Raw genomic sequence first — 71,332 nt, 5'->3', positions numbered from 1 at the left:
CACAGACATATGCGCGTCGAGGCAGTTGCAAATAAAACATCCAACACACATGTGCACATCCATGATCGATACTCCAATACAGCATAGCGTACGACAAGTAATAATTAATCAACTGGTTTCTCCCATTATCTTATCCCACACACATATATGTACATCCATCCATCCATCCAGCATATATATACGATACACATATGTACATCCATCCAGCATATATATATATATATATATATATATATATATATATATATATATATATATATAGGAGTAGGATTTTCTACAAGAGAGATGCTCCCATATTTATTTCATATTTTTTGATAACTTTTGAATCGTTAAAAGTTTAGGGACACTTAACTAGTTCTGTGGCAAGCTATGATAGACACAGTTTTACCTATAAAGTAATGCAGAGGGCGAGGAAATGGATTGGGAATCTTCTTACCCTTGGCCGTGGGAAATCTCAGAGGGATCCATGAGCTGCAGCAGGGGAGGATTGTTAGGGTTTAATATTTGATTAGGAGGGGGGAATCTGGCTAGGGTTTTCTACTAGTACCAGGTAAAAATTAAGAAGAGAAAAGAAGAAGGGGGTAGATTAGATGGAGAAGGAGAGGAAGGAGTAGGGGTTGCCAGACCTCGAATCATCGGTGGGTGGCTGCCGGAGACGGGGCGGCGGTGGTCGCCGGCGGCTCCGCTCCTGCTTTCTCCCGTCCACAGCTGAGGGCATCTCCACTAGGCCCCCCAAGACGTCCCCCCAAGCCACTTTTTAGGCGCCGGCGGGTAAAAAACGTCCCAGTCAGGCCCCCAAGTCCTTGTTTTTCGCCGGCAAAAGCAAAAGTTAGTGCCGGCTGCCCCATGCCACACCCAGCGCACCGGGGGGCTCCTGGGGGCCTAAATCGCCGTTTTGTGGGCCAGCGCCTCTCCCTTGTCCACTCATTTTCACCCACGTGCTCCCTTCTCTTCCTCTCCCTCCATGCAGAACAGAGCTCTCTCCTCTTTCTCTCCCCGCCGCCTGGCACGGCCGCCTCGCCGAGCCGCCATGCTCCGGCCGCCCGGCCGCCTCAGCCTCGTCGCCGGAGGTACTCGCGCTCGCGTTCGCGCTCGCGGAGGTACTCGCGCTCGCGCCGAAGCTCGTCGAGGCCGGCCTGCTTGTCACCACCCAGCACATCACCGCCGGCCGCTCCTCACGATCGTCCCCACCCCTGCTGGCCTCGACCCGGCCGCACGCCGCGCCCGCGAGCGCCGCCTTGACTGGAACACCGGGCACGCGGGGCACGAGGACGGAGCGTCGACGGTCGAGCTCGGAGACTGCGGCGGTGCGCGGGTCCGCCACGCGTGCACGTTCCGGTGAGGCAGCCGCTCCTCCTGGCGTCGCTGGCCGCGGCGGGGGCACTGGGCGTCGGTGCTCTTCCTCATGGCCGCCTCCAAGGTCCTCCTCGTCTGCCTCAGTCTTCCCCTCGCAGCTCTCTCTTCCCTCTCCTCTGCTCTCTCTCTCTCGCTCGAACCCGAGCGTGTCTGAGAGTGCCGCCGTGCACTGCTGCGGCCACAGCCACCGCCTCGCCTCCCCGACGCATCCCAGAGATCCGCCGCGACCTACTCTTCCTCCTCACCGCGCCAAGTGAGCCGGGAAGCACCACTTCGTCCTCGGCGTCGTCTTCGACACCCTCCGGCAACCGAGATCGTCATCGCCGTTATGTCGCCGCCCGTGCCTTCCCGAGCTCGCTGACCACCCTTGCAGGCCCGCCGTGTGAGCTTCTCTTCATTTCCCTCCGTCCTCTCGCTTGATTTCGTGTCGTAACCGTCGTTCCCGCGAGCACCGAGCGCTGCCGTCCGCCATGGCCGATGCTCTGCTTGATGCCGAGCTCATCCCGCCATGCACAGCTGCCTGTCGTGCTCCGAGTGCTCTGCTGATGCTGCCTCGTTGCTCCGTTGGGTCGCTAGCTACCCGCAACACGGCCGCCGCTCCTCCCGTCGCTGCCGTCGCTACACCCCACGTCGGCGGCTGCAACGACCACTGTTGGACGCGCCGCACTGCGGACGTTCCAGCAAACCCACCCGCGCGACCAGCTGTGGCCGGAAACGGCTGGCCGGTGATCGCATCTCGCGCCGTTCCCGCGCTTGGCGCTGCTGCGCTTGGTGCCTGGGGGGCCAACGACTGAAAGAAATTTCAGCCCCAGGCTTAAATTCTCGTCGGCAGCCCCCCAAGCGGCGAAAAAAACGCCTCCTGGGGGTGCCAACGGCTGGACATGCCCTGAGAGTGGGAAACTGTGGAGTGAGGTTGCAGCCTAGCCTACCTTGTAATGCTGGCCCATCCAAGCCCAGCCCAATCTGTCAATTTGAAAAAGCCCTATCGCTAATCTTCTTACTCTTGCCACCCCTCAAAAAAAAGTCTTGCCTAAAAAAAACAATCTTCTTACTCGCACTTAAAAAAAAGCCAGTCTTCTTGCTCTTAAGTACACCTCAGAGAAAATAATATTCTCAGAAAAAACCACGGAGATTTTTTTTTAAATACGGATGACTATGTGCAAGTTTCTCGGAAAATATCCAAGTGTCAGTTGATTTTCTCCTCGGTAGAGTCGTTATGGAAAACCGTAGTCTTCTTAGGACAAGACTTTTTTTCCGTGAGATAAAAAAAATTTGTGAGATGATTTCATTTTTAAAAAACCATGATTTTTAGGAAAACCATGATCTCTACTATTAAAGGAGGATCGAATGTCGTGATGGTTCGACCTCCTTCGATCCCCTCCTCCCTTCGAACGAAAAGCATCGCACGAGGGCCACACGCCCGCAGCAGCCCAAAAATCGCCAGCTTAGCCCACGTACGAGATACACATCGGCCCTTTCCTCCCCTCGTACGATAGCACGCACTAAAAAAAATCTGCCGAAAACCTCGCGCACCACACCGACGCAAAAATCTCTACTATTAAAGGAGGATCGAACGTCGTGATGGTTCGACCTCCTTCGATCCCCTCCTCACTTCGAACGAAAAGCATCGCACGAGGGCCACACGCCCGCAGCAGCCCAAAAATCGCCAGCTCAGCCCACGTACGAGATACACATCAGCCCTTTCCTCCCCTCGTACGATAACACGCACTAAAAAAAATCTGCCGAAAACCTCGCGCACCACACCGACGCAAAAATCTCTACTATTAAAGGAGGATCGAACGTCGTGATGGTTCGACCTCCTTCGATCCCCTCCTCCCTTCGAACGAAAAGCATCGCACGAGGGCCACACGCCCGCAGCAGCCCAAAAATCGCCAGCTCAGCCCACGTACGAGATACACATCGGCCCTTTCCTCCCCTCGTACGATAGCACGCACTAAAAAAAATCTGCCGAAAACCTCGCGCACCACACCGACGCAAAAATCTCTACTATTAAAGGAGGATGGAACGTCGTGATGGTGCGACCTCCTTCGATCCCCTCCTCCCTTCGAATGAAAAGCATCGCACGAGGGCCACACGCCCGCAGCAGCCCAAAAATCGCCAGCTCAGCCCACGTACGAGATACACATCGGCCCTTTCCTCCCCTCATACGATAGCACGCACTAAAAAAAATCTGCCGAAAACCTCGCGCACCACACCGATGCAAAAATCTCTACTATTAAAGGAGGATCGAACGTCGTGATGGTTCGACCTCCTTCGATTCCCTCCTCCCTTCGAACGAAAAGCATCGCACGAGGGCCACACGCCCGCAGCAGCCCAAAAATCGCCAGCTCAGCCCACGTACGAGATACACATCGGCCCTTTCCTCCCTTCGTACGATAGCACGCACTAAAAAAATCTGCCGAAAACCTCGCGCACCACACCGACGCAAAAATCTCTACTATTAAAGGAGGATCGAACGTCGTGATGGTTCGACCTCCTTCGATCCCCTCCTCCCTTCGAACGAAAAGCATCGCACGAGGGCCACACTGTTGGGGAACGTAGCAGAAATTCAAAATTTTCCTACGTGTCACCAAGATCTATCTATGGAGTCATCTAGCAGCGAGGGAGGAGTGGATCTACATACCCTTGTAGATCGCGCGCGGAAGCGTTCAAGAGAACGGGGTTGATGGAGTCGTACTCGTCGTGATCCAAATCACCGATGATCCTAGCGCCGAACGGACGGCACCTCCGCGTTCAACACACGTACGGAGTAGCGACGTCTCCTCCTTCTTGATCCAGCAAGGGGGGTGGAGAGGTTGATGGAGATCCAGCAGCACGACGGCGTGGTGGTGGAAGTAGCGGGATTCCAACAGGGCTTCGCCAAGCGCTGCGGGAGGAGGGAGATGTGTCATGGGAGGGAGAGGGAGGCGCCAGGGCTCAGGTGTTGCTGCCCTCCCTTTCCCCCACTATATATAGGGCCAAGGGAGAGGGGGGAGGCGCAGCCTTGGCCCTTCCTCCAAGGAAGGGTGCGGCCAGGGAGGAGTCCCTCCTCCCCAAGGCACCTCGGAGGTGCCTTCCCCCTTTAGGACTCTTCCTTCTCTCATCTCTTGGCGCATGGGCCTCTTGGGGCTGGTGCCCTTGGCCCATATAGGCCAAGGCGCACCCCCTACAGCCCATGTGGCCCCCCGGGGCAGGTGGCCCCACCCGGTGGACCCCCGGGACCCTTCCGTTGGTCCCGGTACAATACCGGTGACCCCGAAACTTGTCCCGATGGCCGAAATAGCACTTCCTATATATAATTCTTTACCTCCAGACCATTCCGGAACTCCTCGTGACGTCCGGGATCTCATCCGGGACTCCGAACAACTTTCAGGTTACCGCATACTAATATCTCTATAACCCTAGCGTCACCGAGCCTTAAGTGTGTAGACCCTACGGGTTCGGGAGACATGCAGACATGACCGAGATGACTCTCCGGTCAATAACCAACATGCAGACATGATCTGGATACCCATGTTGGCTCCCACATGTTCCACGATGATCTCATCGGATGAACCACGATGTCAAGGACTTAATCAATCCCGTATACAATTCCCTTTGTCTAGCGGTACGATACTTGCCCGAGATTCGATCGTCGGTATCCCGATACCTTGTTCAATCTCGTTACCGGCAAATCTCTTTACTCGTTTCGTAACACATCATCCCGTGATCAACTCCTTGATCACATTGTGCACATTATGATGAAGTCCTACCGAGTGGGCCCAGAGATACCTCTCCGTTTACACGGAGTGACAAATCCCAGTCTCGATTCGTGCCAACCCAACAGACACTTTCGGAGATACCTGTAGTGTACCTTTATAGCTACCCAGTTACGTTGTGACGTTTGGCACACCCAAAGCACTCCTACGGTATCCGGGAGTTGCACAATCTCATGGTCTAAGGAAATGATACTTGACATTAGAAAAGCTTTAGCATACGAACTACACGATCTAGTGCTATGCTTAGGATTGGGTCTTGTCCATCACATCATTCTCCTAATGATGTGATCCCGTTATCAACGACATCCAATGTCCATGGTCAGGAAACCGTAACCATCTATTGATCAACGAGCTAGTCAACTAGAGGCTTACTAGGGACATGGTGTTGTCTATGTATCCACACATGTATCTGAGTTTCCTATCAATACAATTATAGCATGGATAATAAACGATTATCATGAACAAGGAAATATAATAATAACTAATTTATTATTGCCTCTAGGGCATATTTCCAACATATTATTCATGCCATTTTATTGATCGGAAACTTAAATACATGTGTGAATACATAAACAGATATCGTGTCCCTAGTAAGCCTCTACTAGACTAGCTTGTTGATCAAAGATGGTTAAGGTTTTCTAACCATGGGCATGTGTTGTCATTTGATAACAGGATCACATCACTAGGATAATGATGTGAGACAAGACCCACACGTTAGCTTAGCATAAGGATCGTCCAGTTTATTGATATTGCTTTATTCATGTCAAATATTTATTCCTTCGACTATGAGATTATGCAACTCCTGAATACCGTAGGAATACCCTGTGTGCTATCAAACGTCACAACGTAACTGGGTGATCATAAAAATTCTCTACAGGTACCTCTGAAGGTGTTTGTTGTGTTGGCATAGATCGAGATTAGATTCGTCACTCCGAGTATAGGAGAGGTATCTCTGCGCCCTCTCGGTAATACACATCATAAAGCTTGCAAGCAAATGACTAAGGAGTTAGTCACGAGGTGATGTATTACGGAACGAGTAAAGAGACTTGCCGGTAACGGTATTGAACTAGGTATAGAGATACCGACGATCGAATCTAGGGCAACTAACATATCGATGGACAAAGGTCGATTAGGACAGCGAGGCCGTGTCGACAGCCCCTGAAGACCTCGTAGTCATTTTAGGGTATGGCGCTCTTGGGCAGGGAGAAACGGGCAGCAAGGATGCAGTCAAGCGAGCCCATCATGGGAGTGAAGCAGTTAGCAAATGCGTTGAAGAAGCCGAGAAGAGGAGGCTTCCGGTGGTGCTTGCGGAAGCGTTTGTGGAATACAGGGTCCGAGAGGATGCTGCTCCAGCGCTTGGATACAGCAGACGCGCAGGGCAGGGAGGACGGCTTGGGAGGGAGACGGACGAGGATCCCCCCATGCTGCACCGCCGCCGTCTCGTCTCGTCGTCGCCATACCTGCTTCACTGCCATGCCGTCGAAGCTCAAGTCTGAGAGAAAGACCGACTTCAACGGGTTGTGAGCACGTGGCCCCAATCACTTCAGCTTCAAATTTCAGTGCGACAACACTCACTACTGAATCAATCCGTTCAAGAAGGCAGACATCACAACACGAGCCTATGACGTCGCCGCTTGACGATTTGGCCGGCTGCGATAGGTGCTCAACTTGCCGGAGGTCACAACCCAAGAGGATACAGAGTTCATCGATCCACCGGTGACCATTTTGCTGATCAATGAGGAGGGGAGAAGAAGAAGGAAATCCGCATTATTCCCGGCGAGAGAGAGGCCATGGCGAGGTTCGCGGGGGAGAACCCCCAGTACGTGAAGTACGAGGCAGAGTTCTTCTAGAAGCGAAACCACGGGAAGAAGAAGGAGGAGGAGGTGAAGAAGGAGGAGGCTGACCTATCGACGGTGATCAACCTTTCGTCATCGGATGAGGAGGAGTTCACCTCCGATCCAGAGGAGACCCTGACATATTGGAACTCTGTCGAGGCTGACTATATGTCGAACGAGTGGTGTAATAAAGATCTGTTATGTTTAATCAAGTAGTATGATGAACAATAATGTTTAATGTTTAAATATATGCAACGTTTGGACGTTTGTTTGAATTGATGTATGCAGTATGCTTTCAAAAAAAATTAGGCCATCTATTGGAGTTGTTGGTTTTTGATGCAGTGGAAAACCAGTTTTAGGTGTTGCGAATTTTTTCCAACCACCTTTTCATGCCTTATTTTAGGGCACCTATTGGAGATGCTCTCAGCAGCTAGAAAGTCACTAACTAAACTGCTAACTTCACTAATACATACTATATTACAAAATATTAGTACAAACAAGTTAGCAAATTACACTACTAAATCCTACAAAGCCACTTCACACGCAACAACGTACAATGATAAAGGATGGAACAACTAACATAGTATACAGAGTGTTATTAATTTCAGCATGGGCCATACCAGATCTACATTAACAAAAAAGAAAGAGAAAAATGAAAAAAAAGAAAGAAAATGAGACCTATTGTCTTACCACACTTGTGCTTCACAGTAACACCGTGTATTTCATATAGAGAGTCTCCATGTTTTTCATTTCCATATATTAGTGGGATTTTTATATTATAGAACTTGAGTTGCATATTCCGATGACGAGCTTTCTCAAACGCTCGAGGTCTTCATGAGCAAACTCACTTACTTTCATATAGATAGTTTTCATACACTTATAGCTCTAGTACATCTGTTACATAGCAATCCCTACTCCTCGCATTGACATCGATTGTAAGGCCCCTCTGTTGCCGAACGATCAAGCCTCGTCGATGTGAGACTTTCTCATACATTTTTGTCTTCCCTTATAAATCCCCATAATCATTCTCTTTGCCATCCAAATTGCTAAGTCCCTAACTCACGCTCAAGTATTGCATGAGAATTAAAAATGTTGAAGCGAGAAAAAGTATGATTCAATTGTTTCGTTTGGCACCGGGGCTGTTCATGATTTGATATATTTATGTTAGGAAGACTGTGCATGCCATGTTTTACATGATTAAGTGTGTAGGGATCACGTTCTTTAACGTCATTATTTTGAAAGGCAATGATTGTTTACTATTACTAGTATGCTTATGTATTATTGTTTCAATGTCAAATTGATAGACTATTGCCTTGAATCACTCGTATCCCAATATTCATACCACAATTACATAATTTGATCAAGTACATGATAGGTAGCATTGAACATCAAAATTACTTTGTTATCATTTACCTACTAGAGGACGAGTAGGAATTAAGCTTGGGGATGTTGATACGTCTCAATCGTATCTATAATTTTTTTATTATTTAATTATATTATGTTATCACTTTTGTATGATTTATATATGTCATTTTATAGTAATTTTTGGACTAACATATTAATTTAGTGCCCAGTGTCAGTTCCTATTTTTTGCTTGTTTTTGGCCTTTAGGAAATCCATCTACAAAATTTTATCACCGCCGCAAGCCTCTGTTCCTCAGCGATCCCATCTAGAGCCATGTTCCGGTACTTCACCTAAGGGGGGGGGATCATTGGGGAGGCCATCTTCATGAACCCCCTTCTTCCATGACGATGTGTGAGTAGTTCCTTCAGGACCTACGAGTCCATAGTAGTACCTAGATGGTTCTCTCTCTCTCTCTCTCTCTCTCTCTCTCTCTTATTTTTGAATACAATGATCTTCTCTAAGATCCATTTGATGTAATCTTTTACGGTGTGTTTGTTGGCATCCGAGGAATTGTGGGTTTATGATCATATTATTCGTCGCGATTTCTGTTGCAGTGTCGTTCCACCCAACGATGCCAGAGCTTCACCTAGGGTCGTCGCTTGAAGCCGCAATTGCGGTCTCCAGCTTGGGGAAGCTTGCCTCAAGATCCGGCTTCAAGTGGAGTAGATTGTCGATCTATTACGACTGGGTGGGGAGCTGCGAGGCCTGCACATCGAGCCGATGCATGACGTTGGCGGTGTCCACCTTGGAATCCTGATGAAGCTTGTCGAGGTTGTCTTTCAGGGTTGGATCCATGGTGTTGATGAGGATTTGGCGGGCGTGGATGCGACGACGTGTATCAAGGGTAAAATCAGAGTGGAGAGGAAGGGTGGCAGCTGGCCTCTAGTACCAAGAGTTTTGATTTTTCCTTTTATGATTCTATTCGCCCCAGGCCAAGATGGCTGAATTTCAGCCATTTTTCAAAAAATTCGGCTAAAATTTGACCAAAATCTATTTTTTCGTTGAAAGGTACTTTCCGCCCTAGGCCGAGATGACTGAAATTCCGCCGAAATCCATTTTTTTCCGGCTGAAAATCAAAACACAGCTGGTACCACGATGTTAGGGTCCAATTTGATCTAATTTCTCTCACTGATACACCTCGCAGTTCTTACAGATCTTGATTCGGTAGGTAGTTAGTCGAAGAGATTTCCATGATCCACTGTTTGACATCTTCCTTCCTCTTCTCTTCTTTAAGTAGTGGTCGCAGAAGAGTTGGTCGAGGCCTTGGTGCAGTTGACACAGTGCCGATAAAGGCATGTACAACGGTGTCCAGTCAGCCGTCTGTAACACATGCCATGTAGAATATTTATCTAGGTGGAGGGGAGAAAACGAGGAGAGAGAAAAAGGGCGTCTACAATTCGGCAGACGGTCGATAGCCCTGAAATTTCGCTAGTTGTACGGCTGGGTGTCTGTAGTTTTTCTTTTCCCCATCCAAACCGTCAAATCCCGTCCTCGACAAATCTAATCCACGCAACATGTTTTGCTTTTCTCCGTCGCTACCCGACGAGACCTGCACGGTTGGGGGCCGCCGGACTGCTGGGATCGATAGACGTCACGAACGAATGAGCTGCAGCGACCAAAATAATCGATCAAGGATCAGTTAGCTAAACGTCTATGCACAGGTCCAGGGAGGAACTGATTAGATTAACGTACGTGTGTGTACATGCTCCTCGATCTTCAGCGACGGCGGCGGTCCGGCTTTGAGAGCTGTGATTCCCCAATACACACCTTCTTCCTGGGATGCATCACCACGCCGACGCCGTCGCCAGTCTCTTCACGTTCTGGAGCAGTGGCTGATGGAGGTGGATCATTGGAATAAATTTCACTCTAACGTCGTAATTTTAGAGGGCTATAGACAGCAAAAAGACGATCCATTGTAGAGGGTGTTTTTACTCATGTCTGTGAATGACGTGGATGGTTGCTATAGCTAATGTACATGCCCAAACTTGCGGTTGGGCTGCACCATCCGCACTGGTCGAGTGGCACTTCTCCTCCCGTTTGGCTGCCATGGCAGCACTTCCGACCTCGCTGTCGTCCGAGTTGGTTGCCATGGCAGTGTTTTGAGCAGGAGCTGCATTTGGGTTCCTGGCATAGCCGGGGGCTAGGGTTTCACTCCCAAGTCTCCCATGAGGAGTACACGTAACGATAGAAGCCTTAGGCCTAATAATATCTTTGTATATGAGAAAGATCTACTAAACTATTATCAGGTGTCGAACGGAAAATGTTTGGCGGGAGTACAACATTATGGAGCACACACGAAGATAAAACAACTTTATTCGATTTTTCAATGGATGGAACAATTAATGCTTAAACTGCCGGTTGATCAATTATATTAGATGCAACGACTTCATTCATCAGCACTGTTTTCCACAAGCATGAGATATTGAGATCTAGTATCATGGTGGCGGCGGCGCCGTAGTCCACTTTGGGCAGCAACACTTTGTTTTGTTGCCACTGCATATGGAACTGAAACTGTGACCACCTTGATTATATCCTCTTTCCTTGCACTGATTGTGCCACTCTGGGGCAGTGCAGTCCTCTAATTCCTTGCACTTCCACTTACCTACAAAGGCAATATATTGTGGTACCAGCAATTTAGCTTAGCTTGTACAGTATACAAAGATAAAACAAGAATATAGCTAGCTAGATTTTTATTGTTTTTTCCACGGTTGGAAATCATAGAGTAAAACAATGGCATTGTTGCATACCTTTCTTTGCAATACAGTAAAACAATGCCATTGTTGCATACCTTTCTTTGCATGACAAGATGGCAACAAAGAGGACATCATCACCATGACCACGAGAGCAACCGCCATTGCGTAGACAATCGTCCTTGTATTGCGATTGATGAGTGCCATTCTATGAGAAAAGACTACTTGCCCTCTGTTTCTTCCTTCTCCTATGTGGGATCCACGTCGCCAAGCTCCATTGCAGGTATTTATACAGAGCCACCACCAAGGTTGTGGATATTGATTGATTACTTATTGCATTTATGCGTATCTGTAAACTAATGTTCACGTATCCTTGTACTGACATACTCCGACCTTTCTATACACTATATTTATTGAGTTCATATTCTTTTTTGTGGTATTTAATGCCAGGGTTTGTATAGGAGAAAAGCACGAACTAGATGGCATGCATTAGTTGCATGTTGCATTTATTTCGCCAAACTAATTGTTGCTAGCAAAATAATATTATAAGAGATTACATATCCTATTAAGTTCAAATAAATGTCACATCCCTTGTATTTGTTTTTGTTTGGTTTATATGAGCACTAATGCAAGATATCCGGTTGTACCATGCATTTATTTCAAGTTTCTCATAGTAACCATGGGCCACATATGGGCCGTAATAACCTCGGGTAGCAAACGGGCCAAAACATAACATCAGCCACTAATGGGCCATATAACACCGTACATTTAAAAAGGTCCAAAACACAACATGGGCCACAAACGTGCTAAAAGCACAACCGCCCGCTAATGAGCACAAACACATAAGGGCGTCCATGATCTTGCCCGAGTAAGAGGCGGATGGGCTCAGTGGCGAGTCTACTGGGAGGGCTTAAACAGGCTCAAGCCTACCCTCCAAATAACAATATTTTTTACTACTAGTACTTTTATCCCAGCTGAATAGTACATCTACTATCAAGTAGCAAACACACAGTGCCACACACGCACAGCAAACAGGCCACACACGAATGCCCAGCCTCCATCTACTGTAATCACTAGTTCATGTACTGTTATCTAATTTAGTGTCCAATGCAACTTATTTGCAAAAAAGAAGAGTACAAAAATGAGTATGCATGCATGTACTCCTCGCGCTGAACCTGAACCTATCCCAGCTAATCTGAACCTAGATACCCCTCCCTTAACTATTGTGATTGTAATCCCTCCTCCAACTTATGTGGACAACAAAATGAGGAGATGATGGTTATTCTGCAAGATAAATTCAAATTTTGGTTCAAAATTTCATATATATATATATATATATATATATATTTCAAAATTCCTAGAAAAAATCTAGTTAATACTACATGTTTTAAGTAGTAGTTTGGGAAATTCTGACCTTATTTTGACAGCAAGGCTTGGACATCATGTTTTTTTTCAAAAGAGAGCTTAGTTTTCTCGTCGTTGACTTTAGCCTACCCTTCATTTTCTTCCTAGATTCGCCACTGGATGGGCTGGTATATGATGGTATGCATTGGGTGGTGGCTCCTTGATCAGCGCCGAAAAGATCTGGGTTGGTGGTGCCACAAGCTGCCCCGTGGTCATGCTTTATCTCATTGCCTCAACTAGACCAGGCCACAATTTCGCCACTTCGGCTTTAGTGGTGGTTTCTACTCTGGCATTGAAACCATTTTCCGTTTCTTTTTTAAATTTGGTCATTTCTCATCAACGGACTCCCGGCTAGCTTTCCTTCTTTACTTTCTAAGCTCGGGGTCTTCAGGATATGTATGTCCCATCTTTCATGATAGCTTCCTTGTAAGCTGAAAATGCCAGCACATCTCTGTTTATACGAAGGATAATGCCAGCACATACTCTGTTTATCCAAAATAGTACTCCCTCCGTACATATCTTAGTTTCTTTGAAGTAGCTAGGCAACTGGGCTAGGTGTGTACTCTAGTGGATCTGAGCAGCATTATCACAGTTCTCACTAGCAAGACTCGCAAGATCAACCGTACAAAGATGTAAATGTCTTAGTTTCTTTGAAGTGGCTAGGCAACTGGGACTTCACAAGGAAACTGTGTAAAGTACAGACCTTCACAACAGAGCCGAGCATTAACCAGGCATGCAAGTCGACAAACGTCTGCTGATATTAGATAATATACAAGAGTTCACACGGCTAAATCCAACAAGTTCCACTTCACGGGACAGGTGCATAAAAGTATTACAGCCTACATTCTGCATAGAGGAGCAATCTCAGCATCAACCACATCACAGGCCATACATAATAGAAGAACCCACAGACTACATAGCAGGACAATTTGAGCATCGAGTAGCCATGTCTGCGTCTCGGCAAAATAGAAGAACTTCACTGCACTAACTACCCATGCCAGCGTCTCAGCAAAACAGAAGAACCTCCCTAGACCAACTAGTCATGGCTGCGTCTCAGCTCTCCTGCCTACAATGAAGGTTACACTGTACATATCTTAGTACCTGCAGAACAATGAATGTCATCCCGGTCAAACAAATTTGTAATGCTCTCTCACAGCAAAACAAATTTTGTATGATCCCCGAAAATAAGTATTAACTTTGCCGTAGTGCAGATTATACGAAAAATATCCAAAGCTGAATCACCCCAGTATACAAGCTAATACTACAAACGGAGAACAACAATAAGGGAACATTTAGTTTGTACTGCCACCTATATGCTGACATGTTTTCAAGATTCTTGCCATATAACTGCGTATGATCGCAGTAGAAATTACGAGATCGGTGACTCACCGCCTATCATCTGAGGCAAAAAAAGAACTGAACTTTTAAGATTGTTAGCTCATTCCAGATTTACTTTTGTGTGCCAAGCCATATGTGAGGCTCAGGGTACAAATGGAAAATGGCACGGCTTGGAAAACCAGAGTTCCATAACAAGTATTACATAGTACTACGTGAAAATAATGAACTAGTACTACTCTTCGATAAAAATTAGACCACATGGTATTATGAATTGACGATTTCTATGAAGATCAATCAAGTTAAATTTTAAACTTGCAAGGAAAAAAATAGTGAATAAGAAAACATAACAAGCTTTAAGCCGCCTCTAGATATTCCAATTTCTTAATTACTTCAGATGGTTTCACCACTGCAGCAATTGCCACTTTCCAATTTTAAAACACCTCTGATGAAAAGATCATTACAAGCACATAATTGTATTTAGCCTTTCGCAATGGCCAGGCATCAGAGCAATATTTATATTCCTGTTCTAGCTTTAATGGAGCTCTATAATAACAAGAAATTAGATAACCATAAGATGATCAGATCAACAGAGGAACAAATAAGACAACATATTTTTATGTATCTAGCTCAATCCTAATAATAGGAACAATGTTACCGCAATAACGTACCAAAAGTAACTGGAACGAATACGAGCGAAACAAACTAAATTGACTTTTTTGCTTGTGCAATGTAGATAGGGCATATTACCTGCAGTATAGAAATTCCTGTAGGGATAAAAGGTGTCAAGACATATGTTGTTTCTTTTAACAATATGTTTGATCTGCATCGAGTCAACTTGGAGTGTGAAGTTGCCGGTTATAGTAGTGAGAACAATCACATTTGCATCCTCATCATACCCGACGAAAAGTGCAGAATCCATTCTCCTTGGAACCATACCCTCGAGTGGAATGGTTTTCTGCAGCAGCACCCATTCGAAAACACCATCGCAGTTAGATTTCCTCGCCCATAATTTGATAGTCAGGTCCAACAAAATAGCAAGACCTAGTCCATCATTCTCCATCCGTAAGAGCTGAAAATACCAGTCGTCGGTACCATGGTTTTCTACCGGCTTTTCGATCAGGCTAAGACTTTGCATTTCGAAATCAAACACAAGGACATCACCTCCAGAAATCAACAAGCAAAGTGCATTCCCGACAAGGGTGCTGGGCCTTCTTAACCTAGACATTCCAGCTGTTATTGTCATCGTTGAGAAAATATCTCCCCAAACATCAGACGCCGAGTCGTAGACAGAACAAACTGCCGGTGTATTGTACTCAGCGCAGACCAAAACCAATTTAAACGGGCTCGAGAAGCAATCTCCGTGGACATGCCCATCTTCAGCATTGACGCACAATACAGTGCCATGCCAGCCACTGTAACTCCACATTAAGGTACTGTTGAACCCTGGTGGAAAAGCCACGATGCGCTCTTCACCAGTGAGGGGATCCCACACGACGGTCTCGCGCTTATGCATGTTGATTAAGAGAGAGAGGCCATGGCGGCAGCCCATGTATGCTTCATCGGTGTGGTAGGGTATGCTGCTCTTGGGCAGGGAGAAGCGCGCAGCAGGGATGCGGTCAGGTGAGTCCATGGCAGGAATGAAGTTTTTAGCATACCCTCTTAAGAAGCCGGGCAGAGGAGGTTTCCTGTGGTGCTTGCTGAAGCGTTTGAGGAACTGGGGGTCGGAGAGGATGTTGCCCCAGCGCCTGCATACGACAGACGCATGGGGGAGCGAGGACGGCTTCGGAGGGAGGCGGACAAGGATCTCGGTGAGGAGGTTGTCGTCGCCAAGCACCTTGGACACCGGGCCGGCCAGCGGCACAGAACGGCACCGCCTCTTCCGGTCCACACGCGGCGAGCTGGGAATGGGATCGACCCTGGTATGAATAGAAATGTAATCAATGGACACACATATGCACATCAGGGAAGTTGCAAATTAAACATCCAACATACATATGCACATCCTTGATCAATAGAATAGCATAGCATACAACGAGTACTAATGAATCAACTGGTTTCTCCCATTATCCCACTCACTTCTATAGTGCTCCCACTCACTTCTTTGGAAATACAAGTTTCTCATAAACTTTGTATAAACCCAAAAACTTTGATCATCTCATCAAAGCATACCTTCCAACTCCGAGATGCTTACTCCAGTCCTTAGAAGGATTGCTGGAGCTTTGCATACTTATTAGCATCTTTCAGGATTGACAAAACCTTCTGGTTGTATCACATACAACCTTTCCTCAAGAAAATGTCGAGGAAACAATGCTTTGACATCCTATCTGCAAGATTTCATAAATAATGCAGTAGTTGCTAATATAATTCCAACAGACTCTTAGCATCGCTACGAGTGAGAAAGTCTCACCGTAGTCAACTCCTTGAACTTGTCGGAAAACATCTTAACGACAAGTCGAGCTTTCTTAATGGTGACATTTACCATCATTGTCTGTCTTCCTTTTAAAATCCATCTGCACTCAACAGCCTTACGACCATCGAGTAGTTCTTCCAAAGTCTACACTTTGTTTTCATACATGGATCCTATCTCGGATTTTATGGCCTCGAGCCATTTATCGGAATCCGGGCCCACCATCGCTTCTCCATAGCTCGTAGGTTCATTATTGTCTAGCAACATGACTTCCAAGACAGGATTACGCACCACTCTGAAGTAGTACACATCCTTGTCATCCCACGAGGTTTGTTAGTGACTTGATCTGAAGTTTCATGATCACTATCATAAGCTTCCACTTCAATTGGTGTAGGTGCCACAGGAACAACTTCCTGTGCCCTGCCACACACTAGTTGAAGAGACGGTTCAATAACCTCATCAAGTCTCCACCATCCTCCCACTCAGTTCTTTCGAGAGAAACTTTTCCTCGAGAAAGGACCTGATTCCAGAAACAATCCCTTATTGCTTTCGGATCTGAGACAGGAGGTATACCCAACTGTTTTGGGTGTCCTATGAAGATGCATTTATCCGCTTTGGGTTTGAGCTTATCAGCCTGAAACTTTTTCACATAAGCGTCGCAGCCCCAAACTTTTAAGAAATGACAACTTAGGTTTCTCTAAACCATAGTTCATACGGTGTCATCTCATCGGAATTACATGGTGCCCTATTTAAAGTGAATGTGGTTGTCTTTAATGCCTAACCCATAAACTATCATGGTAATTCGATGAGAGACATCATAGTATGCATCATATCCAATAGGGTGCAGTTATGATGTTCGGACACACCATCACACTATGGTGTTCCAGGTTGTATTAGTTGTGAAACAATTTCCACAATGTCTTAATTCTGTGCCAAACTCGTAATTCATATATTCATCTCTATGATCATATCATAGATATTTTATCCTCTTGTCACGACGATCTTTCAACTTCACCCTGAAATTACTTGAACCTTTCAATAATTCAGACTCGTGATTCATCAAGTAAATGTACTCAACATCTACTCAAATCACCTGTGAAGTAAGAACATAACGATATCCACTACACGCCTCAGCACTCATTGGACTGCACACATCAAAATGTATTACTTCCAACAAGTTGCTTTCTAGTTCCATTTTACTGAAAACGAGGCTTTCAGTCATCTTGCCCATGTGGTATGATTTGCATGTCTCAAGTGATTCAAAATCAAGTGAGTCCAAACGGTCCATTTGTATGGAGTTTCTTCATGCATATACACCAATAGACATGGTTCGCATGCCTCAAACTTTTCAAAAACGAGTGAGCCCAAAGATCCATCAACATGGAGCTTCTTCATGCGTTTTATACCTATATGACTTACGTGGCAGTGCCACAAGTAGGTGGTACTATCATTACTATCTTTTGGCATGAACATGTGTATCACTACGATCGAGATTCAATAAACCATTCATTTCAGGTGTAAGACCATTGAAGGTATTATTCAAATAAACAGAGTAACCATTATTCTCTTTAAATGAATAACCGTATTGCGATAGACATAATCCAATCATGTCTATGCTCAACGCAAACACCAAATAACAATTATTTAGGTTTAACACCAATCTCGATGGTAGAGGGAGCGTGCGATGCTTGATCATATCAACATTGGAAACACTTCCAACACATATCGTCATCTCACCTTTTAGCTAGTCTCCGTTTATTCCGTAGCTTTTATTTCGAGTTACTAACACTTAGCAACCGAACTGGTATCTAATACCCTGGTGCTACTAGGAGTACTAGTAAAGTACACATCAACACAATGTATATCCAATATACTTCTATCGACCTTGCCAGCCTTCTCATCTACCAAGTATCTAGGGTAATTCTGCTCCAGTGGTTGTTCCCTTTATTATAGAAGCACTTAGTCTCGGGTTTGGGTTCAACTTTGGGTTTCTTCACTAGAGCAGCAGCTGAATTGCCGTTTCATGAAGTATCCCTTCTTGCCCTTGCCCTTCTTGAAACTAGTGGTTTCACCAACCATCAACAATTGATGCTCCTTCTTGATTTCTACTTTGGTGTCAAACATCGCGAATATCTCAAGGATCATCATATATGTCCCTGATATATTATAGTTCATCACGAAGCTCTAGCAGCTTGGTGGTAATGACTTCGGAGAAACATCACTATCTTATCTGGAAGATCAACTCCCACTCGATTCAAATGATTGTTGTACTCAGACAATCTGAGCACAAGCTCAACAATTGAGCTTTTCTCCCTTAGTTTGCAGGCTAAGAAAATCGTCGGAGGTCTTATACCTCTTGACGTGGGCACGAGCCTGAAATTCCAATTTCAGCCCTTGAAACATCTCATATGTTTCGTGACGTTTCAAAACCGTCTTCGGTGCCTCAACTCTAAACCGTTTAACTGAACTATCACGTAGTTATCAAAACGTGTATGTCAGATGTTCGCAACATCCACAGACAACGTTCGAGGTTCAGCACACTGAGCGGTGCATTAAGGACATAAGCCTTCTAAGAAGCAATGAGGACAATCCTCAGTTTACGGACCTAGTCCGCATAATTGCTACTATCAACTTTTAACTAATTTTTCTCTAGGAACATATCTAAATAGTAGAACTAAAGCGCGAGCTACGACATAATTTGCAAAATCCCTTTTGACTATGTTCAGGATAATTAAGTTCATCTTATGAACTCCCACTCAGATAGACATCCCTCTAGTCATCTAAGTGATTACATGATCCGAGTCAACTAGGCCGTGTCCGATCATCACGTGAGACGGACTAGTCAACATCGGTGAACATCTTCATGTTGATCGTATCTACCATACGACTCATGCTCGACCTTTCGGTCTTCTGTGTTCCGAGGCCATGTCTGTACACATGCTAGGCTCGTCAAGTCAGCCTAAGTGTTTCGCGTGTGTAAATCTGTCTTACACCTGTTGTATGTGAACGTTAGGATCTATCACACCCGATCATCACGTGGTGCTTCGAAACAACGAACTGTCGCAACGGTGCACAGTTAGGGGGAACACTTTCTTGAAATTATTATGAGGGATCATCTTATTTACTACCGTCGTCTTAAGTAAACAAGATGCAAAAACATGATAAACATCACATGCAATCAAATAGTGACATGATATGGCCAATATCATATTGCTCCTTTTGATCTCCATCTTCGGGGCTCCATGATCATCATCGTCACCGGCATGACACCATGATCTCCATCATCGTGTCTTCATGAAGTTGTCTCGCCAACTATTACTTCTACTTCTACAGCTAACGGTTAGCAATAAAGTAAAGTAATTACATGACGTTTAAGTTGACACGCAGGTCATAAATAAATAAAGACAACTCCTATGGCTCCTGCCGGTTGTCATACTCATCGACATGCAAGTCGTGATTCCTATTACAAGAACATGATCATCTCATACATCACATATATCATTCATCACATCCTTTGGCCATATCACATCACATAGCATACCCTGCAAAAACAAGTTAGACGTCCTCTAATTGTTGTTTGCATGTTTTACGTGGCTGCTATGGGTTTCTAGCAAGAACGTTTCTTACCTACGCAAAAACCACAACGTGATATGCCAATTGCTATTTACCCTTCATAAGGACCCTTTTCATCGAATCCGATCCGACTAAAGTGGGAGAGACAGACACCCGCCAGCCACCTAATGCAACTAGTGCATGTCAGTCGGTGGAACCGGTCTCACGTAAGCGTACGTGTAAGGTTGGTCCGGGCCGCTTCATCCCACGATGCCGCCGAATCAAGATAAGACTAGTAACGGCAAGCATATTGAACAAAATCAACGCCCACAACTACTTTGTGTTCTACTCGTGCATAGAAACTACGCATAGACCTAGCTCATGATGCCACTGTTGGGGAACGTAGCAGAAATTCAAAATTTTCCTACGTGTCACCAAGATCTATCTATGGAGTCATCTAGCAGCGAGGGAGGAGTGGATCTACATACCCTTGTAGATCGCGCGCGGAAGCGTTCAAGAGAACGGGGTTGATGGAGTCGTACTCGTCGTGATCCAAATCACCGATGATCCTAGCGCCGAACGGACGGCACCTCCGCGTTCAACACACGTACGGAGCAGCGACGTCTCCTCCTTCTTGATCCAGCAAGGGGGATGGAGAGGTTGATGGAGATCCAGCAGCACGACGGCGTGGTGGTGGAAGTAGCGGGATTCCAACAGGGCTTCGCCAAGCGCTGCGGGAGGAGGGAGATGTGTCATGGGAGGGAGAGGGAGGCGCCAGGGCTCAGGTGTTGCTGCCCTCCCTTTCCCCCACTATATATAGGGCCAAGGGAGAGGGGGGAGGCGCAGCCTTGGCCCTTCCTCCAAGGAAGGGTGCGGCCAGGGAGGAGTCCCTCCTCCCCAAGGCACCTCGGAGGTGCCTTCCCCCTTTAGGACTCTTCCTTCTCTCATCTCTTGGCGCATGGGCCTCTTGGGGCTGGTGCCCTTGGCCCATATAGGCCAAGGCGCACCCCCTACAGCCCATGTGGCCCCCCGGGGCAGGTGGCCCCACCCGGTGGACCCCCGGGACCCTTCCGTTGGTCCCGGTACAATACCGGTGACCCCGAAACTTGTCCCGATGGCCGAAATAGCACTTCCTATATATAATTCTTTACCTCCGGACCATTCCGGAACTCCTCGTGACGTCCGGGATATCATCCGGGACTCCGAACAACTTTCAGGTTACCGCATACTAATATCTCTATAACCCTAGTGTCACCGAACCTTAAGTGTGTAGACCCTACGGGTTCGGGAGACATGCAGACATGACCGAGATGACTCTCCGGTCAATAACCAACATGCAGACATGATCTGGATACCCATGTTGGCTCCCACATGTTCCACAATGATCTCATCGGATGAACCACGATGTCAAGGACTTAATCAATCCCGTATACAATTCCCTTTGTCTAGCGGTACGATACTTGCCCGAGATTCGATCGTCGGTATCCCGATACCTTGTTCAATCTCGTTACCGGCAAGTCTCTTTACTCGTTTCGTAACACATCATCCCGTGATCAACTCCTTGATCACATTGTGCACATTATGATGAAGTCCTACCGAGTGGGCCCAGAGATACCTCTCCGTTTACACGGAGTGACAAATCCCAGTCTCGATTCGTGCCAACCCAACAGACACTTTCGGAGATACCTGTAGTGTACCTTTATAGCTACCCAGTTACGTTGTGACGTTTGGCACACCCAAAGCACTCCTACGGTATCGGGAGTTGCACAATCTCATGGTCTAAGGAAATGATACTTGACATTAGAAAAGCTTTAGCATACGAACTACACGATCTAGTGCTATGCTTAGGATTGGGTCTTGTCCATCACATCATTCTCCTAATGATGTGATCCCGTTATCAACGACATCCAATGTCCATGGTCAGGAAACCGTAACCATCTATTGATCAACGAGCTAGTCAACTAGAGGCTTACTAGGGACATGGTGTTGTCTATGTATCCACACATGTATCTGAGTTTCCTATCAATACAATTCTAGCATGGATAATAAACGATTATCATGAACAAGGAAATATAATAATAACTAATTTATTATTGCCTCTAGGGCATATTTCCAACACACACGCCCGCAGCAGCCCAAAAATCGCCAGCTCAGCCCACGTACGAGATACATCGCCCTTTCCTCCCCTCGTACGATAGCACGCACTAAAAAAATCTGCCGAAAACCTCGCGCACCACACCGACGCAAAAATCTCTACTATTAAAGGAGGATCGAACGTCGTGATGGTTCGACCTCCTTCGATCCCCTCCTCCCTTCGAACGAAAAGCATCGCACGAGGGCCACACGCCCGCAGCAACCCAAAAATCGCCAGCTCAGCCCACGTACGAGATACACATCGGCCCTTTCCTCCCCTCGTACGATAGCACGCACTAAAAAAATCTGCCGAAAACCTCGCGCACCACACCGACGCAAAAATCTCTACTATTAAAGGAGGATCGAACATCGTGATGGTTCGACCTCCTTCGATCCCCTCCTCCCTTCGAACGAAAAGCATCGCACGAGGGCCACACGCCCGCAGCAGCCCAAAAATCGCCAGCTCAGCCCACGTACGAGATACACATCGGCCCTTTCCTCCCCTCGTACGATAGCACGCACTAAAAAAATCTGCCGAAAACCTCGCGCACCACACCGACGCAAAAATCTCTACTATTCAAGGAGGATCGAACGTCGTGATGGTTCGACCTCCTTCGATCCCCTCCTCCCTTCGAACGAAAAGCATCGCACGAGGGCCACACGCCCGCAGCAGCCCAAAAATCGCCAGCTCAGCCCACGTACGAGATACACATCGGCCCTTTCCTCCCCTCGTACGATAGCACGCACTAAAAAAAATCTGCCGAAAACCTCGCGCACCACCCCGACGCAAAAATCTCTACTATTAAAGGAGGATCGAACGTCGTGATGGTTCGACCTCCTTCGATCCCCTCCTCCCTTCGAACGAAAAGCATCGCACGAGGGCCACACGCCCGCAGCAGCCCAAAAATCGCCAGCTCAGCCCACGTACGAGATACACATCGGCCCTTTCCTCCCCTCGTACGATAGCACGCACTAAAAAAATCTGCCGAAAACCTCGCGCACCACACCGGCGCAAAAATCTCTACTATTAAAGGAGGATCGAACGTCGTGATGGTTCGACCTCCTTCGATCCCCTCCTCCCTTCGAACGAAAAGCATCGCACGAGGGCCACACGCCCGCAGCAGCCCAAAAATCGCCAGCTCAGCCCACGTACGAGATACACATCGGCCCTTTCCTCCCCTCGTACGATAGCACGCACTAAAAAAATCTGCCAAAAACCTCGCGCACCACACCGATGCAAAAATCTCTACTATTAAAGGAGGATCGAACGTCGTGATGGTTCGACCTCCTTCGATCCCCTCCTCCCTTCGAACGAAAAGCATCGCACGAGGGCCACACGCCCGCAGCAGCCCAAAAATCGCCAGCTCAGCCCACGTACGAGATACACATCGGCCCTTTCCTCCCCTCGTACGATAGCACGCACTAAAAAAATCTGCCGAAAACCTCGCGCACCACACCGACGCAAAAATCTCTACTATTAAAGGAGGATCGAACGTCGTGATGGTTCGACCTCCTTCGATCCCCTCCTCCCTTCGAACGAAAAGCATCGCACGAGGGCCACACGCCCGCAGCAGCCCAAAAATCGCCAGCTCAGCCCACGTACGAGATACACATCGGCCCTTTCCTCCCCTCGTACGATAGCACGCACTAAAAAAAATCTGCCGAAAACCTCGCGCACCACACCGACGCAAAAATCTCTACTATTAAAGGAGGATCGAACGTCGTGATGGTTCGACCTCCTTCGATCCCCTCCTCCCTTCGAACGAAAAGCATCACACGAGGGCCACACGCCCGCAGCAGCCCAAAAATCGCCAGCTCAGCCCACGTACGAGATATACATCGGCCCTTTCCTCCCCTCGTACGATAGCACGCACTAAAAAAAATCTGCCGAAAACCTCGCGCACCACACCGACGCAAAAATCTCTACTATTAAAGGAGGATCGAACGTCGTGATGGTTCGACCTCCTTCGATCCCCTCCTCCCTTCGAACGAAAAGCATCGCACGAGGGCCACACGCCCGCAGCAGCCCAAAAATCGCCAGCTCAGCCCACGTACGAGATACACATCGGCCCTTTCCTCCCCTCGTACGATAGCACGCACTAAAAAAAATCTGCCGAAAACCTCGCGCACCACACCGACGCAAAAATCTCTACTATTAAAGGAGGATCGAACATCGTGATGGTTCGACCTCCTTTGATCCCCTCCTCCCTTCGAACGAAAAGCATCGCACGAGGGCCACACGCCCGCAGCAGCCCAAAAATCGCCAGCTCAACCCACGTACGAGATACACATCGGCCCTTTCCTCCCCTCGTACGATAGCACGCACTAAAAAAAATCTACCGAAAACCTCGCGCACCACACCGACGCAAAAATCTCTACTATTAAAGGAGGATCGAACGTCGTGATGGTTCGACCTCCTTCGATCCCCTCCTCCCTTTGATGGTCCGTGGCAACGCACGGGCACTCAACTAGTGTTTGGTAAAGCATAAATATTTTCTTTCCATTTTTTATTTTGTGATGCCTGACTTTGAAAGAAAAAAATCATGAATATCCTTATTTTTTGAAGTTTTCTACTTTTTTATTTTACTACACTTTCTTGTAATAGTTCAAGGAGTTGTTTTTACACAAATTATATTTCTCAAAATTACCCACCACCTCCCCATGTTTCTTTCGATTTTGTCGATTTATAAATCCTATTTTGAACATTGATTGACCAAATAACTTGACTTTCAGAACCACTTTTTGTTCCTTTATATATCTGACATGACAAGTATGTTATTATGCTTCTTCCAATTCGTCTACCAGCAAGGTACGGTCGGAAGCAAAATGTCGCCATGGCAGTCCCCAGTTGGCACTCTTGCAGTCACCGGTTTGTTTTTTCCTGGATAACTGACTTTGATGGGCGAGTGCCGCGAACGGCAAGGCCAAGATCTGAAAAACATCTTTAGTGTAATTCAGGACAATAAAAATCTCCATGGCAGATCCAAAATAGGACTAGCATTTAACAAAAAAAAACAGTAATTTTTTCTCCAGCCAAACAAAAACTCACAACACTCTTTTGATTAAGAGCCAAGCCACAAAACTCTTTGAAGTTCAAACAAAAACTGACAACATTTTTCTGATTTGTCTCCAAGAAAGGGCCAAGTCAGTCTCACCCAACTAGGGAAACATCAGTTAGACCACTAGCAACTGGGCATATACAACTGGGGCTCTAGCTAGGCAGTAAAACAGAGCATATACAGGCATTGTCTGCCTCTGCTGCAAGTGGTGATGTGAGCAGCATTATCACAATTACTCCCTCTGTCCCGGAATATAAGAACGTTTTTGACACTATGCTAGTGTTAAAAACGTTCTTATATTTTGGGACGGAGGGAGTAGATCACTAGCAAGACTCGGAGTTAGGGACTTCACAAAGAAACTCTGTAAAATGCCAGAGCCTACTGCTCATTGTCCATCCACCTTGCTAGTACCTCGCATCACAGAGCAAAGCATTAGCCGAACCAATTCCACGAGTCACTAATCAGGCACGCAAATTGACTGATGTCTGCTGATCGTAGATACTAATATTTATAAGAGTTCAGATGATTAAACCTGATAGGTTCACTTCACAGCCCGCGGTACCTAAAAGTAGAACAACCTACAGACTACATAGAGGAGACATCTCAGCATCGACCACACCACATGCCACAGCGTAGATATCAGATGATCCAACAGACTACATAGCAGGACAGTTTAAGCGTCGACCACACCATACAAAATAGAAGAACTTCACTACAACAACTAGCCATGGCTGCATCTAAGCAAAATTGAAGAACTTCCCTACGCCAACTAGCCATGGCGGTGTCTCAGCAACCCGAATTTAACTCTTAATACCTGCAGAACAATCAATGTCATCACAGTGAAACAAATTTATAATGCTCTCTCACAGCGGAACAAATTTTGCATGGTCCCCAAAAAAAGCATTAACTTAGCCGTAGTGCAGATTATACAAAAAAAATATCCATAGCTGAATCATCCCAGTACACAAGCTAATACTACAAACTGAGAACAACAATAAGGGAACACTTAGTTTGTACTGGCACCAATACGATGACGTGTTTTCAAGATTCTTGCTATATAACTACCTACATACGATCGCAGTAGAAACTACGAGATTGGTCACTCACCGCCTATCTTCTCGAGGCAAAACAAAATTGAACTTCCAAGATTGTCAGCTCATTCCAGATTTACTTTTGTGTGCCAAGCTATATGTGAGGCTCAAGTACAAAGGGAAAATGTCTGGTATCTCTACCCAAGTGTGTGCATCTTGAAAATGTAAGCATAGACTATGCACCATCTTATAAATTGGGTAACCACGAAAAAAAAGATATATGAAAAGGGAAAATTACCTAAGTTGTTTGACCAAGATAACACATTAGCCGCCCCTTTCCGCCCAACTCCCCTGCCTACAAGCAAAAGAAGCCCAAACCATATGAAAACTCAAAGAGAAGTTGAATCAAGGATAGTAAATGAAGCCACATCTATCGCCAGGTCCAAAGAAGAAAGGTAAAAAAATTTACATGTGCAGAGAAAGAAGTCATCCAGAATTATTGTTGAGTGAGCTTTGTACAAGTTATGACCATAAGGTCAGAACAACATATGCACGGATTGAGAAACCAGAGTTCCAAAACAAGCATTAGATAGTATTACGTGAAATTAATGAACTAGTGCTACTCTTCGACAAAAACTAGAGCACATGGTATTATGAATTGAAGATTTTATCAAGATCGATCAAGGTAAATTTTAATCTTGCAAGGAAAAATAGTGAATAAGAAAACATATATAACAAGCTTTAAGCCGCCTCCAGATGTTCCAATTGCTTAATTATTTTAGATGCTTTCACTATCTCTTACTGCAGCTTTCCATTTTTTAGAAACCCTCTGATGAAAAGATCATTACAAGCACATAATTGTATCTAGCCTTTAGCAATGGCCAGGCACCAAAGCAATATTTGTATTCCTGTTCTAGCTTTAATGGAGCCCTGTAATAATAAGAAATTAGATCACCATACCAACAAAGAAACAAACAACATAATGTATTCTTATATATCGTTCAATCCGTAATCAAGGGAACAATGTTACGGCAATCATGTATCGAAAGTAACTGGAATGAATACGAGTGAAACAAACTAATTGGACTTTTTTGCTTGTACAATGTAGATAGGGGGTATAACCTGCAGTATAGAAATTCGTGTAGGGATAAAAGGTGTTGTGCCACATGTTTTTTCTTTTACCAATACGTTTGATTTGCATGGAGTCAAGTTGGACCATGAAGTTGCCAATCATCGTAGTGAGAACAATCACATTTGTGTCCTCATCATACCCCACGAAAAGTACATAATTCATTCCCCTTGGAAGCATCCCCTCCAGTGGAATAGTTTTCTGCAGCAACACCCATCCAACAACACCATCACAGTTAAATTTTCTCTCCCATAATTGGACAACCAGTCCTGACAAAACAGCGAGGCCAAGTCCACCGTCCTCCATCCGTAAGAGCTGAAAACACCTGTCGTCAACATGGTACTCTGCCGGCTTCTCGATCACATCAAAGCTCTGAATTTCGAAATCAAACACAAGGATATCACCTCCAGAAATCAACCAGCAAAGTGCATTCCCAACTAGGATGCTGGGTCTTGACGCAGAAATTTCATTTCTTATCGCGGTCGAGGAAACATCTCCCCAAACACCAGACACCGAGTCATAGACAGAACAAAATGCCTTCGTATTGTATCCACCCCCATAGACCAGAACCAATTTAAACGGGCTCGAGAAGCAATCTCCGTGAACATGCCCATCTTCGGCATCAGCGCATAACACCGTGCCGTGCCAGGTACAAAAACACCCCATAAAGGCATCATCCACCCACGGTGGAAAAGCCACGCTGCGCTGTTGGCCAGTGAGGGGGTCCCACACGACGGTATTCCGCTCATGCTTGTTGATTACGACAGCGAGGCCATGGCGGCAGCCCATGTATTCTGCGTGCTCTTTGTAGGGCGTGCTGCTCTTGGGCAGGGAGAAGCGAGCGGCAGGGATGCGGTCGGGCGAGTCCATGATGGGAGCAAAGCGGTTAGCGTACCCTTGGAAGAAGCCGAGCAGAGGAGGCTTCCGGTGGTGCTTGCGGAAGCGTTTGTGGAACACGGGGTCAGAGAGGATGCTGCCCCAGCGCTTGCATACGGCAGACGCGCGGGGCAGGGAGGACGGCTTCGGAGGGAGACGGACGAGAATCTCGATTAGGAGGTTGTCGTCACCGAGCACCTTGGACACGGAGCCGGCACCTTTGACCACGAAACGCCGCAGCCTCCTTCCGTCCACACGCGGCGAGCTGGGAATGGGACAGGCCCTGGCACAAAAAAGAAATCTGATCAATAAACACACATATGCAAATCAGGGCAGTTGCCAGAATCAAACACACATACACAAAGTAGTGTAGTGCGCAAAAAAGGAAGAGGGAGAGGAAATGGATGGGGAAGCTTACCCTTGGCCTTGGGGAACCTCAGCAGGATACATCATCTAGTTACCACAGCACCTTCTCTTGTGCCCCTTCTCTTCTTTTTTTGAGGCAAGAATGAAGGGAGAGCTGAGCTGAGTTAGTATACAGACTGTCTGTAAGCTAGACCAGCCCAATCCGTCAGCTACAAAGAGCATGAAACAGAAACAAAATATCATACTTCGAGCTTTGTTTATTTTTCTTACACACGGACAGCTAATAAATAAAGAGTCAAAAAAGTGTCCGAATGGAACCGAGACTCTATTTCAGGTAGCAAAGTGACAGGCAATCTATTTGTGCAGCAGCAATACTAGGCTTCACTTTGCTCATCATCATATACTACATGATAAATGCTGGACATGGAAATGGCGCTGGCGCTAGGTAGGCAAGCAGCAGTTGAATAGCATTGCCAATTCACAGGCAGCATCAACATCACTATCTAAACTGCTAAATTTGACCACTTGCTACAGATATTAGGGCATATAATAATAATACTCTCTCCGTTCACTTTTGTAAGTCATTTCAGACAACTCAAAATGGGCTGTTTTGTACATTGTCTGAAATGTCTTCAAGGTCTTATAAAAGTGAACAGAGGAAGTATATAGATAAGCTAGCGAATCGCACAGCTATATGAATCCTACAACAATGTACGAGATGGAACCAGCGTCGACCATGCCAGCAGCCACAGCAAACAAAGACCTCTGCGAGCAGAAAAATATGTGCTTTAAACTGAACAAGAGCAAGCCCTCTACATATAAGTGTTCATTCAGTGTTTGACTGATCCTACCGGGAGAAGTCAGATCCCAAATCCACAAACTACCTTGTACTTCAGACGAGGGAGGATGGCTGTGGAGCGAGGCGGAGGAGGACCTCCCGGAGCAGGCCCGAGTCTTCCAGCGGCGAGGAGTGGCGGCGGCTCGTACTTGGGCGGTCCGAGATCCCCTTACGCGATGGTGAGCTAGGGTTCCTCCTAATGGCGAAGGGACGAGGAGAATCACCCAGGAATGCAGACCAGACCGAAACTGGGTCGGTTTAGGGGCGCTCGCCGTTCCTCCCGGAGGAGCCGTGCCGGAGCGCCGTCGTCGGTCGCCGGGAGGAGCTAGCCAGGGGTAGGTTTGAACGGCGGAGCGCGGAGGGAGGTCGGGGCAGATGCGATCTATGGAGGCTGGGGAGACGCCGGCGGGCGGGCGGGCGGACGGAATGCGGTGCCGGCGGGACGGGGGCGGCGGACGCCGGCGGTGCGGTATGCGGTCGGGAAGAGGCAGGCACACGGGCTGAGACTGGAGGACAGAGTGTTGACTCTGTTTCTTTTTCTGCCTTTCTTTTTCCTTTTTTGCCCTTCCTAGTGATCTATAAACGCTCTTATATTGCTTTACCGAGGTGAGAAATTTCTACTTATCGTGTGCGAAGATATCAACATCTTTTCCACTTGGTAAGGAAAATGTGATACTCTACTCACCGTCGGTATCTTACACTTTCTAAATGATGGAAATGTGGTATTTAGCACGATGGCAGATCATATAGAAAGTGTTGCTTTAGTCGGCGTAAGAAAAAAAGTGGCATTTAAACGAGGGCTCTTATGGGGTGTTTCATAGCATCATGTAAAAATAGGGAGTGTTGTTTCGCCAAATACCCCTCTGAGATGGGGTTTCTGTTATGCATGCAGTGCAAACAAACCCGATAACGATCGGTATCTATGTTCACATGGGAGCAGCTCAGCCGATATTTCATTACTAATCATATTTTATATTTTGCTTAATATCATCCTCATTCTTTTTACCTATCTACTTGTCTTTTTTTCAAGCATTCTTCATAGTTGTCTCCTTGATTCAACATCGTCGCCACCTCTCACTCATCATGTCCAACAGTCAGAGGAAGTGTTCCATCTTGCCATTGGTCTTTTAGCTAGAGTCAATATCATGGAACCACGGTAACCGGAGTCAAGGCTATAAAAAGATACAAGTTTCAAAAACACTTCATAATACAAATAAATTATGAAGGCCGAGCAATAGGGATGCAAGGACCAAACGGTGGAGGTAAGATGAGGCATGACAGAAGGGCGGATCGAGACAGGCGCGGGGCTGATCAATACGTTGCCAGACGGATGAAGTCACATGAAGAGACGCACGGCGAGATGTGAGTTTGTTCCTTTTCTCCTCTCTGTATTGTATCTCTTTAAACTTGGTGAGAAATCTCATAAAGGGTGTAAACTTGATATACCAATATGGTCATTAGGCCCAAATCTTTTTAAGGTGAAGATGTGAATTTTTAGCAAGGCGACAAACGAAACAACTCTACTTTGACATGCACTACTACAAAGTGTTTCAATTAGTGCAATGTGTGGTGGGATGAGGAAGAGTGGGAGAAGGGGCTGTTGTTCCCATTATTTTAGGGCACCTATTGGAGATGCTCTCAGCAGCTAGAAAGTCACTAACTAAACTGCTAACTTCACTAATACATACTATATTACAAAATATTAGTACAAACAAGTTAGCAAATTACACTACTAAATCCTACAAAGCCACTTCACACGCAACAACGTACAATGATAAAGGATGGAACAACTAACATAGTATACAGAGTGTTATTAATTTCAGCATGGGCCATACCAGTGGCTACATTAACAAAAAAGAAAGAGAAAAATGAAAAAAAAAAAAAGAAAATGAGACCTATTGTCTTACCACACTTGTGCTTCACAGTAACACCGTGTATTTCATATAGAGAGTCTCCATGTTTTTCATTTCCATATATTAGTGGGATTTTTATATTATAGAACTTGAGTTGCATATTCCGATGACGAGCTTTCTCAAACGCTCGAGGTCTTCATGAGCAAACTCACTTACTTTCATATAGATAGTTTTCATACACTTATAGCTCTAGTACATCTGTTACATAGCAATCCCTACTCCTCGCATTGACATCGATTGTAAGGCCCCTCTGTTGCCGAACGATCAAGCCTCGTCGATGTGAGACTTTCTCATACATTTTTGTCTTCCCTTATAAATCCCCATAATCATTCTCTTTGCCATCCAAATTGCTAAGTCCCTAACTCACGCTCAAGTATTGCATGAGAATTAAAAATGTTGAAGCGAGAAAAAGTATGATTCAATTGTTTCGTTTGGCACCGGGGCTGTTCATGATTTGATATATTTATGTTAGGAAGACTGTGCATGCCATGTTTTACATGATTAAGTGTGTAGGGATCACGTTCTTTAACGTCATTATTTTGAAAGGCAATGATTGTTTACTATTACTAGTATGCTTATGTATTATTGTTTCAATGTCAAATTGATAGACTATTGCCTTGAATCACTCGTATCCCAATATTCATACCACAATTACATAATTTGATCAAGTACATGATAGGTAGCATTGAACATCAAAATTACTTTGTTATCATTTACCTACTAGAGGACGAGTAGGAATTAAGCTTGGGGATGTTGATACGTCTCAATCGTATCTATAATTTTTTTATTATTTAATTATATTATGTTATCACTTTTGTATGATTTATATATGTCATTTTATAGTAATTTTTGGACTAACATATTAATTTAGTGCCCAGTGTCAGTTCCTATTTTTTGCTTGTTTTTGGCCTTTAGGAAATCCATCTACAAAATTTTATCACCGCCGCAAGCCTCTGTTCCTCAGCGATCCCATCTAGAGCCATGTTCCGGTACTTCACCTAAGGGGGGGGGATCATTGGGGAGGCCATCTTCATGAACCCCCTGCTTCCATGACGATGTGTGAGTAGTTCCTTCAGGACCTACGAGTCCATAGTAGTACCTAGATGGTTCTCTCTCTCTCTCTCTTATTTTTGAATACAATGATCTTCTCTAAGATCCATTTGATGTAATCTTTTACGGTGTGTTTGTTGGGATCCGAGGAATTGTGGGTTTATGATCATATTATTCGTCGCGATTTCTGTTGCAGTGTCGTTCCACCCAACGATGCCAGAGCTTCACCTAGGGTCGTCGCTTGAAGCCGCAATTGCGGTCTCCAGCTTGGGGAAGCTTGCCTCAAGATCCGGCTTCAAGTGGAGTAGATTGTCGATCTATTACGACTGGGTGGGGAGCTGCGAGGCCTGCACATCGAGCCGATGCATGACGTTGGCGGTGTCCACCTTGGAATCCTGATGAAGCTTGTCGAGGTTGTCTTTCAGGGTTGGATCCATGGTGTTGATGAGGATTTGGCGGGCGTGGATGCGACGACGTGTATCAAGGGTAAAATCAGAGTGGAGAGGAAGGGTGGCAGCTGGCCTCTAGTACCAAGAGTTTTGATTTTTCCTTTTATGATTCTATTCGCCCCAGGCCAAGATGGCTGAATTTCAGCCATTTTTCAAAAAATTCGGCTAAAATTTGACCAAAATCTATTTTTTTCGTTGAAAGGTACTTTCCGCCCTAGGCCGAGATGACTGAAATTCCGCCGAAATCCATTTTTTTCCGGCTGAAAATCAAAACACGGCTGGTACCACGATGTTAGGGTCCAATTTGATCTAATTTCTCTCACTGATACACCTCGCAGTTCTTACAGATCTTGATTCGGTAGGTAGTTAGTCGAAGAGATTTCCATGATCCACTGTTTGACATCTTCCTTCCTCTTCTCTTCTTTAAGTAGTGGTCGCAGAAGAGTTGGTCGAGGCCTTGGTGCAGTTGACACAGTGCCGATAAAGGCATGTACAACGGTGTCCAGTCAGCCGTCTGTAACACATGCCATGTAGAATATTTATCTAGGTGGAGGGGAGAAAACGAGGAGAGAGAAAAAGGGCGTCTGCAATTCGGCAGACGGTCGATAGCCCTGAAATTTCGCTAGTTGTACGGCTGGGTGTCTGTAGTTTTTCTTTTCCCCATCCAAACCGTCAAATCCCGTCCTCGACAAATCTAATCCACGCAACATGTTTTGCTTTTCTCCGTCGCTACCCGACGAGACCTGCACGGTTGGGGGCCGCCGGACTGCTGGGATCGATAGACGTCACGAACGAATGAGCTGCAGCGACCAAAATAATCGATCAAGGATCAGTTAGCTAAACGTCTATGCACAGGTCCAGGAAGGAACTGATTAGATTAACGTACGTGTGTGTACATGCTCCTCGATCTTCAGCGACGGCGGCGGTCCGGCTTTGAGAGCTGTGATTCCCCAATACACACCTTCTTCCTGGGATGCATCACCACGCCGACGCCGTCGCCAGTCTCTTCACGTTCTGGAGCAGTGGCTGATGGAGGTGGATCATTGGAATAAATTTCACTCTAACGTCGTAATTTTAGAGGGCTATAGACAGCAAAAAGACGATCCATTGTAGAGGGTGTTTTTACTCATGTCTGTGAATGACGTGGATGGTTGCTATAGCTAATGTACATGCCCAAACTTGCGGTTGGGCTGCACCATCCGCACTGGTCGAGTGGCACTTCTCCTCCCGTTTGGCTGCCATGGCAGCACTTCCGACCTCGCTGTCGTCCGAGTTGGTTGCCATGGCAGTGTTTTGAGCAGGAGCTGCATTTGGGTTCCTGGCATAGCCGGGGGCTAGGGTTTCACTCCCAAGTCTCCCATGAGGAGTACACGTAACGATAGAAGCCTTAGGCCTAATAATATCTTTGTATATGAGAAAGATCTACTAAACTATTATCAGGTGTCGAACGGAAAATGTTTGGCGGGAGTACAACATTATGGAGCACACACGAAGATAAAACAACTTTATTCGATTTTTCAATGGATGGAACAATTAATGCTTAAACTGCCGGTTGATCAATTATATTAGATGCAACGACTTCATTCATCAGCACTGTTTTCCACAAGCATGAGATATTGAGATCTAGTATCATGGTGGCGGCGGCGCCGTAGTCCACTTTGGGCAGCAACACTTTGTTTTGTTGCCACTGCATATGGAACTGAAACTGTGACCACCTTGATTATATCCTCTTTCCTTGCACTGATTGTGCCACTCTGGGGCAGTGCAGTCCTCTAATTCCTTGCACTTCCACTTACCTACAAAGGCAATATATTGTGGTACCAGCAATTTAGCTTAGCTTGTACAGTATACAAAGATAAAACAAGAATATAGCTAGCTAGATTTTTATTGTTTTTTCCACGGTTGGAAATCATAGAGTAAAACAATGGCATTGTTGCATACCTTTCTTTGCAATACAGTAAAACAATGCCATTGTTGCATACCTTTCTTTGCATGACAAGATGGCAACAAAGAGGACATCATCACCATGACCACGAGAGCAACCGCCATTGCGTAGACAATCGTCCTTGTATTGCGATTGATGAGTGCCATTCTATGAGAAAAGACTACTTGCCCTCTGTTTCTTCCTTCTCCTATGTGGGATCCACGTCGCCAAGCTCCATTGCAGGTATTTATACAGAGCCACCACCAAGGTTGTGGATATTGATTGATTACTTATTGCATTTATGCGTATCTGTAAACTAATGTTCACGTATCCTTGTACTGACATACTCCGACCTTTCTATACACTATATTTATTGAGTTCATATTCTTTTTTGTGGTATTTAATGCCAGGGTTTGTATAGGAGAAAAGCACGAACTAGATGGCATGCATTAGTTGCATGTTGCATTTATTTCGCCAAACTAATTGTTGCTAGCAAAATAATATTATAAGAGATTACATATCCTATTAAGTTCAAATAAATGTCACATCCCTTGTATTTGTTTTTGTTTGGTTTATATGAGCACTAATGCAAGATATCCGGTTGTACCATGCATTTATTTCAAGTTTCTCATAGTAACCATGGGCCACATATGGGCCGTAATAACCTCGGGTAGCAAACGGGCCAAAACATAACATCAGCCACTAATGGGCCATATAACACCGTACATTTAAAAAGGTCCAAAACACAACATGGGCCACAAACGTGCTAAAAGCACAACCGCCCGCTAATGAGCACAAACACATAAGGGCGTCCATGATCTTGCCCGAGTAAGAGGCGGATGGGCTCAGTGGCGAGTCTACTGGGAGGGCTTAAACAGGCTCAAGCCTACCCTCCAAATAACAATATTTTTTACTACTAGTACTTTTATCCCAGCTGAATAGTACATCTACTATCAAGTAGCAAACACACAGTGCCACACACGCACAGCAAACAGGCCACACACGAATGCCCAGCCTCCATCTACTGTAATCACTAGTTCATGTACTGTTATCTAATTTAGTGTCCAATGCAACTTATTTGCAAAAAAGAAGAGTACAAAAATGAGTATGCATGCATGTACTCCTCGCGCTGAACCTGAACCTATCCCAGCTAATCTGAACCTAGATACCCCTCCCTTAACTATTGTGATTGTAATCCCTCCTCCAACTTATGTGGACAACAAAATGAGGAGATGATGGTTATTCTGCAAGATAAATTCAAATTTTGGTTCAAAATTTCATATATATATATATATATATATATATATATATATATATATTTCAAAATTCCTAGAAAAAATCTAGTTAATACTACATGTTTTAAGTAGTAGTTTGGGAAATTCTGACCTTATTTTGACAGCAAGGCTTGGACATCATGTTTTTTTTCAAAAGAGAGCTTAGTTTTCTCGTCGTTGACTTTAGCCTACCCTTCATTTTCTTCCTAGATTCGCCACTGGATGGGCTGGTATATGATGGTATGCATTGGGTGGTGGCTCCTTGATCAGCGCCGAAAAGATCTGGGTTGGTGGTGCCACAAGCTGCCCCGTGGTCATGCTTTATCTCATTGCCTCAACTAGACCAGGCCACAATTTCGCCACTTCGGCTTTAGTGGTGGTTTCTACTCTGGCATTGAAACCATTTTCCGTTTCTTTTTTAAATTTGGTCATTTCTCATCAACGGACTCCCGGCTAGCTTTCCTTCTTTACTTTCTAAGCTCGGGGTCTTCAGGATATGTATGTCCCATCTTTCATGATAGCTTCCTTGTAAGCTGAAAATGCCAGCACATCTCTGTTTATACGAAGGATAATGCCAGCACATACTCTGTTTATCCAAAATAGTACTCCCTCCGTACATATCTTAGTTTCTTTGAAGTAGCTAGGCAACTGGGCTAGGTGTGTACTCTAGTGGATCTGAGCAGCATTATCACAGTTCTCACTAGCAAGACTCGCAAGATCAACCGTACAAAGATGTAAATGTCTTAGTTTCTTTGAAGTGGCTAGGCAACTGGGACTTCACAAGGAAACTGTGTAAAGTACAGACCTTCACAACAGAGCCGAGCATTAACCAGGCATGCAAGTCGACAAACGTCTGCTGATATTAGATAATATACAAGAGTTCACACGGCTAAATCCAACAAGTTCCACTTCACGGGACAGGTGCATAAAAGTATTACAGCCTACATTCTGCATAGAGGAGCAATCTCAGCATCAACCACATCACAGGCCATACATAATAGAAGAACCCACAGACTACATAGCAGGACAATTTGAGCATCGAGTAGCCATGTCTGCGTCTCGGCAAAATAGAAGAACTTCACTGCACTAACTACCCATGCCAGCGTCTCAGCAAAACAGAAGAACCTCCCTAGACCAACTAGTCATGGCTGCGTCTCAGCTCTCCTGCCTACAATGAAGGTTACACTGTACATATCTTAGTACCTGCAGAACAATGAATGTCATCCCGGTCAAACAAATTTGTAATGCTCTCTCACAGCAAAACAAATTTTGTATGATCCCCGAAAATAAGTATTAACTTTGCCGTAGTGCAGATTATACGAAAAATATCCAAAGCTGAATCACCCCAGTATACAAGCTAATACTACAAACGGAGAACAACAATAAGGGAACATTTAGTTTGTACTGCCACCTATATGCTGACATGTTTTCAAGATTCTTGCCATATAACTGCGTATGATCGCAGTAGAAATTACGAGATCGGTGACTCACCGCCTATCATCTGAGGCAAAAAAAGAACTGAACTTTTAAGATTGTTAGCTCATTCCAGATTTACTTTTGTGTGCCAAGCCATATGTGAGGCTCAGGGTACAAATGGAAAATGGCACGGCTTGGAAAACCAGAGTTCCATAACAAGTATTACATAGTACTACGTGAAAATAATGAACTAGTACTACTCTTCGATAAAAATTAGACCACATGGTATTATGAATTGACGATTTCTATGAAGATCAATCAAGTTAAATTTTAAACTTGCAAGGAAAAAAATAGTGAATAAGAAAACATAACAAGCTTTAAGCCGCCTCTAGATATTCCAATTTCTTAATTACTTCAGATGGTTTCACCACTGCAGCAATTGCCACTTTCCAATTTTAAAACACCTCTGATGAAAAGATCATTACAAGCACATAATTGTATTTAGCCTTTCGCAATGGCCAGGCATCAGAGCAATATTTATATTCCTGTTCTAGCTTTAATGGAGCTCTATAATAACAAGAAATTAGATAACCATAAGATGATCAGATCAACAGAGGAACAAATAAGACAACATATTTTTATGTATCTAGCTCAATCCTAATAATAGGAACAATGTTACCGCAATAACGTACCAAAAGTAACTGGAACGAATACGAGCGAAACAAACTAAATTGACTTTTTTGCTTGTGCAATGTAGATAGGGCATATTACCTGCAGTATAGAAATTCCTGTAGGGATAAAAGGTGTCAAGACATATGTTGTTTCTTTTAACAATATGTTTGATCTGCATCGAGTCAACTTGGAGTGTGAAGTTGCCGGTTATAGTAGTGAGAACAATCACATTTGCATCCTCATCATACCCGACGAAAAGTGCAGAATCCATTCTCCTTGGAACCATACCCTCGAGTGGAATGGTTTTCTGCAGCAGCACCCATTCGAAAACACCATCGCAGTTAGATTTCCTCGCCCATAATTTGATAGTCAGGTCCAACAAAATAGCAAGACCTAGTCCATCATTCTCCATCCGTAAGAGCTGAAAATACCAGTCGTCAGTACCATGGTTTTCTACCGGCTTTTCGATCAGGCTAAGACTTTGCATTTCGAAATCAAACACAAGGACATCACCTCCAGAAATCAACAAGCAAAGTGCATTCCCGACAAGGGTGCTGGGCCTTCTTAACCTAGACATTCCAGCTGTTATTGTCATCGTTGAGAAAATATCTCCCCAAACATCAGACGCCGAGTCGTAGACAGAACAAACTGCCGGTGTATTGTACTCAGCGCAGACCAAAACCAATTTAAACGGGCTCGAGAAGCAATCTCCGTGGACATGCCCATCTTCAGCATTGACGCACAATACAGTGCCATGCCAGCCACTGTAACTCCACATTAAGGTACTGTTGAACCCTGGTGGAAAAGCCACGATGCGCTCTTCACCGGTGAGGGGATCCCACACGACGGTCTCGCGCTTATGCATGTTGATTAAGAGAGAGAGGCCATGGCGGCAGCCCATGTATGCTTCATCGGTGTGGTAGGGTATGCTGCTCTTGGGCAGGGAGAAGCGGGCAGCAGGGATGCGGTCAGGTGAGTCCATGGCAGGAATGAAGTTTTTAGCATACCCTCTTAAGAAGCCGGGCAGAGGAGGTTTCCTGTGGTGCTTGCTGAAGCGTTTGAGGAACTGGGGGTCGGAGAGGATGTTGCCCCAGCGCCTGCATACGACAGACGCATGGGGGAGCGAGGACGGCTTCGGAGGGAGGCGGACAAGGATCTCGGTGAGGAGGTTGTCGTCGCCAAGCACCTTGGACACCGGGCCGGCCAGCGGCACAGAACGGCACCGCCTCTTCCGGTCCACACGCGGCGAGCTGGGAATGGGATCGACCCTGGTATGAATAGAAATGTAATCAATGGACACACATATGCACATCAGGGAAGTTGCAAATTAAACATCCAACATACATATGCACATCCTTGATCAATAGAATAGCATAGCATACAACGAGTACTAATGAATCAACTGGTTTCTCCCATTATCCCACTCACTTCTATAGTGCTCCCACTCACTTCTTTGGAAATACAAGTTTCTCATAAACTTTGTATAAACCCAAAAACTTTGATCATCTCATCAAAGCATACCTTCCAACTCCGAGATGCTTACTCCAGTCCTTAGAAGGATTGCTGGAGCTTTGCATACTTATTAGCATCTTTCAGGATTGACAAAACCTTCTGGTTGTATCACATACAACCTTTCCTCAAGAAAATGTCGAGGAAACAATGCTTTGACATCCTATCTGCAAGATTTCATAAATAATGCAGTAGTTGCTAATATAATTCCAACAGACTCTTAGCATCGCTACGAGTGAGAAAGTCTCACCGTAGTCAACTCCTTGAACTTGTCGGAAAACATCTTAACGACAAGTCGAGCTTTCTTAATGGTGACATTTACCATCATTGTCTGTCTTCCTTTTAAAATCCATCTGCACTCAACAGCCTTACGACCATCGAGTAGTTCTTCCAAAGTCTACACTTTGTTTTCATACATGGATCCTATCTCGGATTTTATGGCCTCGAGCCATTTATCGGAATCCGGGCCCACCATCGCTTCTCCATAGCTCGTAGGTTCATTATTGTCTAGCAACATGACTTCCAAGACAGGATTACGCACCACTCTGAAGTAGTACACATCCTTGTCATCCCACGAGGTTTGTTAGTGACTTGATCTGAAGTTTCATGATCACTATCATAAGCTTCCACTTCAATTGGTGTAGGTGCCACAGGAACAACTTCCTGTGCCCTGCCACACACTAGTTGAAGAGACGGTTCAATAACCTCATCAAGTCTCCACCATCCTCCCACTCAATTCTTTCGAGAGAAACTTTTCCTCGAGAAAGGACCTGATTCCAGAAACAATCCCTTATTGCTTTCGGATCTGAGACAGGAGGTATACCCAACTGTTTTGGGTGTCCTATGAAGATGCATTTATCCGCTTTGGGTTTGAGCTTATCAGCCTGAAACTTTTTCACATAAGCGTCGCAGCCCCAAACTTTTAAGAAATGACAACTTAGGTTTCTCTAAACCATAGTTCATACGGTGTCATCTCATCGGAATTACATGGTGCCCTATTTAAAGTGAATGTGGTTGTCTTTAATGCCTAACCCATAAACTATCATGGTAATTCGATAAGAGACATCATGGTATGCATCATATCCAATAGGGTGCAGTTATGATGTTCGGACACACCATCACACTATGGTGTTCCAGGTTGTATTAGTTGTGAAACAATTTCCACAATGTCTTAATTCTGTGCCAAACTCGTAATTCATATATTCATCTCTATGATCATATCATAGATATTTTATCCTCTTGTCACGACGATCTTTCAACTTCACCCTGAAATTACTTGAACCTTTCAATAATTCAGACTCGTGATTCATCAAGTAAATGTACTCAACATCTACTCAAATCACCTGTGAAGTAAGAACATAACGATATCCACTACACGCCTCAGCACTCATTGGACTGCACACATCAAAATGTATTACTTCCAACAAGTTGCTTTCTAGTTCCATTTTACTGAAAACGAGGCTTTCAGTCATCTTGCCCATGTGGTATGATTTGCATGTCTCAAGTGATTCAAAATCAAGTGAGTCCAAACGGTCCATTTGTATGGAGTTTCTTCATGCATATACACCAATAGACATGGTTCGCATGCCTCAAACTTTTCAAAAACGAGTGAGCCCAAAGATCCATCAACATGGAGCTTCTTCATGCGTTTTATACCTATATGACTTACGTGGCAGTGCCACAAGTAGGTGGTACTATCATTACTATCTTTTGGCATGAACATGTGTATCACTACGATCGAGATTCAATAAACCATTCATTTCAGGTGTAAGACCATTGAAGGTATTATTCAAATAAACAGAGTAACCATTATTCTCTTTAAATGAATAACCGTATTGCGATAGACATAATCCAATCATGTCTATGCTCAACGCAAACACCAAATAACAATTATTTAGGTTTAACACCAATCTCGATGGTAGAGGGAGCGTGCGATGCTTGATCATATCAACATTGGAAACACTTCCAACGCATATCGTCATCTCACCTTTTAGCTAGTCTCCGTTTATTCCGTAGCTTTTATTTCGAGTTACTAACACTTAGCAACCGAACTGGTATCTAATACCCTGGTGCTACTAGGAGTACTAGTAAAGTACACATCAACACAATGTATATCCAATATACTTCTATCGACCTTGCCAGCCTTCTCATCTACCAAGTATCTAGGGTAATTCTGCTCCAGTGGTTGTTCCCTTTATTATAGAAGCACTTAGTCTCGGGTTTGGGTTCAACTTTGGGTTTCTTCACTAGAGCAGCAGCTGAATTGCCGTTTCATGAAGTATCCCTTCTTGCCCTTGCCCTTCTTGAAACTAGTGGTTTCACCAACCATCAACAATTGATGCTCCTTCTTGATTTCTACTTTGGTGTCAAACATCGCGAATATCTCAAGGATCATCATATATGTCCCTGATATATTATAGTTCATCACGAAGCTCTAGCAGCTTGGTGGTAATGACTTTGGAGAAACATCACTATCTTATCTGGAAGATCAACTCCCACTCGATTCAAATGATTGTTGTACTCAGACAATCTGAGCACAAGCTCAACAATTGAGCTTTTCTCCCTTAGTTTGCAGGCTAAGAAAATCGTCGGAGGTCTTATACCTCTTGACGTGGGCACGAGCCTGAAATTCCAATTTCAGCCCTTGAAACATCTCATATGTTTCGTGACGTTTCAAAACCGTCTTCGGTGCCTCAACTCTAAACCGTTTAACTGAACTATCACGTAGTTATCAAAACGTGTATGTCAGATGTTCGCAACATCCACAGACAACGTTCGAGGTTCAGCACACTGAGCGGTGCATTAAGGACATAAGCCTTCTAAGAAGCAATGAGGACAATCCTCAGTTTACGGACCTAGTCCGCATAATTGCTACTATCAACTTTTAACTAATTTTTCTCTAGGAACATATCTAAATAGTAGAACTAAAGCGCGAGCTACGACATAATTTGCAAAATCCCTTTTGACTATGTTCAGGATAATTAAGTTCATCTTATGAACTCCCACTCAGATAGACATCCCTCTAGTCATCTAAGTGATTACATGATCCGAGTCAACTAGGCCGTGTCCGATCATCACGTGAGACGGACTAGTCAACATCGGTGAACATCTTCATGTTGATCGTATCTACCATACGACTCATGCTCGACCTTTTGGTCTTCTGTGTTCCGAGGCCATGTCTGTACACATGCTAGGCTCGTCAAGTCAACCTAAGTGTTTCGCGTGTGTAAATCTGTCTTACACCCGTTGTATGTGAACGTTAGGATCTATCACACCCGATCATCACGTGGTGCTTCGAAACAACGAACTGTCGCAACGGTGCACAGTTAGGGGGAACACTTTCTTGAAATTATTATGAGGGATCATCTTATTTACTACCGTCGTCTTAAGTAAACAAGATGCAAAAACATGATAAACATCACATGCAATCAAATAGTGACATGATATGGCCAATATCATATTGCTCCTTTTGATCTCCATCTTCGGGGCTCCATGATCATCATCGTCACCGGCATGACACCATGATCTCCATCATCGTGTCTTCATGAAGTTGTCTCGCCAACTATTACTTCTACTTCTACAGCTAACGGTTAGCAATAAAGTAAAGTAATTACATGACGTTTAAGTTGACACGCAGGTCATAAATAAATAAAGACAACTCCTATGGCTCCTGCCGGTTGTCATACTCATCGACATGCAAGTCGTGATTCCTATTACAAGAACATGATCATCTCATACATCACATATATCATTCATCACATCCTTTGGCCATATCACATCACATAGCATACCCTGCAAAAACAAGTTAGACGTCCTCTAATTGTTGTTTGCATGTTTTACGTGGCTGCTATGGGTTTCTAGCAAGAACGTTTCTTACCTACGCAAAAACCACAACGTGATATGCCAATTGCTATTTACCCTTCATAAGGACCCTTTTCATCGAATCCGATCCGACTAAAGTGGGAGAGACAGACACCCGCCAGCCACCTAATGCAACTAGTGCATGTCAGTCGGTGGAACCGGTCTCACGTAAGCGTACGTGTAAGGTTGGTCCGGGCCGCTTCATCCCACGATGCCGCCGAATCAAGATAAGACTAGTAACGGCAAGCATATTGAACAAAATCAACGCCCACAACTACTTTGTGTTCTACTCGTGCATAGAAACTACGCATAGACCTAGCTCATGATGCCACTGTTGGGGAACGTAGCAGAAATTCAAAATTTTCCTACGTGTCACCAAGATCTATCTATGGAGTCATCTAGCAGCGAGGGAGGAGTGGATCTACATACCCTTGTAGATCGCGCGCGGAAGCGTTCAAGAGAACGGGGTTGATGGAGTCGTACTCGTCGTGATCCAAATCACCGATGATCCTAGCGCCGAACGGACGGCACCTCCGCGTTCAACACACGTACGGAGCAGCGACGTCTCCTCCTTCTTGATCCAGCAAGGGGGATGGAGAGGTTGATGGAGATCCAGCAGCACGACGGCGTGGTGGTGGAAGTAGCGGGATTCCAACAGGGCTTCGCCAAGCGCTGCGGGAGGAGGGAGATGTGTCATGGGAGGGAGAGGGAGGCGCCAGGGCTCAGGTGTTGCTGCCCTCCCTTTCCCCCACTATATATAGGGCCAAGGGAGAGGGGGGAGGCGCAGCCTTGGCCCTTCCTCCAAGGAAGGGTGCGGCCAGGGAGGAGTCCCTCCTCCCCAAGGCACCTCGGAGGTGCCTTCCCCCTTTAGGACTCTTCCTTCTCTCATCTCTTGGCGCATGGGCCTCTTGGGGCTGGTGCCCTTGGCCCATATAGGCCAAGGCGCACCCCCTACAGCCCATGTGGCCCCCCGGGGCAGGTGGCCCCACCCGGTGGACCCCCGGGACCCTTCCGTTGGTCCCGGTACAATACCGGTGACCCCGAAACTTGTCCCGATGGCCGAAATAGCACTTCCTATATATAATTCTTTACCTCCGGACCATTCCGGAACTCCTCGTGACGTCCGGGATATCATCCGGGACTCCGAACAACTTTCAGGTTACCGCATACTAATATCTCTATAACCCTAGTGTCACCGAACCTTAAGTGTGTAGACCCTACGGGTTCGGGAGACATGCAGACATGACCGAGATGACTCTCCGGTCAATAACCAACATGCAGACATGATCTGGATACCCATGTTGGCTCCCACATGTTCCACAATGATCTCATCGGATGAACCACGATGTCAAGGACTTAATCAATCCCGTATACAATTCCCTTTGTCTAGCGGTACGATACTTGCCCGAGATTCGATCGTCGGTATCCCGATACCTTGTTCAATCTCGTTACCGGCAAGTCTCTTTACTCGTTTCGTAACACATCATCCCGTGATCAACTCCTTGATCACATTGTGCACATTATGATGAAGTCCTACCGAGTGGGCCCAGAGATACCTCTCCGTTTACACGGAGTGACAAATCCCAGTCTCGATTCGTGCCAACCCAACAGACACTTTCGGAGATACCTGTAGTGTACCTTTATAGCTACCCAGTTACGTTGTGACGTTTGGCACACCCAAAGCACTCCTACGGTATCGGGAGTTGCACAATCTCATGGTCTAAGGAAATGATACTTGACATTAGAAAAGCTTTAGCATACGAACTACACGATCTAGTGCTATGCTTAGGATTGGGTCTTGTCCATCACATCATTCTCCTAATGATGTGATCCCGTTATCAACGACATCCAATGTCCATGGTCAGGAAACCGTAACCATCTATTGATCAACGAGCTAGTCAACTAGAGGCTTACTAGGGACATGGTGTTGTCTATGTATCCACACATGTATCTGAGTTTCCTATCAATACAATTCTAGCATGGATAATAAACGATTATCATGAACAAGGAAATATAATAATAACTAATTTATTATTGCCTCTAGGGCATATTTCCAACACACACGCCCGCAGCAGCCCAAAAATCGCCAGCTCAGCCCACGTACGAGATACATCGCCCTTTCCTCCCCTCGTACGATAGCACGCACTAAAAAAATCTGCCGAAAACCTCGCGCACCACACCGACGCAAAAATCTCTACTATTAAAGGAGGATCGAACGTCGTGATGGTTCGACCTCCTTCGATCCCCTCCTCCCTTCGAACGAAAAGCATCGCACGAGGGCCACACGCCCGCAGCAACCCAAAAATCGCCAGCTCAGCCCACGTACGAGATACACATCGGCCCTTTCCTCCCCTCGTACGATAGCACGCACTAAAAAAATCTGCCGAAAACCTCGCGCACCACACCGACGCAAAAATCTCTACTATTAAAGGAGGATCGAACATCGTGATGGTTCGACCTCCTTCGATCCCCTCCTCCCTTCGAACGAAAAGCATCGCACGAGGGCCACACGCCCGCAGCAGCCCAAAAATCGCCAGCTCAGCCCACGTACGAGATACACATCGGCCCTTTCCTCCCCTCGTACGATAGCACGCACTAAAAAAATCTGCCGAAAACCTCGCGCACCACACCGACGCAAAAATCTCTACTATTCAAGGAGGATCGAACGTCGTGATGGTTCGACCTCCTTCGATCCCCTCCTCCCTTCGAACGAAAAGCATCGCACGAGGGCCACACGCCCGCAGCAGCCCAAAAATCGCCAGCTCAGCCCACGTACGAGATACACATCGGCCCTTTCCTCCCCTCGTACGATAGCACGCACTAAAAAAAATCTGCCGAAAACCTCGCGCACCACCCCGACGCAAAAATCTCTACTATTAAAGGAGGATCGAACGTCGTGATGGTTCGACCTCCTTCGATCCCCTCCTCCCTTCGAACGAAAAGCATCGCACGAGGGCCACACGCCCGCAGCAGCCCAAAAATCGCCAGCTCAGCCCACGTACGAGATACACATCGGCCCTTTCCTCCCCTCGTACGATAGCACGCACTAAAAAAATCTGCCGAAAACCTCGCGCACCACACCGGCGCAAAAATCTCTACTATTAAAGGAGGATCGAACGTCGTGATGGTTCGACCTCCTTCGATCCCCTCCTCCCTTCGAACGAAAAGCATCGCACGAGGGCCACACGCCCGCAGCAGCCCAAAAATCGCCAGCTCAGCCCACGTACGAGATACACATCGGCCCTTTCCTCCCCTCGTACGATAGCACGCACTAAAAAAATCTGCCAAAAACCTCGCGCACCACACCGATGCAAAAATCTCTACTATTAAAGGAGGATCGAACGTCGTGATGGTTCGACCTCCTTCGATCCCCTCCTCCCTTCGAACGAAAAGCATCGCACGAGGGCCACACGCCCGCAGCAGCCCAAAAATCGCCAGCTCAGCCCACGTACGAGATACACATCGGCCCTTTCCTCCCCTCGTACGATAGCACGCACTAAAAAAATCTGCCGAAAACCTCGCGCACCACACCGACGCAAAAATCTCTACTATTAAAGGAGGATCGAACGTCGTGATGGTTCGACCTCCTTCGATCCCCTCCTCCCTTCGAACGAAAAGCATCGCACGAGGGCCACACGCCCGCAGCAGCCCAAAAATCGCCAGCTCAGCCCACGTACGAGATACACATCGGCCCTTTCCTCCCCTCGTACGATAGCACGCACTAAAAAAAATCTGCCGAAAACCTCGCGCACCACACCGACGCAAAAATCTCTACTATTAAAGGAGGATCGAACGTCGTGATGGTTCGACCTCCTTCGATCCCCTCCTCCCTTCGAACGAAAAGCATCACACGAGGGCCACACGCCCGCAGCAGCCCAAAAATCGCCAGCTCAGCCCACGTACGAGATACACATCGGCCCTTTCCTCCCCTCGTACGATAGCACGCACTAAAAAAAATCTGCCGAAAACCTCGCGCACCACACCGACGCAAAAATCTCTACTATTAAAGGAGGATCGAACGTCGTGATGGTTCGACCTCCTTCGATCCCCTCCTCCCTTCGAACGAAAAGCATCGCACGAGGGCCACACGCCCGCAGCAGCCCAAAAATCGCCAGCTCAGCCCACGTACGAGATACACATCGGCCCTTTCCTCCCCTCGTACGATAGCACGCACTAAAAAAAATCTGCCGAAAACCTCGCGCACCACACCGACGCAAAAATCTCTACTATTAAAGGAGGATCGAACATCGTGATGGTTCGACCTCCTTTGATCCCCTCCTCCCTTCGAACGAAAAGCATCGCACGAGGGCCACACGCCCGCAGCAGCCCAAAAATCGCCAGCTCAACCCACGTACGAGATACACATCGGCCCTTTCCTCCCCTCGTACGATAGCACGCACTAAAAAAAATCTACCGAAAACCTCGCGCACCACACCGACGCAAAAATCTCTACTATTAAAGGAGGATCGAACGTCGTGATGGTTCGACCTCCTTCGATCCCCTCCTCCCTTTGATGGTCCGTGGCAACGCACGGGCACTCAACTAGTGTTTGGTAAAGCATAAATATTTTCTTTCCATTTTTTATTTTGTGATGCCTGACTTTGAAAGAAAAAAATCATGAATATCCTTATTTTTTGAAGTTTTCTACTTTTTTATTTTACTACACTTTCTTGTAATAGTTCAAGGAGTTGTTTTTACACAAATTATATTTCTCAAAATTACCCACCACCTCCCCATGTTTCTTTCGATTTTGTCGATTTATAAATCCTATTTTGAACATTGATTGACCAAATAACTTGACTTTCAGAACCACTTTTTGTTCCTTTATATATCTGACATGACAAGTATGTTATTATGCTTCTTCCAATTCGTCTACCAGCAAGGTACGGTCGGAAGCAAAATGTCGCCATGGCAGTCCCCAGTTGGCACTCTTGCAGTCACCGGTTTGTTTTTTCCTGGATAACTGACTTTGATGGGCGAGTGCCGCGAACGGCAAGGCCAAGATCTGAAAAACATCTTTAGTGTAATTCAGGACAATAAAAATCTCCATGGCAGATCCAAAATAGGACTAGCATTTAACAAAAAAAAACAGTAATTTTTTCTCCAGCCAAACAAAAACTCACAACACTCTTTTGATTAAGAGCCAAGCCACAAAACTCTTTGAAGTTCAAACAAAAACTGACAACATTTTTCTGATTTGTCTCCAAGAAAGGGCCAAGTCAGTCTCACCCAACTAGGGAAACATCAGTTAGACCACTAGCAACTGGGCATATACAACTGGGGCTCTAGCTAGGCAGTAAAACAGAGCATATACAGGCATTGTCTGCCTCTGCTGCAAGTGGTGATGTGAGCAGCATTATCACAATTACTCCCTCTGTCCCGGAATATAAGAACGTTTTTGACACTATGCTAGTGTTAAAAACGTTCTTATATTTTGGGACGGAGGGAGTAGATCACTAGCAAGACTCGGAGTTAGGGACTTCACAAAGAAACTCTGTAAAATGCCAGAGCCTACTGCTCATTGTCCATCCACCTTGCTAGTACCTCGCATCACAGAGCAAAGCATTAGCCGAACCAATTCCACGAGTCACTAATCAGGCACGCAAATTGACTGATGTCTGCTGATCGTAGATACTAATATTTATAAGAGTTCAGATGATTAAACCTGATAGGTTCACTTCACAGCCCGCGGTACCTAAAAGTAGAACAACCTACAGACTACATAGAGGAGACATCTCAGCATCGACCACACCACATGCCACAGCGTAGATATCAGATGATCCAACAGACTACATAGCAGGACAGTTTAAGCGTCGACCACACCATACAAAATAGAAGAACTTCACTACAACAACTAGCCATGGCTGCATCTAAGCAAAATTGAAGAACTTCCCTACGCCAACTAGCCATGGCGGTGTCTCAGCAACCCGAATTTAACTCTTAATACCTGCAGAACAATCAATGTCATCACAGTGAAACAAATTTATAATGCTCTCTCACAGCGGAACAAATTTTGCATGGTCCCCAAAAAAAGCATTAACTTAGCCGTAGTGCAGATTATACAAAAAAAATATCCATAGCTGAATCATCCCAGTACACAAGCTAATACTACAAACTGAGAACAACAATAAGGGAACACTTAGTTTGTACTGGCACCAATACGATGACGTGTTTTCAAGATTCTTGCTATATAACTACCTACATACGATCGCAGTAGAAACTACGAGATTGGTCACTCACCGCCTATCTTCTCGAGGCAAAACAAAATTGAACTTCCAAGATTGTCAGCTCATTCCAGATTTACTTTTGTGTGCCAAGCTATATGTGAGGCTCAAGTACAAAGGGAAAATGTCTGGTATCTCTACCCAAGTGTGTGCATCTTGAAAATGTAAGCATAGACTATGCACCATCTTATAAATTGGGTAACCACGAAAAAAAAGATATATGAAAAGGGAAAATTACCTAAGTTGTTTGACCAAGATAACACATTAGCCGCCCCTTTCCGCCCAACTCCCCTGCCTACAAGCAAAAGAAGCCCAAACCATATGAAAACTCAAAGAGAAGTTGAATCAAGGATAGTAAATGAAGCCACATCTATCGCCAGGTCCAAAGAAGAAAGGTAAAAAAATTTACATGTGCAGAGAAAGAAATCATCCAGAATTATTGTTGAGTGAGCTTTGTACAAGTTATGACCATAAGGTCAGAACAACATATGCACGGATTGAGAAACCAGAGTTCCAAAACAAGCATTAGATAGTATTACGTGAAATTAATGAACTAGTGCTACTCTTCGACAAAAACTAGAGCACATGGTATTATGAATTGAAGATTTTATCAAGATCGATCAAGGTAAATTTTAATCTTGCAAGGAAAAATAGTGAATAAGAAAACATATATAACAAGCTTTAAGCCGCCTCCAGATGTTCCAATTGCTTAATTATTTTAGATGCTTTCACTATCTCTTACTGCAGCTTTCCATTTTTTAGAAACCCTCTGATGAAAAGATCATTACAAGCACATAATTGTATCTAGCCTTTAGCAATGGCCAGGCACCAAAGCAATATTTGTATTCCTGTTCTAGCTTTAATGGAGCCCTGTAATAATAAGAAATTAGATCACCATACCAACAAAGAAACAAACAACATAATGTATTCTTATATATCGTTCAATCCGTAATCAAGGGAACAATGTTACGGCAATCATGTATCGAAAGTAACTGGAATGAATACGAGTGAAACAAACTAATTGGACTTTTTTGCTTGTACAATGTAGATAGGGGGTATAACCTGCAGTATAGAAATTCGTGTAGGGATAAAAGGTGTTGTGCCACATGTTTTTTCTTTTACCAATACGTTTGATTTGCATGGAGTCAAGTTGGACCATGAAGTTGCCAATCATCGTAGTGAGAACAATCACATTTGTGTCCTCATCATACCCCACGAAAAGTACATAATTCATTCCCCTTGGAAGCATCCCCTCCAGTGGAATAGTTTTCTGCAGCAACACCCATCCAACAACACCATCACAGTTAAATTTTCTCTCCCATAATTGGACAACCAGTCCTGACAAAACAGCGAGGCCAAGTCCACCGTCCTCCATCCGTAAGAGCTGAAAACACCTGTCGTCAACATGGTACTCTGCCGGCTTCTCGATCACATCAAAGCTCTGAATTTCGAAATCAAACACAAGGATATCACCTCCAGAAATCAACCAGCAAAGTGCATTCCCAACTAGGATGCTGGGTCTTGACGCAGAAATTTCATTTCTTATCGCGGTCGAGGAAACATCTCCCCAAACACCAGACACCGAGTCATAGACAGAACAAAATGCCTTCGTATTGTATCCACCCCCATAGACCAGAACCAATTTAAACGGGCTCGAGAAGCAATCTCCGTGAACATGCCCATCTTCGGCATCAGCGCATAACACCGTGCCGTGCCAGGTACAAAAACACCCCATAAAGGCATCATCCACCCACGGTGGAAAAGCCACGCTGCGCTGTTGGCCAGTGAGGGGGTCCCACACGACGGTATTCCGCTCATGCTTGTTGATTACGACAGCGAGGCCATGGCGGCAGCCCATGTATTCTGCGTGCTCTTTGTAGGGCGTGCTGCTCTTGGGCAGGGAGAAGCGAGCGGCAGGGATGCGGTCGGGCGAGTCCATGATGGGAGCAAAGCGGTTAGCGTACCCTTGGAAGAAGCCGAGCAGAGGAGGCTTCCGGTGGTGCTTGCGGAAGCGTTTGTGGAACACGGGGTCAGAGAGGATGCTGCCCCAGCGCTTGCATACGGCAGACGCGCGGGGCAGGGAGGACGGCTTCGGAGGGAGACGGACGAGGATCTCGATTAGGAGGTTGTCGTCACCGAGCACCTTGGACACGGAGCCGGCACCTTTGACCACGAAACGCCGCAGCCTCCTTCCGTCCACACGCGGCGAGCTGGGAATGGGACAGGCCCTGGCACAAAAAAGAAATCTGATCAATAAACACACATATGCAAATCAGGGCAGTTGCCAGAATCAAACACACATACACAAAGTAGTGTAGTGCGCAAAAAAGGAAGAGGGAGAGGAAATGGATGGGGAAGCTTACCCTTGGCCTTGGGGAACCTCAGCAGGATACATCATCTAGTTACCACAGCACCTTCTCTTGTGCCCCTTCTCTTCTTTTTTTGAGGCAAGAATGAAGGGAGAGCTGAGCTGAGTTAGTATACAGACTGTCTGTAAGCTAGACCAGCCCAATCCGTCAGCTACAAAGAGCATGAAACAGAAACAAAATATCATACTTCGAGCTTTGTTTATTTTTCTTACACACGGACAGCTAATAAATAAAGAGTCAAAAAAGTGTCCGAATGGAACCGAGACTCTATTTCAGGTAGCAAAGTGACAGGCAATCTATTTGTGCAGCAGCAATACTAGGCTTCACTTTGCTCATCATCATATACTACATGATAAATGCTGGACATGGAAATGGCGCTGGCGCTAGGTAGGCAAGCAGCAGTTGAATAGCATTGCCAATTCACAGGCAGCATCAACATCACTATCTAAACTGCTAAATTTGACCACTTGCTACAGATATTAGGGCATATAATAATAATACTCTCTCCGTTCACTTTTGTAAGTCATTTCAGACAACTCAAAATGGGCTGTTTTGTACATTGTCTGAAATGTCTTCAAGGTCTTATAAAAGTGAACAGAGGAAGTATATAGATAAGCTAGCGAATCGCACAGCTATATGAATCCTACAACAATGTACGAGATGGAACCAGCGTCGACCATGCCAGCAGCCACAGCAAACAAAGACCTCTGCGAGCAGAAAAATATGTGCTTTAAACTGAACAAGAGCAAGCCCTCTACATATAAGTGTTCATTCAGTGTTTGACTGATCCTACCGGGAGAAGTCAGATCCCAAATCCACAAACTACCTTGTACTTCAGACGAGGGAGGATGGCTGTGGAGCGAGGCGGAGGAGGACCTCCCGGAGCAGGCCCGAGTCTTCCAGCGGCGAGGAGTGGCGGCGGCTCGTACTTGGGCGGTCCGAGATCCCCTTACGCGATGGTGAGCTAGGGTTCCTCCTAATGGCGAAGGGACGAGGAGAATCACCCAGGAATGCAGACCAGACCGAAACTGGGTCGGTTTAGGGGCGCTCGCCGTTCCTCCCGGAGGAGCCGTGCCGGAGCGCCGTCGTCGGTCGCCGGGAGGAGCTAGCCAGGGGTAGGTTTGAACGGCGGAGCGCGGAGGGAGGTCGGGGCAGATGCGATCTATGGAGGCTGGGGAGACGCCGGCGGGCGGGCGGGCGGACGGAATGCGGTGCCGGCGGGACGGGGGCGGCGGACGCCGGCGGTGCGGTATGCGGTCGGGAAGAGGCAGGCACACGGGCTGAGACTGGAGGACAGAGTGTTGACTCTGTTTCTTTTTCTGCCTTTCTTTTTCCTTTTTTGCCCTTCCTAGTGATCTATAAACGCTCTTATATTGCTTTACCGAGGTGAGAAATTTCTACTTATCGTGTGCGAAGATATCAACATCTTTTCCACTTGGTAAGGAAAATGTGATACTCTACTCACCGTCGGTATCTTACACTTTCTAAATGATGGAAATGTGGTATTTAGCACGATGGCAGATCATATAGAAAGTGTTGCTTTAGTCGGCGTAAGAAAAAAAGTGGCATTTAAACGAGGGCTCTTATGGGGTGTTTCATAGCATCATGTAAAAATAGGGAGTGTTGTTTCGCCAAATACCCCTCTGAGATGGGGTTTCTGTTATGCATGCAGTGCAAACAAACCCGATAACGATCGGTATCTATGTTCACATGGGAGCAGCTCAGCCGATATTTCATTACTAATCATATTTTATATTTTGCTTAATATCATCCTCATTCTTTTTACCTATCTACTTGTCTTTTTTTCAAGCATTCTTCATAGTTGTCTCCTTGATTCAACATCGTCGCCACCTCTCACTCATCATGTCCAACAGTCAGAGGAAGTGTTCCATCTTGCCATTGGTCTTTTAGCTAGAGTCAATATCATGGAACCACGGTAACCGGAGTCAAGGCTATAAAAAGATACAAGTTTCAAAAACACTTCATAATACAAATAAATTATGAAGGCCGAGCAATAGGGATGCAAGGACCAAACGGTGGAGGTAAGATGAGGCATGACAGAAGGGCGGATCGAGACAGGCGCGGGGCTGATCAATACGTTGCCAGACGGATGAAGTCACATGAAGAGACGCACGGCGAGATGTGAGTTTGTTCCTTTTCTCCTCTCTGTATTGTATCTCTTTAAACTTGGTGAGAAATCTCATAAAGGGTGTAAACTTGATATACCAATATGGTCATTAGGCCCAAATCTTTTTAAGGTGAAGATGTGAATTTTTAGCAAGGCGACAAACGAAACAACTCTACTTTGACATGCACTACTACAAAGTGTTTCAGTTAGTGCAATGTGTGGTGGGATGAGGAAGAGTGGGAGAAGGGGCTGTTGTTCCCAGACCTTTTTAATAAATAAAAGTTCAGCGATGATTCTAGACCACCATCAACGAAGGTTAATCGGTGACCAGGCCAAAGGAAAGGGGTCACGGTTATGGTCATATATCCAATGGTTTCAAACCTTCGCTCCACGGGGTTGCGATCCTCATCATTGGGCAAGGTGCCGAAGCACATGGCATTTCTGATTGATTGAAGATACAAGAGCAAATCCAAAACAACTAACAACAACACAAGATTGCTATAACAGGATTATGAGCGTTGATATTTGATCCTTTCATCAAAATTCTAATATATTAGTAATATATGGTAACCTCCTCTTTACCTACACAACATTGTTAATATGCAGGCCCGTTTAGCAAGATAGTTCATCCTAAATACTATCTTTCTATATTTATTATACCTAATAATAAAGCGGCTATTGCTTCTGACGGTACGTTACTGAAATTGCCTCCAAAGTTGCAAAATATTACCCAACGATGTCACTTATAAGTGATAAAAATACGTTTCACATAGGGGAATACACACCTGGGCCGGCCCGTGCAGTAGGAATCTTCTATATCACGCTTTGAAAGGTGGGAGAAGACACAACGTGCCTATTTGGGCCGGCCCATGTCCACGAGTCCTGTCTTTTAAATTTTGTTTTCTTTTTTCATCTTCCTTTTCTCTACTTTAAATAATTTGGAACTTCAAAAATGTTCTGAAAATTTTAAAAACGAGAATTTTTAAATAAAATGCTTCTTGATTCAGAAAATATTCATGATTTTAAAAAAATGCTCTCATATTCAAATAATGTTCGCAATTTTTTACAAAAATATTCGAGAAATCAAAAAATGTTTATGATTTTTTAAAAAAGTTCATGTATTAAAATATGTGAATGAAATTGAACAAAAAATCGCCATTCAAAAAATGTTCATGAATTGGAAAATATCCTAAAAATTCAGAAACTGTTCGTGACTTACAAAAATAGTTTATTGATTCATAAAATGTTCGCTGATTGAAAAAATGATCATGCATTTCAAAAAATGTTTGTTAAATCAAAAAAAATGTTCATGAATTTCAAAAATTGTTCCACCAATTTCCAACAAAATGTTCATCGATTCTACAAATGTTCAACTATTGAAGAAAAATGTTTTAAAAATGTTCACAGTTGTTTTAAAAAATGTTTGCAAATAGTATAAAATGTTAATGAATTCAAAAAATGTCCATGATTTTAGAAAATGTTCAAACATCTGTAAAAATGTTCACGATTTCAGATATGTTCACAAGTTTAAAAAATGTTCATGAGTTATAAAAATTGTTCATGATTTTTTGGAAATGAGAGTGATACTGTATCTCGGGCCGTCAGATATTATGATTTTTTTTCTCCCGTTGTAATGTACTGTAACTGGATATAGAAAGCACATAAAGATATTACTCCCTATGTTGGGAATTAGATGACGCGAGGGAAGGAAAATGAGTGAACAATTCAAGGGCAAAAACCAAGCCAACAAAAAAAAGTGTGATGACAAATGCTTTCCTCACCTGAACAAAAAGAAAACAAATGCCGCAAAGTCTTTTTTTATTGTTTATTATCATCGGAGCAAAGTCTTTGTTTTCTCTGCTTCCCAAAAGGAATACATACTCCCAACAGCAGCAGTCCCAGAACGAAATTAATCAATTTTGGTGCCAACAGGTCAATCTGTGCACTGACTAGAAGAAAACTACTACCACTCACTAAATACACACCAACAGATCAATCATGCTTCATCTCTATCTCAAGAACCAAGACACAGACATGAAAAACATCCCATCCATCAGAAAAAACATGCAGATTAACTTTTTACAGACCAACAATCAATGAATGATTTTTTTGTACGGAACCGACTGGCGGAAAAAATGGTGCATCATTAGTAGGAACCGGTCTTCGGCAGGGGCAGGGGGCGACGGTCTCATTCGGCTCGGATGAAGGGGGAGGAGCTCATCTCGGTGGTGCTGTAGAAGGACTCCTCCTGGTAGTAGTTCTCGTCCTTCTCCTCCTCCCACTTGAGCACCTCCCGGATGTACTTGAAGGCCTCGTCCACCGTCTGCCGGTCGCGGCCGCGCGCCTGCCACACGAACAGCTTCCGCCCCGTGTGGTCGTTGTAGGCCTCCTTGAACTTCATCGCCACGTAGTAGTAGGCCTGCTGGGCGAGAGTCTGGTTGTTGCTCTGCGTCCGCACCGGGGAGAAGTCGCTGAACCACTCGCACGCCGTCAGCGGGGCACGGCTGATCTTCTCCTCGAACAGGTCGTACTTGTTGAGCACCAGCACGAACGGCGTGTCGCAGAAGCACGGTTGCCTGGTCCAGCACAAGTGACAAATGATGATGGCTCGCATTTTCAAAATTTTCATTCTGAAGACCAGATTAGTATAGTCATGGAAAAAGTTTCGCATACCGGATCGTAGCCTCAAATAACTCTTTGCTTTGCATCATCTTGTTCTGAAGGTTGCCATTCACAGGGGTTCCCACTAGGTCATAGTCACTGAGCGCGACGCAGAATATCACCATGCGGACATCCTCAAACATTTCCACCCACTTGCAGCCATCATTCATGCCCTTGGCGCTGACTCTGATCAGCTGGAATCTGAGGAGTAACACATATTAGACGTGAGTGTGCACAGTGAGAGGCATGAAGGAGGTTAAGAGATTAATTACTTGGTGAGAGGCTGGGAATGCGCCTCTGGGTTGTCGATGTAAGGTTCGGACATGGGGCTGCGATCATCAAGGGTGAACTCAATGAAAGACAACCCATTCCCCTGGGTTACTCCTTCAGCAAAGATCACATCTTTCTCTGAAGGTTCATACTCATTGCTTGATACCTCAATAGCCTGCGAGAATATGCCACGTATGGACAAATCAGTTGGTGAATAACTTGAAAACAGAAAACAGCACATGATGCAAAACTAGAACATAAAAAGAATGGAAATCTTATATATATGTAGCGGTCCAACATAAATACAAAATCAAGCAATCTGAGACAGAGATTATAAATACTTAGAAGATGGATCTAACAGAAGAATAGACACTGCTGAATATTTCAAATCGGTATCACTGAATATATAAGATTAGCATAAGGGTGAACTCAACGATAATCTAATGAAACTCAGTTAAATGCTATGATTTCATCTTATTATTAAAGGCGAAACTGAAAATAATAAATTTTAAAGCTCTGAATCCATACCCTGCTCAAGAAGTACTCAGCAACATCAGGGAGGAAATGTAACTCATCCTTTCTTTTATATGTTGCTTGTATGGCAGGATCCTTCCACATCTCATCGACAAATGGAGCATATTCACGTGTTGCGGCAGGGAAGAATGCATCTAGATCGCCCATTGCGATGATATCCAAAAGCCAATCAGAGAATTTCTTCAGCCTTGCATTTATCGAGTATATACACGAATCTGCACCATTAGCTTTATTTTCATCTGCATAGAAGAACAGTTAAGTACAGAGCATATGTGCCTAAGGAAACAAACATGAGTAAATGGCTTGAAAAGGTTACCTTTTTGTGCTGCTTCATCCTCTGGGATTGTTTGATCCAATCTAGACAAAGCCTCTTCCTCGAAACGCTCACGACCTTCTAGCAAAATTCCAAGATACTTGAACATATTGCTTTGGATCATTAATTTGATAGCATCAAGTTCATCTTGGGTGAACCTTGATCCATAGAGGTACTTAGCCTGATACACAGAAGGATAACACATATCAGCATGAAACATGTAAGAACTAGCACAGGTTATAATTTATAACTTGTAAGTCTTTACACAACCGCATTGTAGAGACAACACAACTCCACCAAATGAACCATGACTCATGAAAACTCAGTAAAAAAAACATAATCCTTGTTATTGTGCTATACGAACATCGTAGCCCATCTCTTCAGGTTTGTGCAAGGGATCAGATAATACAGATAATCACTACTGGCTTTCGAAGGGCTGCTACGTCACATAATTACAGTGCCAGACCGGGAGTAATTCTAGGTATAAGTAGTGTGAAATCAGATCAGACCTGCTTAAATATAGTGCTTGTACCAGCACTAGGTGGCCCAAGAAGCAACAGTTTTTGGATTCTTTTCTGATCCAAATAATCAGGTACAGTTCTTGGTACAAAGGGAATTTCGTCCTTGGTTCCATTAGAGTCCCCAGGAGGCACCGGAAGTGAGAACAACGCACATGCAAAACGTGTCAAGGCCTGGTCATAAAAAGAAAAAGGAAAAGATTGTTAGAAATAATCAGACCTAGCTTAAGCTTTCAAGGAAATAACAACAGGCTGGAATTCCTTTTATAACTAAGATACTTACTGACTCCCATATTTTTCCTTTGATGTTGTTCTGTCCTTCTTCCTCATAACGACCATCGTCATAAACCCAGAAATGCGTATCACGTGGACACTGAACATGTGCAACCTGCAAGCATGAAGCGAATGATGTGAGGAAAGAGCTCTTCTAAGGCACATCGCTTGCCTCCCACAGGTACAGGGACTCTTTAAATCATGGGTGTGTATCCAAGATCGCTGAGCTAAAACAGAGCAAAATGTGTAGTGCGGTTACTGGTCCTAGCTACATCAGGGAACTTCCATTCATCAATTAATATTTAATAGAATGCTCTACAGAATGACAAAACCATCGCATTTATGAAAGAAAAAAGTCCTAATTTGTCGTGAACTGGGAGGTCTTAAAACGGATATGGCAGTCATCATGTCACATGACAATTTAATGAAACAAATTGGTTGTTCCTTTTTCTTGTCGGAATTTGGTACTTATATCCTAGTAATGATTGCCTGGATCTTTGACTTTGGGGGCGGTTGCCGTTAAAACAACAGAGTATGTAATTTCAATTTCAGGAAACAAATGGCAAAATATATGGTATTTCAAGCCAACCAATATAATATATTGACATTCAAACTAATGTGCTCGCGTCTCAGGGTATCAAATTGTTTGTACTTTATGTGAAAAAATAGCTATGGTCTCAGGGTATCAAATCACACTGGTGCATACAAAACAATTTACTATTTGTCGTCACTTGCTTCGTTGACTGATCTTGTGACTTCCTTAGTTGTCTACGTTAATGCCTCATTATTAGCTTAAGTAAACGCAGCTATAACGGAAAATAAATGCTATTGTAAAGCATAGATAAGAGTTCAAAGACTAAAGTATAGCTAGGGCAAAAGGGTGCTGAGCTAACACAGAGCATACAGTGCTAGTGTCGGTTCCTGGTTCTAGCTACAGCAGGGAGCTTCCATTCATGAATCAATATTTAACAGAGCGCTCTACAGAACGACAAAACCATTGCATTTATGGGGAAACCCTAATTTGCCGTGAATTAGGAAGTCTTAAAAAGGGATATGGCAGTTGTCCTGTCACATGGATCTCATTATAAGATTTGACGAAACAAACTGGTTGATCCTTTTTCTTGTCGGAATTTGATATATCCTAGTAATGATCGCATGGATCTCATTATTAGACTTGAAGAAATGATGTTTAAGTAAACACAGCTGTAACGGGCAATAAATGCTATTGCGAAGCATAGATAAGAGTTCAGACACTAATTTATCGCTTCTGAATGCAGTGGGTTCTTAGATCCAAATGATGAGAGGGAAGAGCCCTTCGAAGGCACATTGCTTGCCTCTGCAGGTGCAGGGACTCTTTTAAATCATGGCCACGTATCCAAGGGCGCTGAACTAAAACAGAGCATACGGTGCTAGTGCCGGTTACTGGTTCTAGCTATAGCAGGGAACTTCCATTCATGAATAAATATTTAATAGAGCGCTCTACAGAGCGACAAAACCGTTACATTTACGGGGAAAATCCTGATTTGTCGTGAACCGGGAAGTCTTAAAATGGATATGGCATTTATCGTGTCACATGACAGACTGAAAATTTAACGAACAAACTGGTTGTTCCCTTTTCTTGTCGGAATCTGATGTATCCGTAATGATTGCGTGGATCTCATCATTAGCCTTGAAGAAAAAAGGATGCTTAAGTGAACGCGGCTGTAACGGAAAATAAATGCTATTCAAAGCATAGATAAGAGTTGTGCCGCAGCTAAATCCTCGATCGTGATTTCCCAAAAAAGCTCTAGTATATCTATAAGCAACCTAGACGAATAAATAAATAAGTACCTGCCGAATGGTGAGAGAAGATGGATGCTAGCTGGGGTAATTTTTAGAAATGGAAGTATTTTTTTTTACCTTGAGAATTTTGAGCTCACTCTTTGTAATCTCCCTTCCATTTATATAAACCTGGGTGTTGCCGTTGCTGGCCTTGGCGTGAAGCTTGCCGCTGAAATTGAGGTTAGAGCTAACAATCCTGTCTGGCTTTTGTCCATCCTATGATATGGAAAAGGAGGCAAATTATTAGCAATTTAGCACAAAATTCAGCTCAACTTATACATAAGCTGTGCTCCTGATGGTCTCAATTTACCTTTCCCCATAAGCCTGACTCCTTGTCGTACCAGTATCTACCAGGCTTGAGCTTCTGAGGTGGCCGCGAGCAACTAAGCAAGTCGGTCAGCTCCTCCGGCCTCAACGGGCAGCCGTTCACGATAAGTTGCTCGGGCCGAAGCTGGTTCGCTTGGCACTCCTTCTCGGCTTTCAAAATCTGCCTTACTTCCAACGGGCTGAGCAAGCGCGCGAGTGTCCTCGAGCTCTTCCCGAGCTTCGACCTCTTCGACTCGTCGATCGGCCCCCCAATGCAGCTGACGCACTTGCGCCCTTCGGGCATCGACCCCATCATCCTCAGCACGCAGTAGCCGCAGTATCTCGCATCGCAGACGATGCAAGCCTCCTTGCTCTCCCATTTCCTCTTCCCACACCGGTTGCACGCCATCCTCCTCCTACGCCGCCTCTTCTCCTGCTTGGTGACCGCCACATACTGCTCCGACATGTCATCGCCGCTCTCGCCGTACTTGCTATCTGGCGTGAACCCGAAGGTCACCACGGGCGCCCTCCTCCCGTCCCGGCTCCCCGGCCCCGGCGAGCTCTGCGCCGACCCGTGCGACCGCGACCGGGAGTCGTCGTCCTCGTCGTCGAACTCCTCGTTCTGCAGCACCGAGTTGACCGACCCCGAGCTTCCGCCCCCGCCGTCGCCGTCGCCGCCCTGCCTGGCGGCCGCCGCAGGCTCCGCGCACCGGGCGATCCGGGACACCGGGAGCCGGATCGGCTCCACCACGGGCGCCACGGGCAGCCCTCGTCCGCCGACCCCGAGGCCCTGGGGGGTCGACGCCGCCTCCGCCGTGGGGATCTCGGCGGGGATCTCCACCGGGTCCACCCTGGGGAGGTCGTAGGGCACAGGCGGGCCGTCGTAGACGAGCGCGATGGAGTAGTCGAGGTTGGGCGCCTCCTCCGGGACGGGGGCGCCGGGGGGAAGGATCCGCCGCATCATCTCCTGCCAGCTGCCGCCGTCCGCCGCCTCCGCCTCCGCCATGGCGCGGCGGATCTGGACGGCGCCGGAGCGCTAAAAGCTCGCGCCTTTACCCGTCGAAACCCAATGCTTGAGACGGGTCGCCGGCGGCGGCGGCGACGCTGGGCTGGGCCACGCCACGGCGCGGCGGAGGGGGAGGGATTGGGTAGGGGAAGTGGTGGCGAGAGGAAGAGGAAAGGTGGAGGAGGAGTTGCTGCCGCTGCTGCGCTGTGGAGTGGAGGAATCGATTTTTTTGGCAACTTGGTAGAGTACATAGTACTACTACTTCTGAATGTGATTATGTGAATAACCCCACAACTGAAAAATGGATCTAAATATGAGGTCAGCTTCAGTTTCAGGTATATACTTTTTTTTAGAAAAGTTTCAGGTGTATACTGAGAATGTCAAAAAAAAAAATCTTACATTATGACACAGAGGGAGTAGTTTCTATTTTTAATTGATTAATTGAAATGATAAGGTTTTCTCAATCCCACCATCTCACCCAAAAAATAGCGTTGTCACCGTTGTCGACAACCACCTTAATAGTTGAATTGAATTTGATCGTATCATCGGCGTCAGCAGAACGTAAAGTGGCGCGAGGGGACGTCCGGGGTGGTGCAAGCGATCCATACTCTTCGTTTTTTTCATGGCCGAGCTCATGGCTTCAAAAGACGTGTGAGCCCGAGGCCACCCTTGACCTTGGGGCTGCAAACCATGTCTCATTTAAACAAGACTGGCAAATGGGTTTTCTCTAGATCTTCATCTGAAGCAGTGGTTCTTTCGGCTTTTGATGTTGGATTTAGAAGGGATTGTTTGCGTCGTCTTGGGTCCTTCAAATATTGGGTGGTCGTTTTGTGTTCGTGTGGATATAATGAACATCTTCTTCATGCTCTTTTGCGATGGTGGTGTTATGGATATCCAACGACATCGATGGAAGGTCGACCCTTGGAGATCATGATGATGTTGCCCTGGCCATTTTTGCGTCAAAGGTGAGGTTGCCATGGTTTCGCTCTATGACGGTTCATGCTTCCTCGGAATCGCATTAGTGTTTTCTGCGCCCTGTCGGATGTTTTTATTAAGGGGGTGTTTCAGCTCACGGTTTTTCGATATACGTTGGGCTTCGATAATGACAACTTCTTTTTTGAATTGTTGGTCCAACTTGATCTTAGCACGACAAACTTCTCGGCTGTGAGGTACGATGTCTGATGGTGGGGCAACGGCATCGGTGACGCGTCTTCTGCTCACACCCCTAACTAAAAAAATATTGAAGCAAGTGTAATCCATTGTACCCTTCATCCTTCACTGGAGAAAGTGAAGCACGTGTGATCCACCTCTGCTTCAATATTTCCCTGTTCGCAACAAGGAAACCCGTGCAGGATAATCATTTGAATTTTGCAACATCTATGCGCCAAACTTTGTGTTTTGTGGATAAGGTAATATGCTTCTATTCCTGTGGTTGAAATGCTCTACGACGTGAATGTGCTTTATTTTTGTACTGTTAATTTTTCGAGACAGTGAAACCGTGTTTGTATGGAAAGAAGAGTATGTTTCAACGGTGGTTGAAATTTACTCATGGTTTGACATAATGTCATACGCAGGGGTAGACACATAGGATGGAGGCGAGCAGGGGCAAGCCCCCTCCCCCCAATTAAATTTCCCCTATGCATAATACACGTATCGGCAGGGTGTGCGCGTACATGGAGTATAGCGTATCGATTAATCATCGGCTTATTATCTCTCACCAAGGCACGACCCATAAAGCCTTTGTCATACAAAGGCAAATACAAGGGACCAACTAATCGAGGGGTACCCGGTGGATGGGCCTTGTTTTTTTTTCTTCCGGGATTTTGGATTTTTGTTTTTCCTAGGTTTTCTTGGTTTTTTATTGTTTTGTTTTTCTCACATGAAGCATAGCGATGAAGCACAACTAGAAAAATCCCCTTTTTTTTTCACTTTCCCTTTTTTTTATTTTGGAAAAACAGTTGATCCAAACTCATTAACATGGGATTTAGTTGAAAGCACCCTTTCACGCCACACTAAAGAAAAAGGGTGGAAATCTCAAAAAAGAAAAGGGTGGAGATCAACATTAAAAAAGCCCAAATATGATACTAGAAGGCACCAACAGTGACCGTAGTCATGGCAAAGATTGCGCAAGAGAGACCCGATCCATGACCCAAATGAAAACGACCGGCAGCGAGAAACCATAATCGTGTCACCGGGCTGACCATACGACGTATTTTTTCCATTCCATGACGTAGCATGCCCAAACTTTTCGAGATAAAACTTTGATCATAAATTGATGAACCAATAAGAGCCTATTTGATTCATAGGATTGTAAAAACACAGAAATAGAAAAAACGTAGGATTGAAATGGCATGTCCATTGGATCCCTATAGGATTTGAGTTTGTTTAATTGTGTTACGGGAAAAACAAAGGATTTTTTTCAAGAGGTTGGAGTGGATATTGAAATTCCTGTAAAATGTAGTACAAATGAATTCTTAGGAAAAAATCCTACAAAATTCAATCCTACGAATCAAACAACCAATGTAGGAAAAATTCCTAAGGATTCTAATTCTTTAAAGATCCTGTGAAAATCCTTTAAATTAAAGAAACCCTAATACATAAACCATCTTGCCGGAAAATTATACCTCTAAAAACGTCTTTCGAGCGCGAATTCGAAGGCATCTCTCATGCCCCTTCTATAGCCAGCCGTCTATGTTAGTTAAATTTACGATCAAAGCTAAATCTCAAAAAGAACAGACCTAGTAGTAGTACGTGGTTGTGGAACGAAGACTTGATCGCTTCTTTTTTGTGTGGTGTGGGACCACGAGCTGCTAACTTTGTCATCATCGCCGTTTTTACATCTCTCGCGTACAGCTGGTAGTAGCACGTGTAGTATACGTGTAGTACGAGGTCGGGAGGGTGTACGAGTAAAGTTACATTTACTGCTACTGCTAGCTATAGCTGAGGACAGCATCGCCGTACCGGGCCACCCACCGACCGACCGACCGACCGACGCCGCCTAGTTATGGCCTTTGGATCGGTGTCGCAGCAGCAGACAGGCAGACGATGCTCCATCCACCCGCGCGCCCGTATTTCCTCCGTTTTTTTTTTACTTCACGCTTTAACTTTGATCAAAATCAAGCTTCGTAAACTTTGACAAAGTTTATAAACAATAATTTTAATATATACAATAAAAAAATCAGTATCATTAGATTCATCATTATTATTATTTTGAAATTTTCACCAGGGGAGGAGGGGGCCCCCTCAACCACTTGAATATATTCCATCGAATTTGCCTGGAAGCCTCACAGCTCCATACAAGATAAGTTCAAATGAACCAGAATACACCGGGGAAACAAAAGGAGACACAACAGGAACACACACACGCACGCACGCACGCACACATCCAACCGAACCTTCGGAAGACCCGCCGAGGAAAGGGCACAGAAGAAAGCCTTTCAATGATCCGAAGCTGGACACACCAACACCACCGACCGCCATTTCAGATATCATCAGCACAACCACCAAGGAGGAGGACCTCAACTTACACCTTCATCTGACCAAGCAAGGAGAGAGCCTTGAACGTTGGCCGTCTGGTCGCCACCCAACAGCCCCCCGCAGAGGTAGAGGTGCCATATATATGGGAACGAGATGATCCATTGAGTAGGATAACGACCTCGCTAACCCGGCTTTGGATGAAAATCAGACCCATTCCGGCGCATGGCTGAGCCACGATCTCGCAGAGCACCAACTCCTCACCAACAAAGCACACACCACCGTCAACCCCAAACTGGACGCACCACCACCACCATCGAACCCACAACGAGCAACCTCCACATAGCCGAACCGAGCCGAACCTAGATGATGCCTTCAAGAAGGGATGCGACACAAAATGCGCCGCCATCACCCGTTTCAGGAGAACCTGGAACATGGGTTTCCCCAGCTTTTCAGAGGGGCACTCACCATGACAGCGCCGCCTCCACGGAGGTTCACGGCGCCCGCAGGCGTCGCCGTCGCCGGCTCCGGCAGGAGCAGAGCTTTCACCCAAGTGAGCATACCACATCCTAGAAGCATCGACAGGTCGTGGAGCACTGCCTCCTGCACATTTCCACAGAGAAGGGACACTGCAGCCCCGCCGCCACACATGACCGGATCCGGTCAAGCACATGTCAGATCCGGCAGGATCCAACATGCCCCGCCCGCTCCCCGTCGGATCAAAGCCAATCCGAGGCCGGCAGGCACGCCGCCCCCACCAGAAGGCAAGGGGCGAGCACCACCACCCCGCGCCTCACAGAGCACCTCCGCCGGACCCCCCAAGCCGAATCCAGCAGCCATCACCGACGCCCCCGAAGCCAACCGGGCGCCAACACAACGGGGAGTCGCCAGTTCGAGGGAGGCCAGCGGGAGGGAGCCGCAAGCGCACCCACCCCCATCGTCCCCGGCCACCGCTCGAAGAAGTGACGCGCGCCGGAGTCACGCCGCGCCGCCCGCCACCACACAGAGCTCCCCCGGCTCGTGGGTGCTCTGCGCGAAGAACGACGCCCCGCCGCCGCCAGATCTGAGCGGGCTTTGCCCGACAGGAGCTTTTGGCGGCGGCGGGAGGGAGAGAGAGTAGCGGGAGGGGGGTTCGGCCGGGGGGAGGGGTCGCCGCCCGAGCCGCCCATTAGATTCATTATTGAATGTACTTTCCCAGCATATATATTTGTTACCGTAAAGGGTTATATGTTTCCCTATAAACTTGATCGAATTATGAAATTTGACTTCAATCAAACCCAATATGCAGAGTAAATAGAAAACGAAAAGATTAATATGGTGGTTGGTCTGCTATGCGGCACACTCGGCAGGTGGCAGCGGTAAGGCTGATCACAATGGGCAAAAACATAAGCTAGTAACTTACACACTTCCCTAGACTATGTTACTACCTCCATAGTGGGTAGGAACATCTATGTAGTGTCATGCAACGATGTATTTATTAGGTTATAGACTCATTGTTTCTTGGAGTGTGTGATGTTCCGGTAACTTAGCTAGTTACCACAAGCACCTCTCTCTTCATTAAATATGTGCCACATAAGCAACATTGTATTGGAGTGTGTGATGTTACTCCTAAGTTCCTCCCCATTGTGACCAGCCTAAATAAACAAGGTAAAAACTCTCAACTCCAAACTGTAGTAGTAAGGCTGGTCATAGTGGGGAGTAACTTAGACTAGTGTCATATGCATGACACTAGTCTAAGTTACTACCCCCATAGTGCAAAGTATCTTAATAGTAGTGTCATAGTTTGTTTCATTTATTGCCTTATAGACTCATTTTACTTCGGAAAGCGCTATGTTACAGTAACATATTATGTTACTCCAAGCACCTCTCTCCTTATTAAATACTTGCCACATAAGCAAAATTGTTTTGGAATGTGTTAAGTTACTACCTAAGTTACCCCACTATGGCTAGCCTAATGACTTAGCACAACTGATTAATTCATTAATGGACTAGCCACGCCGGAGGGAAAAAAAAGTGCTGTTGGCGTCAACTGGTTATTACTCGTTCTGCAAACTGGCGGTTGCAGCGGCTTTAGCTGGGCTCGCGTATTGAAAAAGTTTAGCTGGGCTCGGACCATTGTGGTAACCACCCCGCCACAAGACCTTGATGCACTAGTTTCATCACTTTTATTTCCTTATCCTATTTTCGTTCCTTTTTTCTATTTTTGTTTAACATTTTTTTCATTTTTCGTTTTTTTTTATATTTTATTTTTCCTTCTTCCTCGTTTGATGTTTTTGTTCAAATCCATCCACATTTTTTAAAACTGATGAACTTTTTCCTAATTCAATGAACTCTTTTTCAAATTTGAAAAACTGTTTATTTTTCAAATTTGATGAACTTTTTATAAAATTCGATGAACTTTTTCAAGATTGATGAATTGTACCTTAAAATTTGCGAACGTTTTTCAATATCAATGAACTATTTTCAAACTCGATGAACCTTTTGACAAAATCAACGAACTTTTTTCGAAAATGATGAACTTTTAAACTTCTTCATAGAGTTTTTCCAAAATCGGTGAACTATTTCTCTAAATGGATGAACTCTTTTTAAGTTTGTGAACATTTTCTCAAAATCAATGAACGATTTTAAATTCACGTTTTTTATAAAAAATCTGAATGATAAATAAATAGCGCGGCTACACTAGTTCGTGTACAGTTAGCGCTATTAAAATCGCAATGATCCTATTGCTATGGTGGTCAGCTAAACTTGAACAAGGCTTGACCAATTTTGACATGCGAGTTCGAACAGGAGCTCCCGGCCGTTACCCCGTCGGCTGAATTCTCAAGAAAAAACATTTGGCTGAGCCCACACGGCGCTAGGACTATATCTCGCCTAACGCGAGTCCTAACCTAAGCTGGTATTATCTGATGGTTATCCCCTTCTTTAGTTTACTGGGCCGGCCCATGTTGCTGTTTTTTTTTCTCTGCTCGCTGGTGTGTGTACGTTCGTTCGGCTTTCATTCGATCGCTCTAAAGTTTTTTTTTCCGGTGGAGTCAGTTCGTTTTCTTTCTTACTAGTCAGTGTGTACGTGCAATGCACGTTAATTTGAAAAGTATATTAAGTGCATGCGGATATTAAGTAGGATATTATTTGCGTGTTATTATGTGATTAACACTATTTTTGTCATGAAATTAACTGCATGCTAAACGTGTTGAACGCTCGACATTGAAGTAGTCTAGGTCGTTGGATTGAGATGATTTGATGGCCGAGATTAATTGGATCTGTCCCTTTGGATCTTTTTATATTGGTATAGATATAGATTATCTTTTTATACTAATATTGTTTAACAAATTTCAAACTTGATTAACATTTTTTGGAAATATATTGTTTGATGGCTACTTTTTTCCACGCACATTGTACATTTTTTGTATACATCTAAAACATTTTCTTTGTACAAGTTTAATGTTTTTAAATGAGTGACAAATATTTTTTTCAAATATATGTTTTGATGCCTAATTTTTGTATGCGCATTGTAAATTTTCTGTATACACAATGGACATTTTTAATGTATTTTTAACATTTTCCAGACATGATTTTTTTAAATATATCTTTTGATGCCTACTTTTTTCCATGCACATCGTACATTCTTCGCATACATCTGAAAAACTCTTTTTATACATGTTTAATATTTTAAAATACATTAATAGTTTTTTGAAATATATGCTTTGATGCCTAATTTTTGTATTTGCATTTTACATTTCTTTATACATAATGGGAATTTTTTATAAATGTTTTTGAAAAATTAAAATACAGGACTAATTTTTCTTCAAATATATAGGTTTTGAGTCTGTTTTTTTATATGCATTGCACATTTTTTATATACATAATGAGCATTTTTATGAGTGTTTAACATTTTACAATTACTCTAGTACATGATTTATATGTAAAAAATACATTTTTCTATGTCTACTTTTTACATGCACGTTGTACATTTTCCATATACATTTGAAACATTATTTTTATACATGTTCAATATTCTTAAAATACACAGTTAATATTTAAGACTGAGCAAACATGTTTGGAGAATTGAAGTAATTGTTATGAAATATGTATTCGATGCCATGCTGCCGTGTTCGAGGCAAGATGCCTCACATGTCTACACACATGAAGTAGTTGTGGCCCGCTTGGCCCATTGAGAAAGGGGTGTGCATGCGAGATAGAGGCGTGCCCCACGCACGGTGCTCGTGATCAAAACCAAATCTCCTCTCCCTGCTGAATAATTTTATTATCCAAAACATGACAATTAATTCTCAAAAAATTCCTCCACCGCACCTCACTATTTGCTTGAATCAAGACACTTGTAATTGGAGCACGGGCCACGAACAACTAGTTGCTATACATATGCTTGTACAAAGCGATCCTAGCGTCCTGACTCTCATGAATGGCCGTGCATACAATTGTGAGGATGGAGACGGTTGGAAGCAGCAACAATGAGAGGAACGACGGTGGATTGTGCATAAGGAGGCAGAACAAATGCAATTTGATTAGGTGGTATAGAGTTGTCTATGTGTCACCTATTGTATCATCTATAACACTAAGCTCCTTAGTTTTAAAGAGCCCACATCCAACTGAGGTCTCCAATTAGAATTGGGTTACCACATTTTGACCGGGTCAACAATTTCTCTAAGCTGCTCTCATTCAATTTTTTATATTATTCAATATGCTTTCTAATTTTGAAGGCCTCACACTTTAATTGAGATATTCAATTTAGAATCGGGTCAGCAGATTTTGAACGGGTCAACACTTTCTCAATCTCTTCCATTCAATTTTTTTTAATTCACTTTGTTCCTAAAATTTGAAAGTCTTTCATTCAATTGAGTTATCCAATTTTGGATTTGGTTTACAATTTTGATCAGTTCAACGATTTTTCAAATCAATCGGCAACAACCGGCCTATAAAAACATTATCAATTCCGCGCACCCTCCCACCACCTGGAAAAAAGAAGCGCCACCATGTGACATTGTAACAATAATATAGTACTACATGTGACCATCGCCACAAAAATCCCCCCCCCCACACACATATATATATATATGTAGCGGATAACACAAAATCATAGCATGAAAGCCCACCAAATAACCGCATTATAAATAAAAATAAAACACACTCTATCATCTCCCCACCCGCCAAACTAAATATTCCGCCAGACAAAAATATAAAGGGGTATTGGATTTGTTGAAATTCAAATTTCTTTGAATTCCACCAAGTTCAGAGCAAAAATATCGGCATCCACAATATTAAAAAAATGAAAATTCATTTCATGATGAATTTAAAATTTTGATTTGATATTATGGATTATGATATATTTCTCTGTAAATTTGATCAAACATAAAAGGTTTAACTTTTCAAAAAAGTAACATCTTATATTTTAAAACGGAGTGATTATTTTTTGAAGAAACCCGACAACACCAATGACGCAGCAAAGCGCGTCCGACCCTTCTAGTATGGGACTAAATCCCATCTATAATTCAACAATCCATCATGTTATGAAACCTCACGTAAATCCCATCTATTTTGTGAGATGGTGCACAAAGAACTATAGAAATTTCACATGAAGTTGGAGTGGATGAATGTTTAACTAGTACAATCCACATAGGAACAATCATAATGATTTAAAATAAGTATTCTCTGAATTGAAAAGGCCTTTAAGGGCATACTGTTATGGTTATAATCTACTATCTCTGTAAATAGTGACCTAAAACGTCTTATATTTATTGCAAAGGGAGTTATATTTGTCTCTGTGCATGCACACACACAACACACACATTGGTCATGGAAGCTCTGATGTTTTGCGCTGCCATTGGTGGTTTAGGCGAGATAAGGATGCTTACATCGCCCTGAGCAGAGCGGTCGGGGGTTGTCTCACAAACTAAACCAAATCTTCTCTCGCTGTCAAATAATCTGTTGGCCAAAACATTAAGTGTTGCTGTCAGATAACCGAGTTGTTGGTCTGCTTGCACCACCAGTCCACCGCACCTCACTTCTAGCTTGAACTAAGCCTGACAGTCGTGGAGGAAGGATTTACACTTTGCATTGCACGCAACTCAACAAGCCGATCACTAGCACAGAAAAATCTTCTTGCGGTGTTCGAAAATCATTGTTAGTGGCGCACAATCCGCACGCCACTAGTAGCACACTGCTAATAAGGTGTT

At 44.9% G+C, this 71,332-nt stretch overlaps 5 protein-coding genes and 1 pseudogene across 7 annotated transcripts; all 6 read right to left on the bottom strand.

The window, feature by feature from the left end:
• Positions 1 to 85, bottom strand: part of LOC125516336 (uncharacterized) — a 1,495-nt pseudogene extending 1,410 nt beyond the window's left edge.
• A 13,100-nt stretch (positions 86 to 13,185) lies between these two features.
• LOC147963080 (putative F-box/kelch-repeat protein At3g17540) lies at positions 13,186 to 15,745 on the bottom strand. The gene is made up of 2 exons (XM_087529464.1): positions 14,533 to 15,745; positions 13,186 to 13,513 (listed from the first exon to the last, which is right to left on the bottom strand). Exons 1-2 carry the CDS (start codon positions 15,743 to 15,745, stop codon positions 13,488 to 13,490), a joined length of 1,239 nt encoding a protein of 412 aa, XP_087385590.1. The 3' UTR covers positions 13,186 to 13,487.
• Positions 15,746 to 25,410: 9,665 nt separating this feature from the next.
• Positions 25,411 to 29,713, bottom strand: LOC147963079 (putative F-box protein At3g25460). Of its 2 annotated transcripts, XM_087527624.1 has the most exons (5): positions 29,223 to 29,711; positions 28,391 to 28,547; positions 27,090 to 28,255; positions 26,266 to 26,322; positions 25,411 to 25,750 (listed from the first exon to the last, which is right to left on the bottom strand). In XM_087527624.1, exons 2-5 carry the CDS (start codon positions 28,423 to 28,425, stop codon positions 25,737 to 25,739), a joined length of 1,272 nt encoding a protein of 423 aa, XP_087383750.1. In that variant the 5' UTR covers positions 28,426 to 28,547; positions 29,223 to 29,711; the 3' UTR covers positions 25,411 to 25,736. The 2 variants fall into 2 exon arrangements, with proteins under 2 accessions (XP_087383750.1, XP_087383749.1); XM_087527623.1 differs by having other exon boundaries at positions 25,411 to 26,322; positions 29,223 to 29,713.
• Positions 29,714 to 36,626: 6,913 nt separating this feature from the next.
• Positions 36,627 to 39,186, bottom strand: LOC147963078 (putative F-box/kelch-repeat protein At3g17540). The gene is made up of 2 exons (XM_087529463.1): positions 37,974 to 39,186; positions 36,627 to 36,954 (listed from the first exon to the last, which is right to left on the bottom strand). The coding sequence occupies exons 1-2, from the start codon at positions 39,184 to 39,186 to the stop codon at positions 36,929 to 36,931; spliced, it is 1,239 nt and encodes a 412-aa protein (XP_087385589.1). The 3' UTR covers positions 36,627 to 36,928.
• A 9,665-nt stretch (positions 39,187 to 48,851) lies between these two features.
• LOC125514653 (putative F-box protein At3g25460) lies at positions 48,852 to 53,149 on the bottom strand. 2 transcript variants are annotated; one of them, XM_048679991.2, is made up of 5 exons: positions 52,664 to 53,147; positions 51,832 to 51,988; positions 50,531 to 51,696; positions 49,707 to 49,763; positions 48,852 to 49,191 (listed from the first exon to the last, which is right to left on the bottom strand). In XM_048679991.2, exons 2-5 carry the CDS (start codon positions 51,864 to 51,866, stop codon positions 49,178 to 49,180), a joined length of 1,272 nt encoding a protein of 423 aa, XP_048535948.1. In that variant the 5' UTR covers positions 51,867 to 51,988; positions 52,664 to 53,147; the 3' UTR covers positions 48,852 to 49,177. The 2 variants fall into 2 exon arrangements, with proteins under 2 accessions (XP_048535948.1, XP_048535947.1); XM_048679990.2 differs by having other exon boundaries at positions 48,852 to 49,763; positions 52,664 to 53,149.
• A 2,617-nt stretch (positions 53,150 to 55,766) lies between these two features.
• LOC125517445 (extra-large guanine nucleotide-binding protein 3) lies at positions 55,767 to 61,904 on the bottom strand. The gene is made up of 9 exons (XM_048682648.2): positions 60,666 to 61,904; positions 60,434 to 60,571; positions 58,545 to 58,649; positions 58,253 to 58,435; positions 57,747 to 57,924; positions 57,425 to 57,669; positions 56,899 to 57,071; positions 56,639 to 56,827; positions 55,767 to 56,541 (listed from the first exon to the last, which is right to left on the bottom strand). The coding sequence occupies exons 1-9, from the start codon at positions 61,665 to 61,667 to the stop codon at positions 56,154 to 56,156; spliced, it is 2,601 nt and encodes an 866-aa protein (XP_048538605.2). The 5' UTR covers positions 61,668 to 61,904; the 3' UTR covers positions 55,767 to 56,153.
• Between the last annotated feature and the right edge of the window lie 9,428 nt (positions 61,905 to 71,332).

Source organism: Triticum urartu, chromosome 6A (assembly GCF_056163025.1).
Source record: "Triticum urartu cultivar PI428250 chromosome 6A, HENAU_Tu73, whole genome shotgun sequence".
Lineage (NCBI taxonomy): Eukaryota > Viridiplantae > Streptophyta > Magnoliopsida > Poales > Poaceae > Triticum > Triticum urartu.
This window is presented reverse-complemented; position numbering and strand designations above follow the sequence as displayed.

Excerpts from the sequence above, each read along its gene's own strand:
- LOC125514653 (XM_048679990.2), bottom strand. The coding sequence starts at position 51,866 with ATGATGTATCCTGCTGAGGTTCCCCAAGGCCAAGG. Across the intron at positions 51,697-51,831 it reads GAGGTTCCCCAAGGCCAAGG|GGCCTGTCCCATTCCCAGCT; the intron begins GTAAGCTTCCCC and ends TTTTTGTGCCAG. Across the intron at positions 49,764-50,530 it reads CACGAATTTCTATACTGCAG|GCAGGGGAGTTGGGCGGAAA; the intron begins GTTATACCCCCT and ends TTTTGCTTGTAG.
- LOC147963079 (XM_087527623.1), bottom strand. The coding sequence starts at position 28,425 with ATGATGTATCCTGCTGAGGTTCCCCAAGGCCAAGG. Across the intron at positions 28,256-28,390 it reads GAGGTTCCCCAAGGCCAAGG|GGCCTGTCCCATTCCCAGCT; the intron begins GTAAGCTTCCCC and ends TTTTTGTGCCAG. Across the intron at positions 26,323-27,089 it reads CACGAATTTCTATACTGCAG|GCAGGGGAGTTGGGCGGAAA; the intron begins GTTATACCCCCT and ends TTTTGCTTGTAG.
- LOC147963080 (XM_087529464.1), bottom strand. The coding sequence starts at position 15,745 with ATGTGCATATGTGTGTCCATTGATTACATTTCTATTCATACCAGGGTC. Across the intron at positions 13,514-14,532 it reads CAGGAATTTCTATACTGCAG|GCAGGAGAGCTGAGACGCAG; the intron begins GTAATATGCCCT and ends CCTTCATTGTAG.
- LOC125517445 (XM_048682648.2), bottom strand. The coding sequence starts at position 61,667 with ATGGCGGAGGCGGAGGCGGCGGACGGCGGCAGCTGGCAGGAGATGATG. Across the intron at positions 57,670-57,746 it reads GGATGAAGCAGCACAAAAAG|ATGAAAATAAAGCTAATGGT; the intron begins GTAACCTTTTCA and ends TCTTCTATGCAG. Across the intron at positions 57,072-57,424 it reads CTGAGTACTTCTTGAGCAGG|GCTATTGAGGTATCAAGCAA; the intron begins GTATGGATTCAG and ends ATATTCTCGCAG.
- LOC147963078 (XM_087529463.1), bottom strand. The coding sequence starts at position 39,186 with ATGTGCATATGTGTGTCCATTGATTACATTTCTATTCATACCAGGGTC. Across the intron at positions 36,955-37,973 it reads CAGGAATTTCTATACTGCAG|GCAGGAGAGCTGAGACGCAG; the intron begins GTAATATGCCCT and ends CCTTCATTGTAG.